The sequence below is a fragment of the Triturus cristatus genome, chromosome 1_2, assembly GCF_964204655.1.
Source record: "Triturus cristatus chromosome 1_2, aTriCri1.1, whole genome shotgun sequence".
NCBI classification, from domain to species: domain Eukaryota; kingdom Metazoa; phylum Chordata; class Amphibia; order Caudata; family Salamandridae; genus Triturus; species Triturus cristatus.
In genome coordinates, this window is record NC_140580.1 from 711333063 (window position 1) to 711394057 (window position 60995).

Below are 60995 nucleotides of genomic sequence, written 5' to 3' on the forward strand. Positions count from 1 at the left end.
CTGTGCATGATTGTTTATGTACAGGAAGGTGTCCCTTCCTGCACATAAACAATCAATTTAAAAAAGACGAGTTGCAACTTCTATGTGTGCTGCACAAAGCAGCACACATAGAAGTTACAAATCGTCATTTAAGATTGTTTATGTGCAGGAAGGGACACCTTCCTGCAAATAAAAAATCATTACCCAAAATGCAGGACCCCTTGCACTATTGTGCAAGGGGGCCTGCGTTGGTGCTAGGCAGCTGAAATTAACCCCAGCACAGGGGGAAACTCAAGGCAGCATGTATTGTTGTAAATACGGTGAAGCCCTGCATTCCAAAAGTGGCAGAGTGCGGCGTTAAGCCAAGAAGGCTAACACAGGGCTCCGTCACTTCTTTGTGATTTTGCCCCCGAGTTTAGGAATAGTAGTTACTTATGCAACTCTGAATTTGGGCTTACCCATACCATCATGCGATTCAGACCGCATTTTTCAAAATGTGCTATTTTTTGCACACCAGCTTACATCAGTAGATAATAACAAATAATTTACTATCTTATGTTTCCTCATTTCTCTTGATTAAAGCAGTGCCCCACCTGGGAGGGGTGGGGCTGTGGTTTGCAACAAGAAATGCCCCAAAACACAATGTGGAGACATACAAACTTAGCTGTAAAAAGTACCCACTTTTCCTGCATGGGTCGCTGTGATACTTGGGTGCGGCCGTTGCCAATCAAACCATGTCATTTCTGTAAACAAGACACCCTTTGGAGTCCAAGGTAGTACGACTTGTGTGGACCCTACTTTCTTTTCTTACCCAGAATGCCCAGCAAATTAAGACTGACTAACATGCATTTTCCTCACATTTCTGTAAGGGTAGAGTTCCAGAATCTGTGGGATCCACAAAATTCCTACCACCCACTGTACCTACACTTGTCCTGATAACAATAGAGCAAACCCAACAAATGATGGACGGAGTGCTGAAACTTTTCAACCACTCACCCCGAGTCAAGAGATTGGGTTTAATCCATTGTCCTTTTGCTCACTATGCCACCCCAGTTTGAGCCCAGCCATATGCAAATCAGTCTTGACCCTGTTACTCATGGGAACAGTCCACATCGAACTGCCAGGCCAGGTCCTACCTCTACCGGAAATAAACATCCTAGGACTGGTTTCAGGGCATCACCCCTCATCAGCCAGGCAAAACTGAATCCTGTGGCACGGCGAGCAAGGGACCCACATCTGGGCATACCCTTGGCTACTTAGGGCAAACATAGTAAACACAACAAGATGATGGACAGAGTGCTAAAACTTTTCAACCACTGGCTCCCAGTCAAGAAATCTGGGTTTAATCCATCATTCTTTTCCTCTCTATGCCACCCCAGTTTGGACCCAGCCATATGCAAATAAGTCTTGACCCAATTCCTCATGAGAACAGTCGAGCCCGAACTGCTAGGCCTGGTCCTCCCTAAACTGGAAACAAGCATCCTGGGACCGGTTACGGGGCATCATCCCTCATCAGCCAGGCTGGGGTGGTGAATGGAGCTAAAGAACGATGATGGATCCAACCCAGATCCGTGACTGGGGGTGTGTGTCTGAAATGTTTCAGTGCTCCGTCCATCATCTCCTTGTATTTGCACTGCTTAAAATAGAACCACATTTGTGTGGGTGGGTCTTTTGCCCTCAACAGGAATGGACAAATACTGTGACCAGATGAAGTCGATGTACTATTCACATGTCCTATTGGTTAGTCAACTATTTTTTCAGGTTACAGACTCAGCCACAAAAGTTGGATACAAACTTTATAAGGGGAAGTCTGGGAATGCTGGGTGTCAGGAATATTATAAGTTTTGACAGTTTCCTGAACTCATCACCACAGAAATGTGAGGAAAATACTTGATTTTAGACAAAGTTTGGACTTTACAGGGTGTTCTGGGTAAGAAATCGCAGACGATCCACACCATACACATCCCCTTGATTCACCTTGGTATATAGGCTTCCAAAAGGCCCAATGTCTGTAGGATTCATCGGTTGCTGGCTGACTCAGAGACTGATTAGTGCAGCCTTTCGGCGTGGCAGTGAGAGGAAATTGGGCTTAACTGCCTCTCTGCTGTCCCCATTGTCACACCTGCATTCAAAAGAATCCAATTTTCCTCTTGCTTGCCATGTGGATAGGTATGATGTAGGCTCTATGGGGGCAGAAACACCGTTGGTGCTTTAGGGGTGGGGTTGCAGCCTAATGTCAGAAGGGGCCAGACTGTACTCCATTCATAAAAATATATCCCAACATCCAGGGGGCTTTCTGTCCCACAGGGAAGATTGTAGTATATCCTGCAGTCTTCCCCCTTGGAGTAGGGGGACAAAACGACTGTGAGGACTTCAAGACAAGGGTTTCAGGCCCAGACCCTGGGTGGGTACATCACCCCATATTTGTTTCCTAACATAAAATAATCCCTGGTGCTAAGTGGGCTTTTTACCCCCACTGAGGGGCAGAAAAACTCTTGGGGCATTTAGGAGTGGGGGTAAGGCCTGATGCCTGGTGTCACCATTCACAATTTACTGTATCTTTTTACGTTTGCTTTTATGGTTGTTTCTGTAATCGAATAAAGTTTACATGAATTGTGAATCCCTGGTATCTAGTCTCCTTTATACCGTCCTGCTAGGGCTGATTGGCATAAATCCTTCCAAACTGCGCTTGGGAGGAGTGTGGTGCTTATATTTGGTTGGGGCACAGCCTGGTGCCTGGGCAGCTAATCCTGTCTCTTAACACATTTTCTGTGGTGTCTAGTGGGCTTTCTGCCCTCTGGGTTGGCCAGATTGGGGTAAACCCTGAATTAGCCCAACAGAGGTGGGGCATAAAGACTGCTGAAGCCATTATGGAGTAAGGGGGAACAGCTCGATGTCTGTGCAGGACACTGCCACCCCTTTCAATCCTTTTTTTCCTTTTAAATGACATACCCAGTGCTAATGGGCTTTCTGTTGATCCTGGGTGAGAGGCAAATTAGGGGTTAAACACCCCAATCACCCCCTTAAGATTCCAGAATATTTATATGTTACATTTTTTTAGAGAAGGCATTTGCCCAAGTGTATACCCAGGGGGCAGTTACGTGGATCCCTACTTGGGATCGCCCTCCTACAGCAATCGCCAAGCAGGGATCAACTAGAGAGAGGTGCTGCAGGAAAGGAGACATTATCCTGTTTCCAGCTGTATCTCTCCTGCTTGATGGGTGCCTGGGGGGCTGCGATATGCCCCCGAGCAGCAATCAAATTGAAAGCAGACAGCTCCTAATGGTAATTTTGTGACATCAGTACGCTGTGCCTCACACTCAAAAATAATACTCTTGGGAGATGAGGGAAGTGCTATTTTAGCATCCCAACTTTTTGTTAAAACATCCTGATCCTTCCTATTGAAGGGGTTAAAATCATGCCAATCATACTGAGAATGTATTTTTATGATGTCATCTCCAAATACTCCTCTTGCCAAAAGCTTACACCGGCTAGTATGTCTGAAAATGGAGGAATCAGGTGTACTTTCAGGGTAATATGCAACTAGGTTCACAATAATTTATTTGGCATTGCATACAACCTGAATGTTTAAACAGTGTTGATTTGCATGATTACAATAAAGAAATTATGTTGCTTCGGGTGGACAGATGAGAACATGTGAACCATGAACATAACCTATGATGCATGGAAATTGTGAAATTCTATAGAAAACGAGTTTTTCTTGATCAAATTCTTGAGCTAAGTTTAAAAATTAAATGGGGTTGTATATTCTTAACAACATAGGATCTATAAATGTATTCAAACAAATCTAGAAGAAGGCACATGTGGCACCCCCCCTGCTGCAGCTAAAATTGCCTGAAAGCTGCCATTCTGCAATACATGACGTGAACGAAGGACATATGCATGTGTAGTAATAGATTGGGCTCTGTGTGCCTGCCTAGCTAGCGCTGGATCCAAATCTGTTATAAGGTCATATATGATATGGTGATTTAAGCTATATTTTAAACATGAGTCCTCTTCTCTCCTTATCCTACTGCTGACAAAATCCTTGTCTTCATTGCAATGGCATAAAATGCAGCAGTTCTGGAAAAACAGAGTTCCCTTTATGGATATCTTTTAAAGTCTGCACCTAGTTACAACCTGCTTCTTGTTGGTGGTAAATTGTAAGTGCAAAATCACATTTTTGTAAATTAACACAATTAGCGAATATTTCATACATACCACTTGTGAATCAGTATTAGATGTTTTTTATTGATTTATCGCTAGTACATATCACTTTTTAATGATTCGTTATTTATTTGGTTCACTATGCAGATTTTGCAAACTCCTAATTTTTCATCCTTGATACCAATTTGTTCATATAATGTTCGCTAATCAATTTTTATTGGTAACCAAATCACGAAACTTTAGTACATTGGACCTACATTTTCAAATTAAAGGCTATTGTAAACCTTTAGGAGAAAGATTATTGTCTACCACAAAGTTTATTGCTCAATCATTGCCTTCTTCTTAGTTAGTTCCCAACTAAGGGGATGATTCCGATGTGGTCAGAAACAGCTCCGACAATTGGTCGGAGCTGTTCCGACCGCATCAGAATCGGCAGTTCAGATTTCTTTCCGACCGTCCCATTTTGATGAGGTTGGTCAGAAAGGAATCTGAACCAGATTTCTAAATGGCTTGCGATGGGCTTGGAGAGCCCAGCTGCCATTCGGAAATCCTCCATCAATCCCTCAGGCGGCTCTTTCCGGCCAAGGGATTATGATGGAGGATTCCCACACCTTTCTGTGCCCGCCTTTCTAACACAGAAAAACTGTGGGAATCCCACTTTGGGGGCCCCCAGAAGTGCCCCCATGGGTGCAAGGCCGCAGGATGGCAGCCACCTTGAGGTGCCTGCCAGGGGTGCAGGAGTGAACTGCACCTCAGCTCTTTACCATGAGAGCATGCATTCCATTTGGAATGCATCCTCCTATGGTAAAGAATAAGAGTGCAACCGAACAGAGTACGGTTCCATCCTACTTTCTGGGTTGGGACCGACCACAGGAGATCGTTCAGTCCCAGTTCCCAACCGAGTCCGTCCGACATTGGAATTGCCCCCTAAGTGGGAATCTTTTCCACAGTTACAGGAATTTAAAAAAACAGGATTCTGCCATTGTGAAAGGAAAAAAACGATCTATTGTCCACAGCAAACAGAGCACTGCTCCACTCCAGATAAAGTAAAAAAATAAAGGAACTTGCTTTAGTCAGCAATTGAAAAATTAAGGCTGAGTGATCTGCAACAGGAGATAATATTACCACCCGAAGAAAAATAAACATTTGAACAGTGGATAATACAAACTTTATAATACCAGCCAAATTTCAGAAATTTGTAATGTCTCACAAAGTTGAGGCTCGCAATTCCGGTTTCACTTATGTGAGCTTCTAGCTAGCATTCACAGACAACACATGAGCAGAATTTGTAAGGGGGTCATCAACAGTCTTTGAGCAGTCACCACCTGTTAGGGTGACCAACTGGCATGGGTGAAAATGTAGGATGGTAAGTGTAAACATTCAGGACAACGGGTCAAAATACAGGACAAAAATTCCGGACAGAAGGTCAAATTTCAGGACAAAACTTCGGAACAAAAGGTAAGTTTTGCAGATACATCAGAGGAGGTTGTGCGATATTATATAAGTAAGTAAATAGACAACCACTTAAGTACAAGTCAAGATACGTTTATATTAGGTTGAGACAATCGTGTACTTCACGTTTTTTCGATCTGTGTACAGCTTTGAGCAACTGTGAAGGTTTTTTGTGGTGTTTCATTTGATAATAATCTATATATATGGTTACTGCATGGGTTGTCCAGTCTGATATGTTGTTTGAACTTAAAATATGGAATCTGACTTTGTTTATGGGGGCTTTGCAGAGAGTTGCACTGGCTGACGGAAGTCACAAAGGGGCTTTTCCCTGAAGCTTTCTTAAAGAAGGCACTGTCGATATACTAGTAAATAGTTTATTTTTGACGCCTTGCGTATTGCTACAAACACAATGTACATCTCAAGCACAGCTCATGGCACCATGAGGCTCTCCCTAAAACCTTACACCTAAAGCAAAACAGGCATTTACAATTGCTAGTGTAACATTCAAGTAGCAGTTGGGTGTCACTCAAAATGCCATATGTGTGATGTAAAGATACCACACATAAGCACACAGCAAATACAGAATAGTCACACATATGCAATGGAGTAGTCAGAAAATTAAAATACCTCCCACTTTGAACTGAAGCTCTTACGGCACCAAGAAAGCAAAGTATGTCATCACAACCTTCCCCAGAGGAGCTCTCTTGTCCAAGGATCTAGCCATTCATCTTTCCATCAAACCCCTGATATCCACCATTTCACATTTACATTCTGTCATCCATTAATTATTTCATCCATCATTCAGTCTTTCACCATTTATTCTGTCCTTCCATCTGTGTGCCCATCCATATCCAAACATATTCAACCATTTGCAAACCTAGCCATAATCTATCCTTCTATCCATTGTTTCACTCATCCATCCCTCCATCCACCCTTTCACTCATCCATCTATCATCCATCTATCCACCCTTTCCACCCAATCCATCCATTCACTCATCCATCCAAACATTTACCCTTTCACCCAATCCATCCATTCACTCATCCAGCCAACCCTTTACCCTTTCACCAAATCCATCCTTCCACTCATCCATCCACTCTTCCACCCATCCATCCATTCACTCATCCATCCACCCTTGTATCCATCCTTCCACCATTCCACCCATATGTCCGACCATTCCACCCATAGATCTATTTATTTACCCTTTTTCTCATGCATACTTCCACTCAGTCATCCAGCCAGCTTTTCTCTCATTATCCATCCATTCACCCTTTCACTCTTCCATTCATCCTTGCATTAATACATCCAACCATTCACCCATTTCGTCACTTACTCACTCACCCACGTTTTCACATTAATTATGAGGTGAACCTTTGTATGCAGATTTTCAGGCAGAAGAGGCCCATGAAGAACTCCACCGTCGCTCTAGTTCCTAAAGCAAGGGGTGGGGCGGGGAGGGTTCACTAGGCCCCTGCGCATAGGCAATCTGAAAACTTGGAAGTCATCCGTGATGCACAGTGCCAGGACCTCAGGTGACTAGTACATGGTGTTGTTTCCAGGGCTTTAAGTGAGTTGAAAAAACTTGGGGGTCTCTCCAAAGGGCATGTCGGAAGTAATTAAGGGTGTGGCTTAAAATGCATAAGCAAAAACAAAATCTGTGCTTAGTATAGTGTGCTGCCCAACTGGTATTCTGCATCTTCTGTTATTGCATCCAGATATAATACATTACAACTACAACAAGCCAGGACTATTGGCTTTGTCAATGGTTGTTAGTTGCATAAAATTTTAAAAAATCAACTATGGCTTGGTTGCATATATTATTGAAAATGCTTCAGTTCTAAAAGGATGAGACTGTGAAAGATCCATAACCCCTTATTTTTAACTTCTTTCGCTGGCTCTTTTTCGTGAACTGGATTCTGTACATTCCTTCCATCTGGTGAGGTGCAACATTTTTCTTTATGTACGGTTAAAACAGAATGCCCTGCCCTAGACCGAGGCAGGAGGAGGCCCACCACATGCTTTAACAGCCCAGACTGGCCCATTTTGTGTGTCACAATTATCAGCCGCAGCAGAATGGCAACAGGCGGGGTGGGGGTGCACTTGTGCTCAGAAGATGAGTGGGAAGCGGCCCCATCAGGTAGTTGAGGCTTCTCGCAGGGAAACAGTGCTGCTCCCTGCAATGCCCAAAATTACGGGCAAAAGTCGTCCGTAAAAGGGATCATCGCAGACAACGAACGTGAGCTCCAAATCACGGATGGTCCGTGAAATTTACGGACGGTTGGTCACCCTACCACCAGTACTAATAGTTTGTGTGATGAACTAATGGGCAGCGAGGGAGGATAATGTGCTCTTAGGGCGATTGCTCTTAATTCCGCTGGAGTTTAGTATATTTAATAAGCCTCAGCAGTGATTAAGTTGTAAAAAGAATAAGTGCCAGTGCCCAGGGTATTTCTCAGAAGACCACTGTTTCCTGCACACTGTACCAGCACTGTCAAATGTTATATCACCATTACCTATTGACATCTCACTCTAAGAAATGTTACAATTTGAATTATTCCATGTCGGCAAACCCTTACAAATCACCTGAACCTAGTATTATTTTTATTTCAGTATTTATTGAATGTTATAAATGTCCTGCTGGTGTGATTTCCTCAAAAATATATAGACAGGCAAGTGGCGGCTGTCAGAAATAAGTGCTGGTGTGGAGGCTCAAATTAAGCACTTAGTCTCAACTAACGTCGCAATGTGATGCATGTGGCCCTAAATAACGCATTATAGTCCTCAAAGATCTTATCTGCCCGGAACAAGTCCTACCTATTGGGGGAAGCCACAGCCATATCTCTCAGAAGGCATAAATAGACGGATCCACAGAGCCATTTTATTTATGCGCTTGATAGGCCTACCAGTGGCTGACTTTAACCCATGGGCCCAACCAGGCAAGGAGGGGGCCTGAAGACTCTTCAAATATAAGAAAGAATCATGGCTACACCTTCTGTGCTGCTGTCCCATGCTCGACGGCCCCAGGAGAGCCCTCCTGAAACCAATTTACGTAAAGAAGGAAGTTCGATCTTACCTGGAGGCGTCGTCGCTGTGCTTCTCCCACACTGAAACAAGATCCTTATCGAGGTGTGGTGAATACGTCAAAGCACCCGAGGACCTACTTCGACCCCGTCCTGCAGATCCTCATCCAGCTATTTTCTCTCAAAAACTGATAACGTACTACTTCACTGCAGCACAACACACTAAGAGGGAAAGTGGTCCCTCTTGCCTACCCCACGCCACTTTCACCCCAATATGCTCCTTGAATAGGCCCAGCTCAATGCCTTGAGGAGAGTGGTCAGGTCCCTGGATTGTAAACACTTATATACAGACTACAACTATGGCTTATTTTATTACTGCACAATCTCATCTTTGCACATGGACAATAACAGTGCAATTCAATTCATTATATTTATTAAGAATTTGGATCTCAAATGAGGTCCACATAAAATATCCACACCATTATTACATAATAAACATATTAAAATACAGTCGCAGTTCATTTCCATCGTAGATAAACTAAAATAGCAAGACGGATTAAAAATGTCAATAAAATCACTTCAAAATTCACTGAGAAGCAAATTTATAACTATATAAGCAGAGCAATTTTAAATTTGCGTTAGTCCATCTTCAGAGGAGTCGAAACCCTTCATGGCCAGTTCTGGATTCTCTCTTACACAACAAGATAGGATGTCCACAAGCAGATGAGTACATTCATTGGCCCCAGAACCAGTGCTCTTTCTTATCTTTTTACATTTTTTTTTATTGTAAAATTGTGTATGTATTTATCTAACTAAATAATAAACTCTTTTTGATTGATTGAACTAAGTCTAACGTGATCAGGGGTTTAAATGTGTGTGAAATCATGGGATAGAGAGTTTAACCTCCCTTTACTTCTGTGAATCAAGAATAAGAATTTCCATGTGCAAAGGGCATTTAATGTGTACAAACTACTTTCTAAATGCTTACCCTGAGAGTAAGTAAAGCATGGAAACAATGGAACCTCTCACATTTTACACACCATGCAGAAACTTTGGAATTTGACTAATACAGACTCCTATTACCTCACACCTCCTTTAGACTGTGACATTATTGTGAGCATTTTGCTAGGAATGTGTGAAGCTACAAAGGGGGCACGCTCCACTGAGTTTGTGCAGACCTTCTTATGTGCCTCAATTGTGTAGTAAAAACACTCCAGGAAACAAGGGCCTAGAGGCCTGGGTTTTGAGCTAGATTTTTACATGACAAGGTGGGAGATTTCTTCATAGACCAACATCATGTTACATATGTAGTTTATTTACGTCTTTTTTTAACTCTACGTAATAAATGATGCCAGTGACCACAGCATTCTTGCCAGTCTTTTATGTTCTCTTTGAGGCATATTTGTTAATTATAATGCATCGAATGGCGACTCCCACGCACGTATTTCACATCCTCACTTTTTGTCATTCAGGTTAACACATAAGTTATAGTACATTTATAATTAACAGAATGTTTCAGTCGCCATGTCGCAGTGATTACTTCAAATGTTTAAAAAAAAAAGTCTATGCCTCCAAAAAAAAAATATGTGCCATGAAGCCAGACTTAGTCTATAAAAATATAGAAATTGGCTCACTGCAAAATATTTTAGATATTTTAGCGTACCTAGATAGGAAGGCATATGGAACGAGAGAGTGAAAGCCGAGAAATGCTGGGTCTGTCACTTTCCATCAGCGTTTCCCCGTCGGCTATTAGTGCACAGTGCTGACGCGTCTTCGGAGGCCCTGTGGGGCGGGCACGGGTGCCAAAGATCTGTGACCATGCCAGGTCAATGTGCTCGCACGGTTCTGGCATCCGCTGGTCGATAAACAGCCCCTCCCCCACCCGCTTGCCCGCTGCTTCCACTTCACTCCGAGTCACGCCAATCCCTGCACGCCACTCATGTCATGTAAACTTTCACAGGGGTGACAAGAATAGAATAAAAAAAACACACACGCCATCCAGGCACGGAAACATTGTCACGGAAACATGCAAACAGATCAATGCTTTCTGCTCTGTGATCTTTTCGCTAGGACAGCAGCCGGGCAACGCCGGCAGCCGGTGCTACACGCGAACGGAAAAAAAACAGATTGCTTCTAGCAGAGCACCTTCCCTGGAGCTGACTAGATAAACAGGGCTAAATATTACATGTCCACTCTTGTATCCTACTGTTTCCTAAAGACAACTTTTGTAATTCCCAAATAAATATTATTTTAAATCTAAACGTGCGTGTATTTGTGCTGCCTACTGTGAAGGCGCGCGAGACAAGTAGAAAATAGCTTCTGCGCAATTGGGTCAGTCAATCGAGATATTATTACCGCCATTTCCAGCTGATTTAATTCAGTCGAGGGAAATATAAATTGACTTGATTGAGATCAGTGGGGAATCGGGCAACAACCCCCGGAATGCCTATTTCAAAACCACAGACTGGTTCATACTCGAACAAATTCATATTACAAGCCGGCTGGGTTTACAACAGTGAGTTGAGGCTCACGCGCCCACTGACCCAGATATCAAGGCCCTCCTTTCCTGCAAAGGAGAATACCACTTCGAAAGGCGATCACCTAAAAAATTGTATTGTGTTGTGTTATGTATATTTTGAAAAGCGCTCGAATATCGTATGTGGCTTCCAGGTGCTTCAAATCAATTGACCTCAGAATCTCACGCTGCACAACTGAATAGATGAAAACATAGGAACAATTAGGGCAACATTTATTAATCTTCAGAGGTCACTCTGGAATAACAGCGGCTGGTCGGCGACCTGACAATGTTTTTGTGCTTTGATGGATGTATAGATTTGTCACAGTGCAACAGCATTTGGTGGGATTCGCCAAATCACATTATCAACCTTAAAGAAGCTTGTTTCAGTTTACGAAACCTAACAGAAAGAAGACAAAATGCAGGGAATGGGAGCCTGGGGGCAGCCGAGCACAGCGAGGTCTGCCCCCCGGGCAGATTGGGAGGGGGGAGTGGCAGGAGCGGCTATTTTGTAAATATTGGGCTACATTTGGGCATAGCCCAAATGTAGCCCAATTTCATAAAAGATAGCCCAAGGGGTATTAATGCGAGTTTGGCGCCTCCCCAGCCACCATTTTAGGTTTGGTGACCTGGTGGCTGGGAGCGCTAGTGGAGAAAAAAATTTGTAGGCATTAAAGATTCATATTGCGGTTGGCGATCGTGTCCGAGGTGTCATGGCAGGCGGGGATTACAGAGTGCTGGAGGCGATCCGACTTTTGAGCGAAGCGGGGAGGATGGATCTCCTCATCCCGGAGGCGCCGTTAGCGGTGCGCCCAGTGAGGCGCGCGTCCGCGGGGGTGGCGGCCGTCGTCGTGGCATGTTCGCCCCCCGGGAGGGTGTTTGGCGGGACGGTGAGTGGTAGGGGCTGCGCGTATGCGAGGAGCGCAGCCCCGAGGAAAGCGGAGTCAGCGGGTGTGGGCGCGGGCAGGGCGGGGTCAGAACGGGGCGGGGAAGAGCGCTCCAGCGGGGGAGAGCGTCGGGTGCCCCCCCCGCCGCGGCCTAAATCGTGTGAAGGCCGCTCCACAGGCAGGGGAGCGGCCGTAGGGCAGACGGCTGCGGGAGCGCGGGGACGCTCGTGGGTAGGCCGCGCTTCGGACAGGGGAGCGGCCCTGGACGCAACGGAGATGTCGGAACGGCCGGGGAGGGGCTGGGATGCGGGGGGTGAGCCTGGGAAGGGAAATTTGCCGGCGGTAGTATCACGGGGCAGTGCGGGGAGGAAGAGCGCTGCCCCGCTGTATGGTGCACAAGGGGAGTGTGCAGCGGGCAGAGGCAAGATGGCACAGGCCTCAGGGGAGGCTATAACTGAGAGGGGCACACGGCAGGGCTCACAGGGGGGGCAGGCTGCGGACAGGGGCCACGCGTGTGGCAGTGGCGCGGGCCCAAGAGGGGACTTGAGTCAGAGCAGACAGGGGGCGCGCCCAGGAAAGGGGGGGTGGGTGGGGGGGCACCCAGCGCGGTGGGCTTTGCTCTGGAGAATGCGGGCACGGGGTTGTCGGCCCACATCGGTGAAGGGGTCGGGGGCGGAGCGGACGGCGAAGAGAAGGGGAGTGCGACGGGTGGGGGCTCCCCTGTGCTGTTCGAATCGGGCGGAAGTGAGCGGGACTGGGACGGCCTGGACATCTTTGAGTCCTGGGCGGAGGGGTTGGGGGGGGCAACCGGGGCAGGGGGTGGAGATGAAGGGCCTGGGGGCATGGTGACGGGGGAGCTCGGGGTGGGGCGGTACGGGGAGTAGTGTGGCGGCGGAGGGGCGGAGGTCCGGGGGTTGGGCGGGGGAGGAGGGGTGGGCTGGGCCGAGCGGGCAGGGGGTGGGGGGGGCGAGGGGGTGGGAGGGGAGCGACGAGGAGGATGGGGATGGAGAGGAGGGAGAGGTCGTGGATTTGAGCGCGGCGGGGCGGGCGTGGGTGGCGGGGACGTGGGGGTCGGGTAAACGGGGATGGGATGGTAGTCGTAAAGAAGGTAGGCCCAGCATACCAGACCATTCCTTTTCTTTTCAGGCGGTGGACCGACAGTTTGACCATCGAGGGGTGCCGGACTTGGTAGGGCTGGGAGCGGCTCGACGGCACCAAGGAGAAGGGAGGGTGGAGCCTCGGGCGGCATATTCTGTACCGGCGAGGGATCCCGGCGCGCCTGGCACAAGTAGGCCCGGCACAGGCTCGCCAGCCCCAACACCCACGGGGTTGCAGCGCCCCGGGGGGCAACGTCAAAGGAGCAACACAGCAGAGGATGTTTGTTTACCGCGCAGGCAGTTGGCGCCGCCAGCGGGGAGTGCTGTGGGTGTAAGGCAGGAGGAATTGGATTATGAGGAGGATAGCATGGAGGAAGGGGAGTTGCGTGATGTGGGGGAAGACAGGGAGGGGGGCCGAGTAATGCTGTGGCTAGTTTTTACAGGTGTCACGACGCCCGGCGAGGCCCACGGGCCGGACATCGAGGTGGGAGACTAGCTCGGCCCCCAGGACAGGACGCAGTGAGGAGCGTCGGACGGAGACTCGGGCGCCCAGTGATGGTATCCAGAGGGGTGGGAGGGTCTGTTGGTGAGGGGGGGGTCGGGGGGAGGTTGTGCAAGGGAGCGTATGTGGTGGATGTGGCCGTGGGCACGGAAAGCACAGGTAAGGGGGAGGAAAGCAAGGGCGACGAGAGTTTGAAGGACAAGAAAGGGACAGTTGACACAAAGGCAGGGGACGGGGAGACTAAGTTGGAAAGTAAGGAGCTGAAGATCAAACGGTTACCGTATATGGGGGTAACGAAGCCCTTGGGGGTGCATTTGATGTTGACAACGAAAGAGAGGATCTGGAAAGGGGAATATGTGGAGATGCTCAAGCTCCTGCACAGGGAGGTGAGGGCAAAGGAGGGATCTAAGGAGGAGGAATTTGAGTTGGCTAAGCGGCCTGAGGTGCCGTTGACGATAGAAAATTGGACGGCGGCTTTTCTCATTTATGCTAGTGTGTACTGTGAGAAATTCCCGGAGAGGTCAGTGGCCATGTTTAAATACATGGATGTCATACGAAAGGCGCAACTTACAGGGGGTGGATATGCCTGGGCCCAGTACGACGAGGAGTTCCGGGCGTGCATGGCTTGGGATACGGAGGCGAAGTGGGGAGAGCTGGACACTGATTTGTGGCAGCATACGACGGGTCTCGCGGGGTCGGGAAAGACCATTTTTACGGCCAGCGGGCTACCGCTCGTGTATCAGCCCTTTCGAGGGGGCCCCACCCGAGGGGGGGTGGGGGGAGCAGGCAGGGGTACGGCAGGCGAGAAAGGTGCGTGCTGGGACTATAATAAGGGATCGTGCACGCGGGAGTATTGCCGTTTTCGGCATGAATGCTCCTGTTGCAGGAAGCACCATGCTTTGGTCAAGTGTTGGGGGGCCCAGGGTCCGTCACAAGGAGGTCAGCAGTGACAGTCAGGAGTCTTTAAGGCAGGTGGACAGCAGCAGTCACAGCAGTCGGGAGGGGGGAGGGGGTCTAAGGGGCCTGGGCCAAAGGGCTCATACTCCGGTTAAAATAGAGATTTTGTTGGGGGCTCTGCAGGGGTATCCGGACAGGGAGGCGGCAGAGCGACTACGGTGGGGGTTTCTGGACGGGTTCAGGCTGGTGTATGAGGGTCCTCGGGTACGGAGATGGGCAGAAAATTTGAGATCGGCACGGGAGCACCCACAGGTGGTGCAAGCGAAACTGGATAAGGAGGTACAGGAAGGCCGCATGGCGGGACCCTTTCAGGATTGGCCGTTGCCTAATTTGATTGTGTCACCCATTGGAGTGGTGCCCAAAAAAGAGCAGGGGCAGTTTCGCCTTATACAGCATTTGTCATGGCCGGAAGGTGGGTCGGTCAATGACTTTATTGAGGAAAGTGCGGCCACTGTATCCTACTCCTCTGTTGACATGGCTATGTCACTGGTGGTAACCGCGGGCGCAACAGCACAGATGGCAAAGTGCGACATAAAGTCTGCTTTCCGGCTGCTGCCAGTTCATCCAGATGACTGGGATCTGTTGGGCATACAATTCGGCGGTCACTGGTACGTGGACAAAGCATTGCCGATGGGCTGCTCCATGTCTTGCGCACTTTTTGAATGTTTCAGCACGTTCCTACAATGGTTGTTTACGGAACGGACGGGTCACCAAGGAGTGAGGCACTACCTGGAGGACTTCTTCTTTGTTGGCACCTCAGACTCCACGGAATGCCAGAGGGCTCTGGACAGTTTCAATGTGATCATGAGGGAAATGGGCGTGCCACTGGCCCCGGAGAAAACACAAGGGCCAAGTACGGCACTGGCCTTTTTAGGCATTGAATTGGATTCAGGCCTGATGGAGGCACGCCTCTCGGCGGATAAAAAGCAAAACATGTTGGAGTTGCTGACAAGTGTGTTGACACGACAGAAGGTGACGGTCAGGGACATACAAGTGTTGCTGGGACATCTCAATTTTGCCTGTAGGGTGGTCAGAGTAGGGATGACGTTCTGTAGGCGACTGGGGAGAGAATTGAAGGGGCAGAGGCCTCCACACCATCATGTTCGGCTGTCAGCCGGGGTGCGGGAAGACTTGAGGATGTGGCAGTTTTTCCTGCAACAGTTTAACGGGGTGCCTTTAATGAGAGACGTGGACATGGTGTGGGATGTGCAGATCTTCTCGGATGCAGCGGGGAGCAAGGGGATTGGGCTGTACTGGCAGGGGAGGTGGTGCGCAGAGCCATGGCCCGCAGAATGGTTGGAGGGAGGCAGGAGTATTGCTTTCTTGGAATTCTTTCCCTTGGTGGTGGCTGTCACGCTGTGGGGGGCTTTGTTGGCCCACAAGAAGGTCACGTTCAGGATTGACAACATGGCGGTGGTGCAGGTGGTCAACAGGCAGTCGGCTCGGGACGAGCAGGTGCTCAAGTTGTTGAGGGTTTTTGTGCTGGGGGGTTTGAGACATGATATGGCGTTTCGCGCGGTGCATGTGCCAGGTGTGGACAATGACATTGCGGATGCCTTGTCTCGTTCACAGTGGGGGAGATTCCGTGGGCTCGCCAAGGACGCGGACGTGCACCCGACCAGAATGGCGAACCAACTATGGGAAGTAGGCAACACAGGATGCTACAATTGGTTCTAGGCTCTTTAGCACAATCTACGAGGGTGGCATACCGGGCGGCGTGGGAAGAGTTTGTCCGTTCTGGGGCGAGGTGGCGGGCTTCCGGGGTTGCAAGACGGGAGGATGTCGTTCAGTTCATACTGGACCTGGTGGAAAAAGGGCTGACGAAGGTGACTATAGTGGGCAAGTTGGCGGGGGTCGCTTTCGTCGGGAACTGGGGGCTCGGATTTTGGAAGGTTGGGCGCGGGAATGTGGGAGCATCGCACGGGTGCGGAAACCGCTGTCTTGGGAGCTGTTAGAAGGGGTGATGGGGGTCCTGCCCAGGGTGTGTTTGGATGAAGAGGAGGCCATCCTTTTTTCTACACTCATGTCCTGGATGTTTTTCGGGGCCTTTCGGGTGTCAGAATTGTTGGGGTCTAAAGGGGAGCGGGGTCTGGCCTGGGGTGAGGTCTCTTTCGGGGAGCAGGTGGTTGGTATTTGGCTCAGGAAGGCGAAAACGGACCAAAAGTGTCGGGGAAAATGGGTTGCTTTGAAGAGGGGGCGCTTGCCGCCGGTTTGTCCTTTTCGGTGGGGTTTGCGGTGGAAATCATGCTCTGGAGGGTTGGGGGACTTGGTCTTTTCCCATCGGCAGGGGCGGGGAGTTAAGGCTTCGCAATTGCTGGCGACTGGGCGTTGAGGAAAAAGGTTTTAGTAACAAAAAACAATGTCTCAACAGGGAAAATGAATGGGAGGACCAATCAATACATAATTCAATCAAGAGAAGGGAAGACAAGAGAGACCAAGGAGTAGAAAAGGAAACAGATTTTATAATTAGATACACAATTGGTATATACAATTCAAAATAACCATAACAAACATATGTGCACTGACAGTGAAGTGAAGAAGTGAACGGCGCAGTGACATAAGTGTGAGAATGACAACAAGGTACGGCAAAATAATTCAAATAAATTCAAGGTCGAGGAGAGTTATATACAATGGATAATTTACACATGATCATAAAGGTCTCACAGGACCCTGTAATTAGCCGCAGATAATGCTGTCCGGTCGACGACGTTTCAACCTCCTTGCGTTGAGGTCATCATCAGGACTATGGTTATTGAAATATTTAAAATACCTATGTGTAAGAGAAAAAAGGGGGGGAAGATAATAAATAGAGGAGCCCAGGGCAGCCAATAGCGGACAGCACAACAAGTGAAAGCATAATGAATAGGTCAAGAGCAAACAAGGGGATAATAGGATAATCGTACCTGTGTCAGTGGTTAGTTTAATCACCACCTCATAATTAATTGCAGGATAATGTGGAACCATGAATAAAGTCCGTCACATTTAGAATGATATCTTCAGGTGTCTGAAAAAATAATAATGAGGGAGACTATAGGGGTGGTCCACTATGTCAATGCATGTAACCTGGTAACGTACGATGGAAGGCGCTTACCTATAAAGGATACCAAAAAACTAAGGAGGCCCACAGGAACACCAAATGCATGCGAGTTGCGCTTCGGAATCGGCAATCTATCATGGAGAGGACATACGGAAATGAAACCGTGCTTTAACCAGCAATGTGTAATGGCGAAAAGGGAGGCAGAGACGCTTACCGGGATACTAATGGAGAATCAATTAGTTAAGTATGGGAAAGGCACAGGACATCCAGCGGTGAGTAATCCGCAGCGTTTGAAAAAAGTCAATCAGCACTCTGAGAAAAAAATAAAATAAAGAGCGAGCTATATGAGAAGCGTGTAATGACTGCGCTAAATCATAACGGAAAGTGAGTAATCACGTCAATGGAAAGAAACCATTAAAGGACTTACTGAGGTAGGCTTGTAAATCGCCAGGTAGCGGGATCAGTCACAGCAAGGCCAAAAGCGTCTAAACGAGTCAGACGTCTAGTGTGTGAGAGACGCGGACACCGGAAATAAACTAACCGGGTCATGTGACCGCATCAAGGCCACAAAGGAAGTCAATCAGCACTCTGAGAAAAAAATAGAGAGCGAGCAATATGAGAAGCGTGTAATGACTACGCTAAATCATAACGGAAAGTGAGTAATCACGCCAATGGAAAGAAAACATTAAAGGACTTACTGAGGTGGGCTTGTAAATCGCCAGGTAGCGGGATCAGTCACAGCAGGGCCACAGCGTCTAAACGAGTCAGACGTCTAGTGTGTGAGAGACGCGGACATCGGAAATAAACTAACCGGGTCATGTGACCGCATCAAGGCCACAAAGGAAGGACTACAAAGGTACGAACATGGATAGGGAGAGAGGAAAGAGGACGGGACAAGGTGAAAGTAAAGAGGAACACCCGATCAGTGTAGTGACCAGTAATATTAATTAGATTTGAAAGAAACATCTTAAAAATTACAAGTATTAACCACTACAATTCGTAAGTTCAGTACGGGCCTATGATTAAAGACACAAACTTTACAAAACTGCAACATTAATGATAAGACAAAATTGGCAAAGATAGTAATTAATTGGAAAGCATGTAACAAACATGTAAAAAACAACAAATTGTGAAAAACACGAATAAACAGAGAGATTATTACAAAGTCACTCAATAAACATCATCTATTACGAGACAATTGAAGGGCAAAAAGGACAGGGGAAATCCAGGCAAGGGGGGGGGGGCTGGAGGGGGGGAGGGTGCAAACACCAGGGGAGGGTACCGAAAAAAAGGGGGGGGGGGACAGGGGACAGGGGGGAGGGGAAGGGGAAGGCAAACAGGGGGGCGGGAAGGGGGGGGGGGAAGGGGGGGTAAGGGGCCAGGAAGCGGAAGGGGGTGGAGAAAGGCCGCTGGGATGACACAACATTTTAAACAAAAAGGACAAATTGCAGTAAAAAGACTCAAGCAATTAGAATTTTTTTTTTTCCACACACTGCCAATGAATACTACAATCTGCACATCAATAGGACATCGCTGGTAAAAATGATCAACAACACAGGAAGTATGAATGCTAGCCACTCACGATGACGGTGTTCCATTCATCTAAGGAATTCAATCCATGTGATACAGAGTTACAGCGTGTAATCCAACGACATTCGCATTTATTTAGTAAAGACTGCAAATTGCCACCACGGATCGGCAATTGTGGACAATCTATGACTTGCCAAGTCATATCAGATTCCGAGTGGTTATGCTCCTTGTAATGCATCACAAGTGGAGCAGTAACGACGTTACATCTAATGCGACTTTTGTGTTGGGAGATGCGTTGTTTAACCATCTGTGTAGTCTGTCCAATGTAAAATAAATTACACGGACAGCGTATCACATAAATAACATTGGTAGTACGACAATTGGAAAAATGTTTCAATTGATAGGTGTGTGAAGGAGTAACAAAAACTTTAGTATTGATAGTCAAATCACACACATTACAATTTAGGCACTTGAAGTGGCCTATTACCGATGGTAAATTCCATAAAGTAGTATTTACAGATTTTTCTTTGGCAGGCCAGGTAATGGCATGGACAAGCTTGTCACTCAGATTATTGCCCCTCTTGTATGATAAAAGGGGGGGATCCGTGAAGTGTGGAAAGGAGCGTAGCAATTTCCAATTGTTCTTAATTATCTTGGAAACCTTGTTACTGCTGGGGCTAAAAGTAGAGACAAAAGGGATACGTGTATTGACACGTTTGATGGAAGGTGCCAAAATAATTTCCCTATGGTTATACCAAGCTCTTTTTAGGGATCTTCTGATCAAATGTTTGGGGTAACCCCTGTCGATCAATTTTGCCGAGAGGATAGCTGCCTCTCGAAAGTAATCTTTTCTCCACTTACAGTTCCGCCGTATACGGAGGAACTGTCCGTAAGGCAAGCCATCTCTAAGCCCTCGAGGAAGGTAACTAGAATAGGCCAAAAGAGTATTACGCTCTGTAGGTTTTCGATATAGGGATGTCCCAATTAGACCATCCTCCGTATGTAATGTGAGATCCAAAAAAGGGAGATCATTGTTACGCACATCTGAAGTAAATTTTAAATGGTTTTGGATGGTATTCAACCAAGTAATAAACGACAGAAGATTCTCATGTGTGCCATGCCATAGCAACAAAATGTCGTCTATGTACCTGCGCCATAGAGTAATGTTGGTGAGAAAAGGATTATTGCTATTCAGAAAAATGGTGGACTCTAAATGGTGAACATAGAGTATCGCAAAATTCGGTGCAAAGCAAGCACCCATCGATACACCTTTAACCTGAAGGTAATATGTATCTTTATACAGAAAATAGTTGTTGGTCAAGGCTATGTGCAACAGTTGAACCAAGAATTCTGTAGGGATGCGTGTAGGACGAGGACGAGTGTTCAATATCGCCTCCATGACCATAAGTCCGTCAGCCTGGGGAATATTAGTATATAAAGACTCGATGTCTAAACCGACCATAAAATCAGATTCAGGGTTAAAGGGAAGGTCATCTATGATGTTAATTAGATGTGTACTATCCTTGACGAAGGTGTCAGTCAAGGGGACAAAAACCTTCAAAATAGAGTCAATATATTTTCCCAGGGGTTCCAACACAGATCCGCACCCGGAAACTATCGGGCGCCCCGGAGGGGTCGATGAATTCTTATGGACTTTCGGTAAGGTGTAAATTACCGGTGTTCTAGGGAATGGACTATTTAAAAAATCATGTTCTTTTTTGTTAATAATGCCACTCGAAAGTGCCTGAGATGTAATAGAGGCAATCTTAGCTTGGATGGAACGCAAAGGGTCTGAAGTCAATTTGCAATAATGAAGGGGGTTGTCAAGTTGGAGGAGGATTTCTGAATCATAATCCTCACGATCCATCACGACAATCCCGCCCCCCTTGTCGGCTGGTTTTATTATTAAATTTTGATTACTGCTGAGACTGTCAATAGCCAGTTTTTCTGTGAGTGGCAAATTGTAAGGAACAAATTCCTTGAGTTACTCATTAACCTCCAATAACACAATTTTTTCGAAGGTCAAAATTTCAGGTGGCATCATAGAGGTAGGTGGTAAAAAGGTAGATGCTGGTCTAAAATGGGCCTCATACGGTGAATTAGTCTCAGGTTTATCAGAGAAAAAATGCTTCAGACGAATCCGTCTGAAAAATAAGAGTAGATCTTCCTGTAACTTAAAAAAGTCACTACGTGCTGTAGGGACGAATGACAAGCCCTTACTTAATAAGAATTGTGGAGGTAAAAAAGAGACCTCTGCAGAGGGTTCATTTCCACTCCTAGATGTCAAAGGAGTACCAATACGCGGGCGAGAGACAGACCCGACAAAAGTTTTATCAATGGGGGCCTCCACAATAACACGACTACCATATGATATTCAACAAAGGCCTTCCAATGTTGTTACCATCGATCCTCCAGAAACTACCATTGGTGGATCTTGTCTCACTCCTTTGACATCTAGGAGTGGAAATGAACCCTCTGCAGAGGTCTCTTTTTTACCTCCACAATTGCCTTCAGTTAATACTGTGATTACACCTAATACCGATGCACAGATTGTCCCAATTGGCGTCCTTGAGACCATTTCACCTGATCGTGCTTTACTTCATGGGGACCAATCTATCCTTGACAGGACTATTCCTATTTTCAATCTCTCTCGACATGCCCTGTCATCTGATGAGATATCCTTATTAAGTAAGGGCTTGTCATTCGTCCCTACAGCACGTAGTGACTTTTTTAAGTTACAGGAAGATCTACTCTTATTTTTCAGATGGATTCGTCTGAAGCATTTTTTCTCTGATAAACCTGAGACTAATTCACCGTATGAGGCCCATTTTAGACCAGCATCTACCTTTTTACCACCTACCTCTATGATGCCACCTGAAATTTTGACCTTCGAAAAAATTGTGTTATTGGAGGTTAATGAGTTACAACGACTCAAGGAATTTGTTCCTTACAATTTGCCACTCACAGAAAAACTGGCTATTGACAGTCTCAGCAGTAATCAAAATTTAATAATAAAACCAGCCGACAAGGGGGGCGGGATTGTCGTGATGGATCGTGAGGATTATGATTCAGAAATCCTCCGCCAACTTGACAACCCCCTTCATTATTGCAAATTGACTTCAGACCCTTTGCGTTCCATCCAAGCTAAGATTGCCTCTATTACATCTCAGGCACTTTCGAGTGGCATTATTAACAAAAAAGAACATGATTTTTTAAATAGTCCATTCCCTAGAACACCGGTAATTTACACCTTACCGAAAGTCCATAAGAATTCATCGACCCCTCCGGGGCGCCCGATAGTTTCCGGGTGCGGATCTGTGTTGGAACCCCTGGGAAAATATATTGACTCTATTTTGAAGGTTTTTGTCCCCTTGACTGACACCTTCGTCAAGGATAGTACACATCTAATTAACATCATAGATGACCTTCCCTTTAACCCTGAATCTGATTTTATGGTCGGTTTAGACATCGAGTCTTTATATACTAATATTCCCCAGGCTGACGGACTTATGGTCATGGAGGCGATATTGAACACTCGTCCTCGTCCTACACGCATCCCTACAGAATTCTTGGTTCAACTGTTGCACATAGCCTTGACCAACAACTATTTTCTGTATAAAGATACATATTACCTTCAGGTTAAAGGTGTATCGATGGGTGCTTGCTTTGCACCGAATTTTGCGATACTCTATGTTCACCATTTAGAGTCCACCATTTTTCTGAATAGCAATAATCCTTTTCTCACCAACATTACTTTATGGCGCAGGTACATAGACGACATTTTGTTGCTATGGCATGGCACACATGAGAATCTTCTGTCGTTTATTACTTGGTTGAATGCCATCCAAAACCATTTAAAATTTACTTCAGATGTGCGTAACAATGATCTCCCTTTTTTGGATCTCACATTACATGCGGAGGATGGTCTAATTGGGACATCCCTATATCGAAAACCTACAGAGCGTAATACTCTTTTGGCCTATTCTAGTTACCATCCTCGAGGGCTTAGAGATGGGTTGCCTTACGGACAGTTCCTCCATATACGGCGGAACTGTAAGTGGAGAAAAGATTACTTTCGAGAGGCAGCTATCCTCTCGGCAAAATTGATTGACAGGGGTTACCCCAAACATTTGATCAGAAGATCCCTAAAAAGAGCTTGGTATAACCATAGGGAAATTATTTTGGCACCTTCCATCAAACGTGTCAATACACGTATCCCTTTTGTCTCTACTTTTAGCCCCAGCAGTAACAAGGTTTCCAAGATAATTAAGAACAATTGGAAATTGCTACGCTCCTTTCCACACTTCACGGATCCCCCCCTTTTATCATACAAGAGGGGCAATAATCTGAGTGACAAGCTTGTCCATGCCATTACCTGGCCTGCCAAAGAAAAATCTGTAAATACTACTTTATGGAATTTACCATCGGTAATAGGCCACTTCAAGTGCCTAAATTGTAATGTGTGTGATTTGACTATCAATACTAAAGTTTTTGTTACTCCTTCACACACCTATCAATTGAAACATTTTTCCAATTGTCGTACTACCAATGTTATTTATGTGATACGCTGTCCGTGTAATTTATTTTACATTGGACAGACTACACAGATGGTTAAACAACGCATCTCCCAACACAAAAGTCGCATTAGATGTAACGTCGTTACTGCTCCACTTGTGATGCATTACAAGGAGCATAACCACTCGGAATCTGATATGACTTGGCAAGTCATAGATTGTCCACAATTGCCGATCCGTGGTGGCAATTTGCAGTCTTTACTAAATAAATGCGAATGTCGTTGGATTACACGCTGTAACTCTGTATCACATGGATTGAATTCCTTAGATGAATGGAACACCGTCATCGTGAGTGGCTAGCATTCATACTTCCTGTGTTGTTGATCATTTTTACCAGCGATGTCCTATTGATGTGCAGATTGTAGTATTCATTGGCAGTGTGTGGAAAAAATTTCTAATTGCTTGAGTCTTTTTACTGCAATTTGTCCTTTTTGTTTAAAATGTTGTGTCATCCCAGCGGCCTTTCTCCACCCCCTTCCGCTTCCTGGCCCCTTCCCCCCCTTCCCCCCCCCCCCTTCCCGCCCCCCTGTTTGCCTTCCCCTTCCCCTCCCCCCTGTCCCCTGTCCCCCCCCCCCCTTTTTTTCGGTACCCTCCCCTGGTGTTTGCACCCTCCCCCCCTCCAGCCCCCCCCTTGCCTGGATTTCCCCTGTCCTTTTTGCCCTTCAATTGTCTCGTAATAGATGATGTTTATTGAGTGACTTTGTAATAATCTCTCTGTTTATTCGTGTTTTTCACAATTTGTTGTTTTTTACATGTTTGTTACATGCTTTCCAATTAATTACTATCTTTGCCAATTTTGTCTTATCATTAATGTTGCAGTTTTGTAAAGTTTGTGTCTTTAATCATAGGCCCGTACTGAACTTACGAATTGTAGTGGTTAATACTTGTAATTTTTAAGATGTTTCTTTCAAATCTAATTAATATTACTGGTCACTACACTGATCGGGTGTTCCTCTTTACTTTCACCTTGTCCCGTCCTCTTTCCTCTCTCCCTATCCATGTTCGTACCTTTGTAGTCCTTCCTTTGTGGCCTTGATGCGGTCACATGACCCGGTTAGTTTATTTCCGATGTCCGCGTCTCTCACACACTAGACGTCTGACTCGTTTAGACGCTGTGGCCCTGCTGTGACTGATCCCGCTACCTGGCGATTTACAAGCCCACCTCAGTAAGTCCTTTAATGTTTTCTTTCCATTGGCGTGATTACTCACTTTCCGTTATGATTTAGCGTAGTCATTACACGCTTCTCATATTGCTCGCTCTCTATTTTTTTCTCAGAGTGCTGATTGACTTCCTTTGTGGCCTTGATGCGGTCACATGACCCGGTTAGTTTATTTCCGGTGTCCGCGTCTCTCACACACTAGACGTCTGACTCGTTTAGACGCTTTTGGCCTTGCTGTGACTGATCCCGCTACCTGGCGATTTACAAGCCTACCTCAGTAAGTCCTTTAATGGTTTCTTTCCATTGACGTGATTACTCACTTTCCGTTATGATTTAGCGCAGTCATTACACGCTTCTCATATAGCTCGCTCTTTATTTTTTTTTTTTCTCAGAGTGCTGATTGACTTTTTTCAAACGCTGCGGATTACTCACCGCTGGATGTCCTGTGCCTTTCCCATACTTAACTAATTGATTCTCCATTAGTATCCCGGTAAGCGTCTCTGCCTCCCTTTTCGCCATTACACATTGCTGGTTAAAGCACGGTTTCATTTCCGTATGTCCTCTCCATGATAGATTGCCGATTCCGAAGCGCAACTCGCATGCATTTGGTGTTCCTGTGGGCCTCCTTAGTTTTTTGGTATCCTTTATAGGTAAGCGCCTTCCATCGTACGTTACCAGGTTACATGCATTGACATAGTGGACCACCCCTATAGTCTCCCTCATTATTATTTTTTCAGACACCTGAAGATATCATTCTAAATGTGACGGACTTTATTCATGGTTCCACATTATCCTGCAATTAATTATGAGGTGGTGATTAAACTAACCACTGACACAGGTACGATTATCCTATTATCCCCTTGTTTGCTCTTGACCTATTCATTATGCTTTCACTTGTTGTGCTGTCCGCTATTGGCTGCCCTGGGCTCCTCTATTTATTATCTTCCCCCCCTTTTTTCTCTTACACATAGGTATTTTAAATATTTCAATAACCATAGTCCTGATGATGACCTCAACGCAAGGAGGTTGAAACGTCGTCGACCGGACAGCATTATCTGCGGCTAATTACAGGGTCCTGTGAGACCTTTATGATCATGTGTAAATTATCCATTGTATATAACTCTCCTCGACCTTGAATTTATTTGAATTATTTTGCCGTACCTTGTTGTCATTCTCACACTTATGTCACTGCGCCGTTCACTTCTTCACTTCACTGTCAGTGCACATATGTTTGTTATGGTTATTTTGAATTGTATATACCAATTGTGTATCTAATTATAAAATCTGTTTCCTTTTCTACTCCTTGGTCTCTCTTGTCTTCCCTTCTCTTGATTGAATTATGTATTGATTGGTCCTCCCATTCATTTTCCCTGTTGAGACATTGTTTTTTGTTACTACATTTACCCGGTCTCATCTGGGTTAACGGGCTTGCTCCTGTTTTTCTTGTATAATGAGGAAAAAGGTTTTGGCACGCATTCTTTCCGAATTGGGGCGGCGTCAGAGGCACATGCGAGGGGTTGGGACCGCGGGGACATCATGAAGTTGGGGAGGTGGTCATCGAATTGCTATCAGCGGTATGTGCGCAGCGAGACCGGGGGTGGCGTACTGTAAAATAAAAAAAAGGACTACAATAACATAGGTTTTTAGTTGGTGTTATCCTGGTCTTCATTCTTGTTTTTCTTTTCAGGTTCGGTTATGGGACCCCTCACCAGGGAGATGTCCGTTTGGATTGTGGGGCATTCTTTTGTGAGACGGGCGCAGGTCCAGGCACAGGAGAGCTACTTTGGGGAAAGTTTGGGGTTCAATAACGCTTTGTTCTCTGTGGGATGGAGGGGTAGGGGCGGCATGCGCTGGAAGGAATTGGTACCGGTGTTGAACGGGATTTTAAGGGCGGTTCGGTGCCCGGATGTGTTGGTCTTACATTTGGGGGAGAATGACATGGTTAGGGAGACGGGTTTGGCGCTGATGTGGGCTATGAAAAAGGACTTGGTGTTGATCAAGGAGAGATGGGCGGGTTGTTCCATTGTTTGGATTGAATTTGTCCCACGGAGGAGTTGGAGGGGGGCTGTAAACCCTGGTGCAGTGGATAAGGCGAGGAGAAAGCTCAATATGGAGATGGTGAGGTTTTGCCATCATTTGGGGATAGGGTGGTTGGCGCATAGGGACATCCGTTATGATGCGCAGGAGATGTTCAGGGATGATGGGGTGCACTTGTCGCGGATGGGAATGGACTTGTATCTTTTGGAGTTGCGGGAGGTCTTGGCACGGTTGCTGGGGGTTTACAGGCGTTATGTTTCCACGCGGTCCCGCGGGGCTTGGGGGGTGCAGAAAAAAGGGAGGAAGAGGCGTATCCGCCTACACTTTCCCCTTTCTTCTGGGTGGCGGGGTGGTTGACAGTTGGCCGGGATAGGCTAGAGTTTGTTGTTATAGGTTTGGTAGTTTGGGTCCAGGAACAGGGAAAGGGTAACCAGGTTGGATAAGTTTAGATTAGAGGTTGGATAGTTACAGTTGCACAGAAGGCAGGTAGGGGTTACGGTCAGGGGAGTTTGGGAGTTGGAAAGGCTACATGGTGTAGGATTGGGTTATATGTTGGTTATGGAATGTTATGTTGTATTTTGGGGGATGGGGGAACTGATGTGGGGATCGTAGGGGTGGGGGAAGGAACAAGTGGTCAGGAAATTATTGTATAGCGAGGTGTTAGTTTTGTAAGGCAGTGGCCAAGGAGTTAAAATTGTGATATGCACCTGTTTCAATAAAGCGGCCTTTTTCACACACAATAAAGTGGTCTGGTGTCGGCTTGCCCCCCCTCCCCCTTAATCTCCCAATAGGAGCCTGGGGGGCAGCCGAGCACAGCGAGGTCTGCCCCCCGGGCAGATTGGGAGGGGGGAGGGGGCAGTGGCCGGAGCGGCCATTTTGTAAATATTGGGCTACATTTGGGGATAGCCCAAATGTAGCCCAATTTCATAAAAGATAGCCCAAGGGGTATTTATGCGAGTTTCGCGCCTCCCCAGCCACCATTTTAGGTTTGGTGACCTGGTGGCTGGGAGCGCTAGTGGAGAATTTTTTTTCCCTCCCACCCACCCTAAGGTTTAGGGGTTGAAGGGGCGTTAGTTTTAGGGGCGTTGGATTGCGAATGGGGATTTCTGGTGGGCAGCATTTGTTGGAACAGGTACATAGGGGAGTTTGATGTATTGTCGCTTGGAACAGGTGCAAGCGGGGTGGTTGACAGTTGGCCGGGATTGGCTAGAGTTTGTTGTTATAGGTTTGGTAGTTTGGGTCCAGGAACAGGGAAAGGGTAACCAGGATGGATAAGTTTAGATTAGAGGTTGGATAGTTACAGTTGCACAGAAGGCAGGTAGGGGTTACGGTCAGGGGAGTTTGGGAGTTGGAAAGGCTACATGGTGTAGGATTGGGTTATATGTTGGTTATGGAATGTTATGTTGTATTTTGGGGGATGGGGGAACTGATGTGGGGATCGTAGGGGTGGGGGAAGGAACAAGGGGTCAGGAAATTATTGTATAGCGAGGAGTTCGTTTTGTAAGGCAGTGGCCAAGAAGTTAAAAGTGTGATATGCACCTGTTTCAATAAAGCAGCCTTTTTCACACACAATAAAGTGGTCTGGTGTCGGCTTGCCCCCCCCCCCCCTCCCCCTTAATCTCCCAATGGAGCTACAACGGAGAACAGGCTCCACCCAGTGTTGGACTAGGACAGAGAATTAGTCTGGACATTAAACTAGGGGCCATATGTACAAAGTTTTTTTGAGGTCGCAAAAGGGCCATTTGCGACTGCAAAAAAGGTTTTAAAAATGTACAAAAGCCAAATTGCTATTCTGTAACCTGTTACCGAATTGCAATTTGGGTTTGCGAATCGGTATTTGGAAGGTGTGTGTTTAGGATGTCCCTTCCTAATACCTATTTGCAGTGATATGTATGAATGTCTTGTGACCAAGTTACGGTCGCAAAGCATAATTATTTTTAGCAACACCTCAAGATTGGTAGTAACCATTCACAAATCGGAATGAATTCCCATGGAACCCTTTCCCCTTTGTGAATGTTGATAGAAATGTTTTTTGAGAGCAGGCAGCAGTCTCACAGAAAGAACATTGCCTACTCTTTAAAAAATGAAAAGCATCCCATTTTCCTTGAAGGGAAACAGGCTGCATGTAAAAACAAAAATACTGCTTTTATTAGAAAGCAATAATAGACATTGTAGTCTGCTGACCGCAGCAGACCACCATCCCTGTGACTGCAACAATTCCTAATTGGTCTCAAATTGCGACCTACCTCATTAATATTCATGAGGTAGGTCTATTGCAACCCAATTAGGAATTGCAATTACTAACTTGTACATTTTTGGACATTAGATTGCGATTCACAAAGAATTACAATTAGGAACTCACAATCCCTAAATTCTGTACATATGGCCCTAAAAGATGCCCCATTAGCGAATCAGATTCCTGAAAAAGTAACCAACTTTCACGAATCACAACGGTTTGTAACTTGTAAAGACACACTATGTGAGTGTTTTGCAAGATACCAGCTATTGCATACACTTATGCTTGGTGCAGGCACTGTTTTTTGCAATATCTGGGAAATCAACAGTAAAAAACAGACCACAAAACCATAACCAGGCCCACAAATAGCTGAAAATCCAGCCTATTAACTTACCCGTAAGGCCAGCCCTTCCAGCATTGCCAGATTGCCATCTACAGCATGCAACGAGAGAGAGCAAACCTCCAGTTGTGTGGCCAAGTCAAGACATAGCTATTTAAGCAAATTAAATGATCTGATCAAGGAATGGAAGGGCAGTTACATACACAATCAATAGGAAATTAAAGGAAGGCATCAAACTAATTACACAGCAAGTGACAAAATATAAAGCCAAGGTACATACATTCAGCCATGATTCAGTAGTGATAAAACAACGCATTATTCAGGATCCAAATTCTCCAGTTTGCATGCCCCTAACAATGGTAGCATTGCAGATAGCAAATTTCTTAAATTCTCAGCAGGGGCAGGCATATGATGCCAACAATTTAACTTTCGTGACCAAGAGGTCAGTGGTAAATAACCCCATCAGCATTCATTTATACAAGCTTCACCGTTTAACTAGCAAGTGATGGAATAAATTACATAAGGTTTATACTGGAAAGTCACAACCCTAGGAAACCCCATAATGCATCATCCCTGCCAGGGTACCTGTGGCCTGTCCAACATCCAGGAAAGGCTCCCACCAATAATCAATGTCATGCAATCCAGGGTGGGACTGACATGTCAGAGCCACGAGCAGGCACCCCCCCCCCGTCATCCCCATGTCCAGAAAATAATTACCCCATCAAGAGGAAAAAGCAGCAAAGTAGTAACATTTCACTGGTAGCCCCATTATTTTTTCAGTAAATTTCCATTGCTTAAGGTGAGGGTGAGTGGGAATTTTGCAATGTGCCCCAGAGCTACAGAGCAGGTTAGTCTGTCAGTCGCGTATCTGAGGAACAAATAGGCAGCTCCCTTAGGTGTTTTAAAGACCCCCTGTAAGCTTGTCGATGACATCACCATCCACTCTAGATGATGGGGGTATTTCACCTATACTACATCTTTATTGAATCTGTTGTCTACATTGGATACGAAGGGCAATGAGAATTGGTGGCTCTGCACCATCGACGTGACCCTCTCTATACCTCAATTCCTAATCAGGATTTCTTAGAAGCCACAGAATGGGCTTTGTTGAAACAAGGTGACATTAGAGCCAACAAAGTTCTGTTGCTCGAATTCTTACACTTCGCACTATTTCACAGCTATTTTGAGTGGAAAGGATTTTTTTATGCACAATGCAATGGAACTTTGATGGGCTTTGCCAGAGCGCCATCATACGCCAATATTTTTATGGCTAAATTGGAACATGAACACATCCTTCAAAATCAAAATTGGTCAGAACATTTAGTTTTTTTCAAGAGATATATAGATGGCATTTTTGTCATTTGGAAAGGGGACTCGATCAGTTTGGAGAAAAATATTGCGGAACTCAATCAAGTTCACAATCACATCAAATTCACTCACCAGATGGATAAAAAACGCATAGCTTTCCTTGACGTACTCATACAAATTGACACTGGTGGCAGTAAAACTAACGTATTTACTAAAGAAACTGATAGAAACAATTCTCTACACTTTAGGAGTTTCCACCAATATTCTTTAAAGCGTCATCTTCCTTACTCGCAATTCATCCGATTGAAAAGGATAACATCTGATCTAGAGGAAGCTAAAGTTACCATCAATCAATTCCGCTAACAAATTTCAACATCGAGGATATCTGAAAGAAATTATAATGGATGCAATCCAAAAAGTTTTTAGAATAAACAGAGAGTCACTGCTTCAGCAAACACAACCTAAACCGATTAACCCAATCATTTGTGTGTTGAAATACTCCACTCAATCCCATCTGGTGAAGTCGATCATTATGAAACATTGGTCTATCACTCAAACTGAACCAGACTTTCGACATTTATTCCAGCAACGTCCAACATTTGCATTTCAACGTTCTAACAACTTAAAGGAATTGCTACCCATAAAGCAAGAATCCGCTGAAAAAGATTATAAAGGTATGCAAAAATGCATGAACCGTGTGCATTGCAATAATGTGACTGGAAATTTGTTTATTCATCTGACTAAAGGAACCAATATAAAACTACAGCATTCCAGCACATGTGATACACCTAATGTGATCTCTGCTTTGAAATGTCCATGCGGGGAACTCTATGTGGGCAAAACAGAACGCAAAGTTAAGGTGGGCATCCCCGAACATAAAAGCAACATCAGGAATCAGAACTTGAAATCAGCAGTAGCGACCTATTGGGAAAGAAGCAAGACACAATATTTCACAACTGCGTTTTACCATTTCAGAGGCACTTAAACCTAAGCAGGGTGTTGACCCCCAGAAGATGCTAGCAAGATAGACATTTTTTGGGATAAAGAAATTATGCACCATGCAACCGCATGGGATGAACGACAGGCTTGAATTTAATTGCTTCTTATAGCCATTTGAGTTTGTTTGTTTCTGACAGAGACTGGAGTCTTTTATTTTGTTTGCTGATTTTTGCTTACTGAAAATTCTTATCTCCATGTGTATTTTCACTGTGCTTTGCAATTTCCGTTTTGTTTGCCATTGTATATAGTTTGATATAGCACGCTGCAGTTTTTCACCACTTAGTAAGGTTGTTTATGGTTCTGTGCACTGTCACATTTTTGATCGCACTTTCAATCAACTTTCTTTACACTAATGCGTTAGTAAGCACTTTCCTTATAGCACTTCCCCTTTAAGACGTTCACATGAGACGTCCATTTAATTTTGAGCAGCACGTTGAGTCAGTAGCGTTCTCGTCGATTCAGTCAGGACGTTTCACCATACCGTTTTGGTAAGCATTTTACTTTTGCTCGTTATTGTAGGATTATTGGTTTATTATAAGATGTAGACAGCAACCTCTCTTTTGTGCCGCTTTGTACTGGTATGAGTTGTAAGTTGTATGTCAAGGTGGTTTTGAGAGTATTTTTTTGTGTTCACGCAGCCGGAGTTAGTTACTGCTCTTCAAGTAGCGATGTGACTGCTAACTTGGCGAGTATCATGCATGTTCCAATAATCACGGACTCATCGTAGTAGCATTGTCGTTTCTACTTGTATTCACGGGATCATTGCACAACACACAACGCTTTTTGAGCACCACGCGTTATAAACTATGCAGTTACTCTCAGCATGCCATCAACCTGGATATCTTTGGTTATCATTCTTACTTTTCTCTTCGCACTTATTTGCACCCTTTTCTAACAAGTTTCACGTCCTCATAAGGATGCATTGCATAATGTTTTTGAGCACCATGTGTTATAAACAAAGCAGGTTTTTCCAGCATGCCATTAATTTGGATATCTTTGGTTATTTTTCTTTGCACTTATTCGCACATTTTTCCAACGAGTTTAACGTCTGCACAAGGATACATGATCCACATATTTGCAGGTGGTTGTTGTAATTCAATATCAGATAGTGTTAATTTCTTGGACTGTTTTGAATAGTCTCCCGTTTCATTTACAGAACATGTTAATGAGACCCCTGATGAAGGGCCACGTTTGACCCGAAATGCATTGGTATGAATAATATATGGATTAAAAAAAAATATTATTTGGCTACCAAGGCAACCATTAGCAGAATGATACCAATTGATTGAATACAATTGAAAAAGAAGCTTCAACAACGTGTTTTGATTCAAAGAATTTGTTGAATTGATTTAGGAAACATTTTGGTTTCCAGATAAGTCCTCCCGCCAGCTTGGAGGGATTTTTCCCTCCCAGCATACTTGTTGCAGTGGTATTTCACCTAGTGCCACGCGAGACCTGGTGACAGGTAACTTCTTCTCCCCTAACCCACCCAATACCTAGCCATGGACGGTATCCATTCCTGCCCTTGGAGCAATTGAAGGCGACCCTTCACTAGCTGTGGGGCTCACTATCACACAATCAGCAAAACTGCACTTTGGCCTAAAACAAAGCTGGGAGCTTACCCATTAATTTTAGTTCCGAGACTGCTTGTGGTGGTTCCATTTTTAGGGCTTTGCCTTGAATCTCTCGAAGGTTAGATATTATTGCTAAGAAATGTTTGATACATGCAAAGGGTAAGTGTTACTTGATTTCCCTCTTTTTTGGTTGTACATATTCATTTCCACGTTTGAGGACTCAACAAAACCATTTGGTGTCAACTTTGTTGGACCTTGAAATTAAAAGGATCATGTGTGGTTACTAAACGAACCTACAGCACAAGTGATATAGAGGCATCACACACTGACCCATAGTTCTGGGGGGAAATGAAGGGCAAATACAATAGTTTTTTATTGTATACCATGAACAGGTGCAGTGGCAGGGTAGATGATCCTTAGACGCCTTGCACTGTGATGCCTTAAAACGAATTGTGAGGCTTAGATGATCTTCTCTTGAGGCAGTGATTTACATCCATCTCTGTCTTGGATGCAGAATGTGTTGAAAAGCTTCAAATCACAGAGCGCGGCTGTTTGAAACAATTGCTTCAGGTCTACATGCTTCCGGTCTAAGGAGTATGAGATGAACCTTGTCTAATATGGGTTGGATGATTCTTCAGATCTGAAAACAGAAATCAAAGGACTTAGAATGGATTTTATTGAAAACACATCAACAGCTGCCTTTTAGTAAGGATTTGGGGCGTTTCTATATTTTAAAGGGGAGCAGCTCTGTTAGCCTGTTATTTATATAGGTGAAACACCAGTGTTACTTAATGGTACGTATGGAGATGACAGTGTGGCAAGTTTCCCTACAGTTAGACAAGTCTATCTTTCATATAGTTTATTGGTCATTGTTGACATGCAGTAACCTTCCTGTTTTTAGAAGTCATAAGACAGCATAGTGCTCGGCGAAGATAGCAAAAAACATCAACTTAAGAATGTTGGTGTAGACTAGGGGTCTCATTACGAGTTGGGTGGTCTCGAGACCATCGAACCTGTGGTTGCAGTCTGACCTCTGCGACCTTGGCGGTCCGACTGCCATATTATAAGTGCTGTGGTTGGACTGCATCCAGCCCGCTGCAACACCACCAGCACCGCCAGGATCCTGGTTTCCACGGTGCTGGCGGTGTTCAGAGTGGGGAGGAATGGAGGCGGTGCCGAGCCCAGCACCGCCATCCCTATTACGACTTGTCCTTTGGCAGACCTTTTCATGGCGGCAAAATCACCATGAAAAAGCAGGCGGAGCGGCAAGACGGGGGCCCTAAACAGGGCCCCCGGGCATCATTACCCATTCAGTGATGTGACTGGTGGCACATGTTGTGCCCCCCTATGTCTGCACTGTCGTGCGTGCACTGTGTAGCACGCATTCTCACTGCTTGAGTGCTATAATTGTTTTTGGTTTTTTTAGAGGCATGTGGATGGTCTTGTGTGCATGCCGTATGTAGTTTTTCTTTCTGCTTGTGCATGTTGGTGGCTAGGTTTGAGGTGCCTCCAGGAATCCAATTCCATGTAGACAGCCATTTCCCTTTGTACTTCTGCATGTGCTTGCCCACCATTTTGTATGTGTGTGTGTATTTTGCAGAGGTAATTGTTAAATGTTGTCTTGTGTGTGGGACACAAAGTTTATTTTAATATTTTATTGTTGCTGTTTTACTGGTGATATACTAGACCCATGATGGGCCCAGTAACAGGTGCATCTTCATACAATCCTGTTCCTGTAACCCTGCACGTTTTTATTGGTGGAAGGCGAGTGAGTTGCTCCAGCTATGGTATGACACACATATTTTCTTGGTTTTCCATGCCTCTTTTTTGTTGGCCTTGTGGTGCTAGACATTTTGCCAAAGCAGTGTGAGTGTGTGTCAAAGTCGGCCATTTTGTCCTTGTTCACCATACCTCCCTTTCTTGCATTAATGGCCATTTTTGCCACACAAGTGTGTGTGACTGAGTATGTGTACATATGTCATAGGCAGGCATTTTGTCTTTATTCTCCATGCCTCCTTCCTTGATGGCCAATGCCATGCGGTGAGCGGCCACCTTTTTGTTGAGCCAGTGGAATTTCTGATTATTCCTCATTTATTCCACTTTTAAAAGCAATTTACTAGGAGCATTGCTATTAGAAGAAGCACATGTTGTTCCTATTCATTTTAGTTTTATCCTAATATATTTTTTCTGATATACTTATTTGTGCTTGTGGCTATTGCAGTAATCTGTCATACAGAGTTGTTTTTAATTAATTAATTCAATATTTGCCTGCCTCCCAAGTGCCCTGCAGGGTTGCCTGGTATTAATTTTAGTTCATTTATTCTGTTTTTGCCAGCCTCCCATAAGGGATCTATTGGTCCTGGAGGGACAGCAGGGATTTTTATTTTCATTTATTTGGTTTTTGGCTTGCCTCTAATAGGGGCACCCTGAGTCCCAGAAGGACACCAGATGGTTTTATATTAATTTGTTCCATTTTTGCCTATGCTACACTCCAAAAAGGGTCCCCTTGCTTAATGGAAGGATATCAGGTATTGTTTACATTTAAAATAATTGATTTTTATATATTGTAATGATGATGATGATGGTGATAACAGATATCATACTGACAAGAATTACAAGTTCTCACTCTTTTCCTTCTTTGTTGCCTGCATGTGCATTTTTTAGATAATCTACTCAAATTATGTTTGTAAAATATTCTTTATTGAAGAGTTTAAGAGAAGTCATCTAACCTCTAGCAGGCCAATCCGTTCCTCATCAACATTCCAGAATCTCCAACCTCCAAATGGAACATAACTGCAATTGAAATACAATACATCCCCCCTCTCATTCAATTTGAATAGCTGCATTACTTTTCCACAAAAACATATACATCAGTAAGAACAAAACTGCAATAACCTTTTTTTTCTGATCGATAAAAGTGTTTTGTTTATTAACTTGTATTCTATTTTTTAATCAGCTATGCATGTGACAGTTGATGTTACGCTCAAATCTAATGTCTGGCTTGGGATTTGTTTTGAGAAGCGAGTTAGAGGCGGATCAGGTATTTCTGTAAGAGTTAATAGGATTAATCACGTCTCTACAACCAAATGTGCATCAAAAGCAACCAATCATATGTTGAATTATCATTAATTGTTTCAATACGCTTACTGATAGTTTAAACTATCAAAGTTTCACTCCCTTGCTCCTTTTTGAAGTATTGAATTTCATACAAACTTCTATCTTGGTTCTGGCTTGACTCTGCTGCAGAATGCTTTGGTTTCTTCCCTCCCTGTGTGATGCAGTACCGCATAGGCTCACTACGTGGCCTATTTGTTTGGAATATTAGCATAGACAATGAGGTCCTATCATCACACGAAACTGGATGGGACTTAGTTTTACTGTTCATTACACTTGAGCACGCCATCCTCATCGGAACTGCTGTGTGGTAAAGTACAGAGAAGTCTTGCAATTTTACTGTGCTTCGAAAGATGAAATCACACTCAAGATGAAACCAGATAACATCTATTCTATAAGCAGCAACCTCCCCACTAGTGCAGTTCACTGGAATGGCAGCATCTTCCCAGGTTTTTGAAGGAACATCTGCAAATGCAATAACTTTGTAAGTGACAAACTCTTATTCAAGGCAGGCCAGATATTTTTTTGTAAATTTCAGATAGGCGTTAAAGTGCTCCATCATAAAGAGCACACTTCCAAAACCATATTTATGATTTTAAAAAAAGTTGAAGACTTTAGCATATTTGAGCACCTCATCATGAACTGGGAGCACTTCCAATGCACACTTCACTGCCGCCTGGTGAAAAGAGCGAACAGCTTCAAAGAAATTAGATTATGCTTTTCTGGCTCAATAATCCCCATTTCAAGCATGTTCTTCAGCTTTCCACGTACACCAATGCCTACGTAGAGACTCGAATCGGGGATCTGACAGTCACAGGAGCTCAGATCTGGAAAGCTGGCTTCTGGGTTTTTCATGAATGATTGAACAACCTGATACACATAAGCTCTACATCATAGCAAAGCCAGAAGACCTACAATCACACCATACAACAGATGAATGACTGGATCTTCTCTCTGCAGCAAGAGATAGAAATTCACAAATGCTGGTAATGACTATTGAAGGAATAGGCGATAGATCTCAGTCATAGGGTTCTTAAAGCAATGAAATAGCCTCTGCATTCTGCTCCCGCAAGCTCCAGAAATATCCGGTGTTGACACAAAATAAGAACGAAGGGAGTCAAAGTGAAAAATAAGTTGATCCAAACCTGTAAGCATTCCAAGCCAACGGACATAAATTTACTTCAGCACCTGACAGTAATCTGAGTCCACAAACTTACAAAAAGGACCACACAAGTTTGTCATTTTCGATGCATGCTCAAACCAGAAGTATAAATCAACAAGTAGATCTTCTGCATCAAACTTCTTTAGGAAGCTACAGAAATCAGATTAGGCTTGTAAGGCACAGTTGTCCACTACTTGACATGGACATGCCATGAAATATGTTTGCATTATAATTGTGTGCAATTGTATTTATAGGGCTTAGGTTCCCCATATTAAAAGAGGTATTATCAAGCCCAAACTCAACAAAACTTTCCAAAGGAACGGAATGTTTATACACAGCATTACAAACAGCAGCAAATACACCTTCAGCTGTGTCAAACTTCCTTATGCAGATGTCCAGAAATTTGCAGCATATTGTGTCCTACCTAGAGTAAAAAATGTGTACCGTCAACGGACATGCTTTTTGTCCAGGGGCTTGATAACTGCTACCATCAATACATAGGCTGACAACAGATGACCTCATGTCATCAGTTAAATTAGATAACAATTCTGGTACAATTGCTTCGTTCAATATGCTGGCTACTCGTGCTCAATCACAAGTGAAGGACTTGCCAAACTTAGAGTCAGGAAAACTTTGCCATGTGAGACGGACCAAGTGATCATGTGCACCAAAAGGGATTCTGTGCTCAGCAAAACAATTGGTGAAATTCCATTCAGCATGTGTCACAATCCACTCTTCCATTGACTCTTGCTCTGCTAAAGCCCTTGCAATTGCCTTGTTACTTAACTCCTTTTCTTCCAAAGCCCTGTGTGCTCTACCTGAAACATGGAGTTTCACATCATATATAGCTTGACGAGAGCAGGATAAATTCTTTTCACAAATCAAACACTGAAAGAAGCTGGAATCATTTATGATAGGAACAATGACCCCTGTAAATGGACCAGTCTTGATCTGTGCCTTGTCAAGTTAGTCTATTAATATCTTGCTCTGCATTTTTTTTGAAAAGACGGCAACTGTCTCGTCGGCTACGTACTCTCCACAGAACTACAATTGCTTTAATCTTTATCGAAGATTACGCGAGCACAATTGGTGGTTTCTCATGGGTATTGTGGCTGATTTTGATCAGACAGGGAGACCTCCTTTATAATTAAATAATTTTCAGTTCTCTGTGAATGGTGTAGCTCTTCTTCACCCTCTTGCTAAGTTTCCCACATCTGACAGTCACTTTCAGTACTGGGCTCCATTCTCAGCAGCTCCATAGACCAGTATAGGCGGTGGATGGTAGTGCAGCCAGGCCACTGCAGTGAACAGAAACAGCAGGGTGCAGAGCCCAAGGTAGTGAAAGCACCCCTAGAGCAGCACTCCTGTGTTGAAAGACACAAGGTGCAGCCCTCTACTTCTCCCATGTTGAGAGCTCTTGGTGCAGCCCCGTCACCTGCGCAGACCCTCAGTGCAATGCCCCCTTAAAAGAGAATGTCCCCCCTCTATTTGTAGAACCTCAGTTTGCAGTTTGCTTTGCAAGTTCCTCACGGTAGCGATGCCCACACTGAGTGGGAAGGGACCAGCCATACAGTACTTCGCACCCGCTGTGACACCAAAAGCTCTTTCGCCTGCTAGAGACGCTGAAAAATAAGCCTGTTAATTTTCAGTTTGTCGGAGGACGCCACACGTCTTTCATGATGAGTTTTCGCACGGAGAGCAAACAGGAAGTGCCTCCACCCAACAAAACTGCAATAACAACAAAAGAAAATACTGTATCTTAAAAACTAAAACACTATATTACAAAAAAAAACATGCAATTAACCTACATATTTAAAAAAAAAACTACAACTGGAAAAGAAGGAGTTATATCATTGTTCCAAACTGAACAAATGACCAAAGCATAAGAATTAGTAACAAACGTAATCATCAAACCTACTTGGCCTCTTCATCTTACGCACCTCCACGCTTCCCACAGCAGCTCGGGCATATCCCGTTATTTTTCTATTGCTGGTTGTCTTACAGGAATTCACATTATTTTGTAGTCATGCATGCCATTATAAATCATTACACTTTGTCACCTTTGTCACATTCCACTTCCTCCCATCCTCTAAACAGACAGTGTTTCTCTTCACAACACTTATATTCTTGGGACTTGACCACTTGGAAAAAATGTTATTCTACCACCTCTCACCCAAACAGCCACCAAAAACCCTTGAGGTATTTTCTGAAATTTTTCATTGTACCTTTCCACATACCTGTTTTGGTACTCCTCGACTTTCTCCTTTAACTTGCCTTGTTCATGCTTAGAAGATCCACTCTTTCCATCCAAGCAGGAGTCACTTTCATATACGCAACAGTTCCTTCAAGCGAAAGGAAGGGTGTTTATCCAGTGACAGAATGTGTCATATTTCTATAATTTCACAACATGTTCTTAACTTTACCATTGCAATCGATCCCAGTTCCAACAGCCAACTGGATACATTCCTGCAACACACAATTAAATTACCCCGTAATAAATTCTCCCAGGTATGATATACCGCAGTCTTGTGATGCTTTACACCTTGCTTTTCCAAAAATTGATGAACTTCCTCTGCTACAAACTGTGGGCCATTGTCAGAAACTATCCATTCAAGAAAGCCCCCTCTGCTGAAAACCTCTGCACAAAACAGTACCACATTAGATGCCTTAATCTCTTTCGTGAAAGCCACCTCCAACCACTTGGAATAATAGTATGCCAGCACCACAGAATATTTTCCTTCCATCCCTCCACCACTGAAAGGACCGCATATATCTATTCAACCTTTGCCATGCTGTGGAAGGACGTTCTGTGGCAGCAATGGGAGTTTCAACTACAGTATGAGACTTGTAACTGCATGTGCATGCAAGACAATCGTGCACATACTGTTAAAATTCTCTGTCCATTCCTGGTCACCAAAAGTCCACGTCAGCTCTCCTTTTCGTGGCTGACGTTACTCCATGTCCTTCATGCAACAACTCCACTAATCTCGAGCGCACACCAACAGGTACCACCAGACTACCACATCTTCTAACTATACCATCCACCATTGATAATTCAGACCACACAGTCTTAAAGTCACTCATTTCCAGCCTATCCACCTTATTAGTCCACCAGTCTGTGACAAACAAGATATGAGTAACTGTAGAGTCTTGTTGGGCGTCAACACCTGCCTCCACTCGTCTTCGATAACAGCACCCCTACATGACTCTTCTACATTGGCTATTACCCACTCACCATCTTCCATTCTATCCTTGTGCTGAACAGGCAAATGGGACAATCGGCATTCAGATTTTTTGTGCCTGGAACATACTTGATTTCAAAATTGAATTCTTGCAGTCGGTACAATCATTTGGTAATTATTGGAGTTGCCTTTCATGCCCCTTTCATGGAGAATAACTATATGAGGGGCTTGTAGTCAGTGTGTAATTCAAATATGATCCCCCACACAAAGGTCTTAAAATGCTGCACACCTCACCAACAAGTCAATGCCTCCATCTCAATAGTAGTGTATGTCCCCTCAGCTCCTTTTAGAGTTTGTTATGCAAAAGCAGCTACCCTTTCTTGACCGCCCTTTCTTTGCATCAGTACAGCCCCAAGACCACAAGGACTAGCATCCACAACCACTATGCTCTGGTCTTTTTGGTTTAAAAACTACAACCTTGACAATAGCTTCTTACACAGTGTCAAATGGCAACTGACATTCTTTGGTCCATTCATACTTCACCCCTTTTTTCATTAAAAGGCGCAGTACATAAACCTTGTTCGAGAAATGTTCCACAAACTTGAAAGAGTATTCGGCCAAACCCAAAAGGGAACAAAGTTGTTCCTTGTCCGCAGGTAAGGGCGCTTTCTCAATGGCCTCGACCACTTTGTGTTTGATTCCATTCCAAAATAACACATGTCACAAGTACTCCAAACTTACATTTCTCCATACTCACTGTCAATCCTGCATGTTCCGACCTTTCCAATACCGCATTCAGAATAACATTGTGTCGGGTGGGCGTGGCCAACCGCCGTGAGAAATGGCCACTCACTAAGGTGGCTCTGTCCAAGCGCGCCCGTTCCCAGCAAATATCCAATCTACCTTTATCCGGTAGCTGGCTGAAATCATTGCCTGAAGCACCGGAACACGCAGTGAACTATAAGAGCCGGGTTACCGCTGATTCCGGCTAGTGGTTCCGGCGTCTGACTCGTCGATCCACTCTGCGGCCCAGCCGTGGTGCTGTGCAGCACGGAGCGCAAGAGAGTCTGGTCCGCTGCCTGAGGCTCTGGTCCGAGTTACTGCTCCTACTGGGGGCGGTCGGGTCAGGGTCTGCCTGTGAAGCCGGAGATCATCTGGAGCGGGAGCGATGCCCCTGCGTGAGTAAGAGCGACGTGTGGGGCTGGCCAAGAGGAGAGGTGCGCTCTACGAGACAGGAGGCCGGGTCAGCCTCGGACTAACGATCGCTGGAGCGCCCCCCTGGGGTGCCGGGTGCTGCAGTCATCGGAGGAGGCGAGGTGCCAGCACTGCAGTCTTTGGCCCCGCTGTCCCTCGAGGGAAGCCCTGAGATCGCCTGTTGGGCCCCAGGTAATGGAAATTGCTGAAGTGCCACTGGGGCAGGCCGGCTTGGTCTTGGGGGCTGCCTGACAAGGACTAAAGGAGCAGAGCACATTGCGACGGCCCCCTGCCGTCCATTGTCGCCCAGGGTACGCTCGTTGTCACCCTGAGTGGGAGAGGCCCCACTTGTCGACCCTTGGCAGACTCAGGAATTACCGCTGCCAGACGTGGTGAATGGGAGGGGATCTTCCCCACCCTGGAGCGAAGAGGTGGCCTTGCGACCTGATGGGGGTCTGAATGAATGATATTGGTCACTGATAGGAGAGGGTGGGCTACCATCACTTTCACCGCACGATTGCTGCTATTCAGTGGTGGAACTGCGGAGGGCTTGAGATTTTTCCCCTCAAGGAGTGGTGCACGGGCCAGTGATTGGAATCTGGGCCTTGGTGGCTCACGGGCCCCAGCAAAACACCCTGTCTCGCGGAAGCAGCGCCACCATCACCTGGTGCCGAACCCTGGTGGCGTAGATCGGGCTTGCTCTCTCTCCTCCCGAACACACATCACCCAATGTGTCCTCATCATGGCTGGGGATTGTGGTTCCAAAGCGGCGGTCCAAGCCAAGTTGACTAAGTTTGCATGGGACAAGGGCCCGGGTGCGAGACCGAAGGGAGGTGTGGCAGCTTCGGAGAAGCATCAGTCTGGAGAAGAGGCAAGGGAGCCACGCCGCACGAAATTCTTACAGCCATTACGACCGTTCGCACATTGCTGGAGTCGCGCATCGATTCTGTGTCCACTGAAGTATCCCTCATTCGGGCGGATATGCGCTCCTAAAAGAGGTAGAAATAAAAGCCAGCTCCTTGGTTGATGACACCTCGGATCTACAGCGCAAGATGCATGACCTTCAGGGCCAACACCACCAAACTTGAAGCGCAACTGGATGACTATGAAGGGCGCTCTAGGCACAAACACAACTGCATCTTGGGGGTTCCGGAATCCCCGGAGGGGCCCGCAGCCGACTTTTTTGTAGAGGACTTGGTCACCACCTACCTCAAACCAAGCGGTCTATCCAATTTCTTCTCCGTGGAAAGAGCGCACCGGGTGCCGGGGGTGCCAGGCGGCAGACCGAAACCGGGGGCACCCCGCGGCCCTTACTGGCTAGGATTTCCAATTTCAGAGATCGAGACACCATCCTGCAGGCTGCCTGGCCTGCGCCCCCATTGGAATTCCAAAACAGTAGAATCACCTTCTTCCCGGACTTCACCCTCCGGGAGCAGAGTCAGCGGCGCAGCTTTCTCGATGTTAAGAAGTCGCTTCGTGAGCGGGATCTGAAATACGCTATGCTCTTTCCGGCCAAGCTGAGGGTGGATTCGGACAGAAAAGCTTGGTTCTTCATCACCCCTGAGGACGCCTGGGAATGGTTGGATAGCTGGCGTGTTACAGGCCACAAGGGCAACCGAGCCCGCAGGGCGAGACTCGAGAGGGGCACTGAAGAATCCAGCGGAGGTTCTCCAGCCGGCGAGCAGGAGGCAGCGACAGGAGGGTCTGAATAACTGGTCCGTAAGTTGCTTTTATCACAGAGGGGGGATTTACCTCTTTGCTGACTGAATGGGGTGGGACTCCTGCCCTCTTAGAACTTGAACTCTTTATGGAACTGTAACTCTGGGACTTCTTCGCAATGGACACACTGTGAATTGGACATTGATTTGTGGTCGTATGCCCTTATTTTGAGTCCGCAATGTGTTTACCAGTTACTGTGTTCTTTGGGACGGGTGCCCGGTTGGACACACGCACCCACAAGTTTAAGGTGTGGGTGATAGGCACTCTGCAAGTTCGGGTGAGTGGGAGGTTTTGACACCGCCATGCAGGGAGGGGGGTTCTGTTTATTGCATTTGTGGGGTTGGGTTCCTGTGCCAAGTGTCGATCCACTGAGACCCATAGCCAGATCGCTATTCTGTTTGCTCTCTTTGGTGCAGGTGAGGGGGGTGGGAGGTGGGTTTGTTCAGTATTGTTTTGTATTTTGTATGTGTGACATGTATGACACATTTGACTGGCTTCATGTAGTGACAGTTACAGGTTCCATGTTTTGGTATATCTATTTGTAAAGGGGAAATGGTCTACGGGAGTGACTCCTCCTGGGGGCCCTTCTGGGTGGTTCCCTCCACGACTGAGCGTACTCCTAAGAAAAAGTGATGGGCACGACGACTAGACAGGAGCTTAAGTTGCTATCGTGGCATGTCAGTGGACTGGAAGATAAGATTAAACAGGGCGTTAGTCTCCAATTTTTAAAGCATCACTCCCCTGACATTGTCCTCCTTCAGAAGACCCACCTGCTTGGAAATGCATTTAAGGCCCTGTCAAGATGGGGTTTCCAGCTGGTGGCGCACTTGGCCTTCGGTTCTGGTTCCTGGGCAGTGAGCATACTGGTCCGCACTGACGTCCTGGGTAGATTTGTGGCTGTCTACGGGACCTGGGAGGGGTGCACACTTAATCTCCTTTCTGTCTACATACCGCCGGAACTGCACACAAAGGCATTCATAGATCTTGGCGATCTCCTTTTAGACTTACCGGATGGCAGATTGTTGATGAGGGCAATTTCAATTCTATTGTCTCTGATTCCCTCGACCGATGGCCCCAGAGGGCCGTACCACCCTCCCGCCCTCCCGGAGGCAGATCCACAGCTTTCTGGGAGCGATGGGCCTGGTGGATGTCTGGAGGGGACTGCACCTGGCCAAACTACAATACACCTACTTCTCTGGCCCTCATCGCAGAATGTCCTCTATAGACTATGTGTTGACACTAGCGCATCAACACCGTCAGGGACATACAGCACCTGGCTAGGGGGATCTCCGATCCTTCACCCATACAGTGTTGCCTAGAGGTGGGCGAGCCCACAGTCTGCCGTATTGCCCCGATTAACTACTGGTACCTCACGAATCCCCACATCAGGGATGAGGTCTTGAGTGAGTCTGACCTTTACTTTCAGGAAAATGAAGGGTCGGTTGACTCGATGAATACGCTTTAGGAGGCCTACAAGGTCGTTATACAGGGGTGGTCTTGGCCCAGATCACCGGACAGCGTAGAGAGAGGGGAGCAGACATGACGCGCTTAGAGGGAGAAATCTTGGACCTAGAGAACGCAGGCAGGATACAGTACTAGGCAGAGGTGCATCAGAAACTGCGTGTCAAGGTCAAGGAGTTCTCCGACCTGGCTATGGAGGCTGCCAAGATGCACTATAGGGCCACGCTCAGCTGAATCTACAACGTAGGTGATAAGGCTGGCAAATAACTGGCTTGGCTAGATTGCAGGGATAGGGCTCATCGCATCGTGGTTGAGATAGAAACAGACTCACATTCCCGCCTCACTGCACCTCAAGACATAGCGGACGCATTTGGCACATACTATCAGATGCTTTACACATCCCATATGCTGCACACGGAGGAAGAGGCTTCCTCGCACGTGATATTTCGATGCCGTCACCAACTGAGGAGAAGCGTTCTGACCTCGATCTCGACATCACAGTCGCAGAGGTTGAAAAAGCCATCCAGGATTTGCGTGGGGGGAGGAAGCATTGGGCCCTAACGGTCTGCACATCGAGTTGTTCAAGCTCACGGCAGGCAAGACAGCACCCTATCTCACCGAAATGTACCGCGAAAGTAAAAAATAGAGTATCCTTCCTGAGGATCAGAGACTCGCTAACATTGTCGTCATTCATAAAGTGGGTAAACCAGCCACCAAGTGCTCATCCTATAGGCCCATCTCGTTGCTTAACTGCGACGCGAAAATCCTAGCGAAGGTTCTTGCCACTTGCCTGCTCGGGGTCCTTACCCGCTTGGTCCATCCAGACCAATCGGGGTTTATGCCTGCTAGAAATACCTCCCTAAACTTGCACAGGCTCCACGGAGAGCTTGGCCGGGTTGACACAATCAGAGAAGACGCTGTTGTGGTATCCCTAGATGCTGCTTCAGCATTCAACACCATCGAATGGCCCTACATGTGCGCAGTGCTTCAAAAACTGGGTTTTGGCCTCGAATTTATCAATTGGGTGCGGCTTCTATACCATCAACCGCTTGCCCAAGCCAACAATAGGAAGTCTCCCATTTTCGTTCTCGGCAGGGGCACCAGACAGGGTTGCCCCTTGTCTCTGCTTCACTTCGCCTTGGCCCTTGAGCCTTTGGCAACATGGGTCTGTCAGGACCCTGTCATAAGGGGCCTTAAATGGATGTCAGGATGGGAGGACCGCATCTCATTATATGCATATAATATCTTGCTCTATTTGGCCTCCCCGGCTGCATCCCTCAATGTGGTCCTAGACATATTTCAGGTGTTTGGTAGGTTTGCGGGATATTCTATAAACTTGTCTAAATCATGGCTCTATGTCCTGTACGGCAAACGGCCTTCGCTCCTTCGGGGCTGCCAATTGACGGAGGCAGCCGATGGCTTTAAATATTTGGGAATCTGGGTCTCTAAAGATCTATCTAGATTTTACAATTGTAATCTTCTGCCGCCTCTAGTGCGCCTTAAATCAGATGTCCAAAACTGGAAATCACTTCCGTTGACCCTTTTGGGGATCACGGCCCTATTCAAAATGATATCCCTTTCCAGATTCTTATATGCGCTACAGAACACTACACTCTCTGTCGACACCTCGTATTTGAAGGAACTCGACTGTGTCATTCAAGAATTGGTATTGCAACACATAAACTCACGCTAGGGTGTTATGATGGGGGCATCGGACTTCCGGATATTAGGAAGCACTATTGGGCATCGCAACTCGCAGCAATCAACCAATGTATGTACAGGCCGCAGGGTGACCCTGCCTTTCAGATCGACAGGTGGCTCCTCCCGGGTGGCGGCTTCAAGGGCAGTCTATATGTATGATCCTTGAAGCCTGCTCTGACTGGTCCGACCGGGCATGCAGTGCATGTGTGGAGGGTGGCTACCAGGAGCTTGGGTTGGGAAGGAAAACTCACACGTCACTGTGGCACAGCGAGCAATTAGGTAAACTGATCCGCTCGAAGGGCTTCAACAGATGGGACCTCATAGGTATCTCCAAGGTAAGTTATTTATGGAAGTCGGTGAAGTGGTCCCTTTTTCCCTGTTGCAGCAAGAATACGATCTAGCCCAGTCTGCATATTTTAGATATCTTCAAATTAGGCATGCTTTGCTCGCTGTGCTTCCCAAGGGTAGTGAACTCCCTGAATCCTCCCCACTCGAAGACAGAATTTTGGACGGCGACCTACTGGAGAAAGCCATATCACTCATTTATAAAAAGCTCATCAACAACATGACGGATCCCCTGACCCACTTGAGAGCCAAATTGGACGACGATATTGTAGGTTTGAATGATGAGGAGTGGCAGGCAGCAGTGGCCTCCCCTCGGGAGGTGGCCATCTCCTCCAGGCTCCGTCTGGTGTAATTAAAGCTTCTCCATAGATCCTACCTGTCAGGGCCCCTGATGGTTAGCATGAGTTACACTTCAGATGGTGGCTGTGTGTGACAATGTGGGCAGGAGGGAACGTTTATCCATACTCTCTGGGAATGTGCAGTGATTTAAAGCTACTGGGAGGGGATTGTGCGACTGATGGAGGAAGGGTTGGGGCAACAGATTCATTGCAATATTAAATTGGCTCTGTAGAATGTATGGGATCCTACTGACTAGAACTCCAGGGAACGAACGTGGGCTACCTTGGGGCTGATGGTTGCCAAACGGAATATTGCCCGATTGTGGAGGGCTCAGAACCCACCGAATACAGCAGACTGGGGCAGTGATATGGGCTGGTGTATGGTCACGGAGAAGTCCATTTACGAAGCCAGGAAGTGCCCAAACAAATGGACGCAAATATGGGGGCAATGGAATGTCCACATGGGATGAATTTGTGAACCTCTGAGATCCAGAGAGGCTATCACCAGTGGGACCTAACTTCGTACAATCGAAACTGTTACTTTCATTTTATGATAAGAATGTTTTAATGAGCCATTTACAATGTAACATTTATTACTTACATGCTTGTAATTATATTGCCTATGTGTCATGCCATTTTACAATAAAAAAGAGTTATAAAAAAAAAGAATAACATTGTCACTCTCTTTATCAGGACCCCACACTAAAATGTCATTCTGGAAGAACAGCACATTAGTGAGTCCCTTTAAAATGCTTTGCTCACCCTTTGAAACATTGCTGATGCCAAACTGAAAGGCTTGCGTACAAACTGAAATGCACCTTTGTTATTTATAAAGGACTTCAGATGTTTTGACTTCAAATGCAAACACACCTGATAATGGGACTTGATGTATCAATATTGGATTTTGCGATTTCATAATAGCGAATTTTACCGATTCGCTATTATGGAATCGCAAAATTCAATGTATGTAGGTTTCGCAATAATAATTGTAACCCCTACATATTCCTTATATGCGACTCATAAATTGTGAGTCGCAAATAAGGAATGGCTTCCCATTCATTCAGGCCCATAGGAAAAGTGCATTTTTCTTGGAATTCACAAATTACCACCAATTTGAAGTTGGTGGTAATTTGCGATTCCTTAAAGCCAGGTCACAATTTTTTTTGCTTCCTACATTGCACTTAAGGAATCGCAAACTGCGATTTCTTGAATGCATTTGCAAAATATGTAATCTCGAAAATTGCGATTCCCTATTTTGCGAATGTCTTTTGGGATGAAACATCCCAAAAGGCTTTTTCCTGTTCACAAATGGGCCGATTCTGCGAATCGGCCCGTTTGCAAAAGGGAAAACGCTTGATACGTCTGGCCCAATATGCACTTAACAAGTCCAAGAACAAGAAGTACGTAGCATCTCTGATGGTCATGAGCATTTCATTAAAACATGGAACAGGATGATGGTCAACTCAAATAGATTAGTTCAAATCTCTTAAATCCATAAACATCCTCAAGTTCCCATTGTACTTGGTTGCCAACACGATAGGGCTGAGACACTCATAGGACTCAATAGATTCATTAACCACTGAAGCGCAAAGACGGTCCAGCTCTTCCCTCAACTTACCCCTAAAAGCCAAAGGTACCTTCCTTACTTAGGGGCCTATTAGGATGGTGGGTGGACCTGAGTCCGCCCGCCATACTAGCGGGAACAGGACCACCTGCCTGCCATGTGGCGGTCCCGCACCCCTGATTATGATGCGACCGCCACAGCGGCGGTTGCATCTGGCATTTTAACATTGCGATGGGTGCTGCTGGCTGCAGCACCTGCCGAAATGGTAAAATGCCATGTTGTGCATTTCCATGCACAACGTGGCAGGCACCACATGGTGCCTGCCACCTTGTGCATGGAAATGTAGGGGGTACCATAGGTACCCCCCAAATGCACCCCTCACCCCCCCAGGGTCCCAGAACGGGCCCCCAAAGCAAATCCCCGCGAGCCCTTCCATGACTGCATCGCCGCCATGGAAAGGCCTTCAAATGCTCAACATCCTAATATGGATGGCGGTGCCTGCTAAGCACCGAGGCACCATATTTGGGCCCCTGCTCCGCCCGGTCGGCAATCGTAACGATTGCCGACAGTCGGAAAAGCGGCGGATGGACTTTCCGTCCGCCGCGATACCCACCGCCATCGTAATATGACAGTGGGTAATTCAGGTTATTAAGGCGTGGCCATCGTTACGCCATCGTAATCAGCCCCTTCGTGTACCTTGGGACTATGTCCTTTTCTTAAAAAATGATACGATGTTCAAACTTTCTCAGGCACCCCAACTGATTTGCAAACATTTTGGGATATTTACTTCTCCAGAGTCCACTATTTACATTGTATGTGAGCAGCACTTGATCAGGATGAGTAGGATTCAAAATCATGCCCAAAGCGTTCTTTGCTTTCCATCCCAACAAAGCCTCCCCCTCTTCAACCACATATACTCCCGCACATGCATATCTTCCCTTACACTCCAGTGTAACAACAAAATACCCCAATATAGGTAACTTCCCCTACAGTAACCTTCAGGTTCCACATCTTTAGGATGCAACTCAGAATATGCCTGTTAAGTTGTATAGTGAGCATGAATCAGCTCACATGGAGATCTCGCTGCCATTGAATCTTACTTCACACTTCAGGGGCCAATACCCTTCCTTGATATCCAAATGACACATTCAGAATTCTGATTGTTTTCATTCACAAGCAATATTTTCCCTCTATTATCATCAGACCAAACCCTATTCTCGTCACAATGGTGTGTCATTTTTTGCACCACATTAACATGTTGTTCATTCCCACTGCACACTTTAAACTTGCACACTCTTGATAAAGGGCCAACCTTCTTGCTTAAAACACATTGCTTTTGAAGCAGGACAAAAGTCAAACTCAGCTAAGTGCTTTGTCCTTCCACAACAGTAGCATGTTTCCTTTGAATATTGTCCCATGGCAGATATCTTAGGGTTGACGTCTTTCTGTGTTTTTTGCACCATGTGAATATTATCAGTCACCCTTTTCCTTCCTGTGGACCACATTACGCTCTTTCACATACCTGGACGTATTCTCCATACATTGTGCAATAGTGATTGTTTTTTCAAGCGTAAGATCTCTCAACTCTAATATTCTTCCTGAGTTCTAATGTTTTTACTGGTGTTGATTAACTGGTCTCTTGTGAGCTCTTCATGCAGATCTTTAAATGTGCTCATTACTGTAAAAGTTCTAAGAATAGACACATACTGTTCAATACTCTCTCTCAGCAATTGAGCACAGGAAACAAAATTTATCCCTTGCGAGTAAATTGCTCATTTTCTTCCCCAAATTCTCCTCTAAAGCCCTCCTACCGCATGTATATAGTCATCATCAGCCACTTCATCTTCATCGGAAGCATCATTACCATTACCCTCACCATCCACAGGAATTGGCATAGTTTTCAATACTTTCCTTCCCTCCACACCCAAATTATGCCACAATATGTCAAACTTACATTTGGCAACAAACACATCCCTGCCTGCCACCTCCAAATAGGTCTCAAATTACTACCGCTAATCCTCCCATGTCATTAAGGATGTCCTGGACTTTGCAAAAATTTAGAAGAAGGAGCAACTAACTGAAGATCCATCTTGATCTCTTAAAACAACAAACTGAAACAGTAAAAGTCATCACTGTTGTCTGTCTAGAACAGGGTTCTCCAAAGTCAGTCATGGAGGGCTGGATCCATGCCAGATTTTTAAGATATCTACAGTTATCTGTATGGGGATATGCTAAAAATCTGGTATGGATCTGCCCTCCAGGAATGAAAAAAACAACATAACGGAATAGTCACCAATGCTCACTGTTCATTCATGTGCCAGGACGCCAAAGCTCCACTTTGCTATTATCCCTGCCCCACTTCCACTATGTAGCTTCTTTCTGCCACCAGGTATTCTTCTATTGCCACGTTTCTGAAATGACAAGACCAGGTGTAGAACACTTCTGTATAGCACACCTTTTCTCTGGTGTCAGCTGGAGTGCCTCCTCTGCTAATCCATCAGGATGCTCATCTTATATAATTTAAATCAGCCATGCAAAGTGCATATAGATTAGGGATGTTATGGCTATATAGATAGCCCTGTCGGCCCGTGGATGAATTTACAGATGACATTTGTACATATTGTGAAAACAGACCTTGCACATCTTGTTCAGGGAATTGTGATAATGTTGTATGAAGCTAGATGTGTAAACAAGTTTAGTTTCAGGGAAACATATCCAACATTGTTGCGCACTCAAATGTGCAAATGGTTACTGCTGAAAAACAGGACCATGTGTGAAATAAGCTGCTTTGCTACATCGGCCTAACTCGGGAATATAACACCCACTCATCATACTAAGGGTCAATACATAAAAACTATCTATAAAGCCAGCAGAACATTTAAAAATGTTAAAAAACGACTTTTTAAAACATCTAAAAGCTATGTAGAATCATTCTAAAAAGTCTGCAAGCCATGATAATATGTAAGCTAAAAAAAAAACCTTGAAGCTGATATAAAATCATCTAAAAGCAAGCTTCATAAATGCCTTAAGAGTTAATATATTGTTTGAAATCCCAAGCACTCAGAAAGCCATGGTGTCTAGAAGTGAGAGGTGAAAAAACACAAAAGCTGTTTTCGTTCATTTTGTTTTACAACAGGCCAAATCGTTCCCACATGGAAAAGCCAATTTTGTTTTATGTGTTCCAAGTGGTAGACACAACCTTGCTGTTGCCCACAACTACAGACGACGATGCCAGAAGCGCACCTCCAAACAGGGTAATGGAGCAAAGGTGATTCCATCCTAACTCCGAAAATTGTCTGAAAGGTGCTAACCAAACCAGAGCCGATACATTTACAAAAGTGCACTATTCCCTTCATATCAAACACATTAAAGATACGTGGACCAGCTCCCCAAAATACAGTGGGAGGTTAGTGTGGAGTAGTGTCTGTATTTCAGGCGAGGACCTTGCAACCTGGCGATCCAATGTCTCTTTGTTGTAAGGCCACATTCTTTTGGAAAAGCATGACTTTCAGTTTGCTCAGAGAATCAAAATCGAAGGCCATAACCTTGCCTCCCTAACTGTGCGGGCAGGTGGAAACAGTACTTGTGTACAACAACTCACTATGGAATTAACTATCACTAGATAAGCGATGCCCGGTTCCATTATGCAGCAACCTTGATCATTCAGCATCAAATAGCTCCCATTTGAGAGCAGCCTGAACACCGGATGAATCACAGCAGCTGGAGAACCTTTTAGATAACAAGACAAGTTTGCCACTTAACCATTGCATGCCCTGTGGAGACAAATGTCCTTGCAGACTAAGAAACAGTTTAAAGCATCCTCACCTTCGGAACCGCTAAGGAAAACCTCTATGTCCCCATTCCTACATCAAAAACCTGAACAGTAATTCCCAATATTCATGCACATAACCTTCCCATAGTGCTTCGTATCTGCCTACCTGTTGGTATCGGAGAGAGTATTGGAATTGGAATGTCGTGACCGGTAGGGTTATACAATCATGGATTATCTAGTCAGTAGATGGTGTATCAGCCCCGGTGAAAGGTAATTGGTCTAATTTTTCAATGTGCAACATGGTATATTTTGCATCTCTGCGTGCCATTTTTATCTGTCTTTCTGTTAGATCATATGCTGAAAACAGACGTGTACTACTGCTGTAACGCCATGGCACATGCCAGAACGTAACTTTTGTAACATCCAGTTCAGTATTATGATTGACCATAATTGTGACTGTCCATGTTGTAAAATAGACATTTCTTGCTGCATTATGTCAATTGCTGAAGACAATATGTTGCCCAGTGAATACATCCTGGAGGATAATGTAGTCATACCATTGTCAACCACAGCCGATTCCTTTTCTAAGTTAACCCTGTCAACCTCGCACAATCTCTCAGCAGCTTCCACTTGAGAAATTTTCCACAGCTCGTGGTATATGCCGTACCTAAAGCGCTTTTGACGTGGGTTCTGGAGACCTAATAAAAAATCCCTGAGATCCATGTCATCAGGAAGAAGGGACAAGTGTTGCTTCACCTAGGAAATGTTGAGGTGTTTGGCTAATCTGGGCATAACTTCCCAACACTGTATGACGTCACCACTGTTAATGTTCAATTTGTACATATTGCTGATCAGGCCTTTTGATCCTAAATCCTTTGGTGTTACCAAAGAATCTAGATTGACACCTATTTGTGTCGGTCGGCAAAACCACCCATCCCTTCCAATTGTGATCCGATGAATTAAAAGAACCATTATGTATCTAGTGTTTCCTCATGAAAATGCAGAAATGCACGGTGTGTTGGAATCCTTAATTTTTGCTATACCAAGGCATGAAGTTTGTTGCACTGTTTGTCCCCCGTACAGATTTTGTGTCTATGGTGTCTTTCCAAAAGTCAAAAAACCCTTGTAGACAGTTGGAAAATAAAGGAAGCAGAGTATATTAGCTTGGTGTTTTGTTTTACAAAAGTTCAGAAGGGCCATACACATCATACAATACCATGTCCCATACAATTTCTTCAAGAACTGGAACTGCTGTAATGTTCACCAGGGACAGGTACCTCAGTTCACGGAGCGATGATGTGTGTGGTTTAAGAACCAAGTTCCCAAATTGCACTACATGGCGTTCTGGGAGAAAGTGTCCATTCAGAAGTAGGAAAAAGACAATTACCAAACCGATTTAAAGTACCAGGAAAAGTAATCCAATTGTAATCCAGAAATGTATCCAGGGAACAACAAAGTCAGTCTTTTTTAGCCAATGATGGAGAGCATACATTTGTAGCTTGAACGGGAGAGGCGGTGTTGGCAATTCAGGTTCACTTGGATCTGATGAATAATCATCATAATGCATGAAGTAGCTAGTTGCCATCCGGTCTGTTCTTGCCAGCTCAGTAGGTTTTGTAGAACTGGTAGATTACTTGTTATGTGGCATGTTTACGTAGATGTCAATTTTTCAAATTGAAATTTCGGACTCGTTGATTGTACAGTTGTAGTTGTTTCAACAGGGAGAAGTATCATTTTATTGCCGTTTACAGCTTCTCTTTGGAGAGTGGAGTCTTCAGTCGTTATTAAAGCTTCCATCTGAATTTCCTGTACAGTAGCGAGAGGAGTACAGCGGCTACCCAGGAGCCCACATGTCTTACTGTTAAGAATCGGCCACATAGTGTGGTTTGATCAGATCAAATGAGACAAACCTTTTGTCTCGGCCACCGGCAAGGGGTGGAAGAAGTACAGTTCTGGTACTCTCAACAGCTAGGACATGTACAGGCACTCTGTATGATGGCCCAAATTCTTTTTTGTCCACTATCTTTTCTCTGACCAGGTCCCCAATCTTTGGGACCCAGGCAGGCCTTGCTGGAACTACCTTTACTTCTCCAATGGTGGTGCGTTTTACTTGGACTTTGCTTTGTAAAGCCCAGAATTAATTGAGTTCCTGTAAAGCAGCCAAAAGTTCATTGATATTAAATGGAGTTTTAGCTGCCACTGTGCTGCCACTAATGAGGTCTGCTACCCACATTCTCACACCAAACAGGAGTTCATAAGGTGTACTACCCACTAGGGATTTTCTTGGCATGTTGTTAAGTGTTCTCTGGACCCCATATAGATGATTGACCCAACTGCCACCCAAACCTAAATCCCTGGTTTTTAAGGATTGCTTTAAGTTATGTTTTTTCCTCTGGACTACTGAATTTCCCTCAGGATGATAGGGAGAGGAGTACCGCAATGTCACACCCAAACTTCCAATGGCTTGTTTGTAAGCCCGAGAGCTTAACGCCAGACCCTGGTAAGAATGCAGTGTTTCAATTGCGTATGTCCCGATAAAGACTCGCAAATTCTTTATAACAGTTCTGGCGTCAGCTGAGTGCTTTGGCCGAACCCAGAGGAATTTGGAGAATGGATCCACTGCCACTAAGATGTACTTGCAAGCCCCATCTGATTGTAAGGGGCTGCAGTGATCCAGACAAACACAAGCCAAAGGCTTGTCTGAGAACAGTAGAGCTGTCTTTGCTGGACGTGCTACGGTGGGGTCTGAGAACCTAGCACTGAGAATGCTGTCAAATACCTGCTCCCAGGTGCTATATTTGGCAGGAAAAATCCATTTGAGATGTCTAGTGTTGTCTTGTATTTTTTCTGCACAATGGAATTCATCAGTGCGGCACTAAGTGCATTTCGTACTGCAAATGTACAGTGGATGCATTTAAATGTCTGTAATCTAAGATTAGAGTAAATGAATTATCGGGTTTAATACATAGGTGAGGTGCCATTCTCAATCACACCCTGGTACTCAAGTTGATCTAGGATCTCCCTGACTTGTTTCTTTGCTTCATGATTTATTGGGAATTGTCTCTGTGCTTTCGGAATAGATTTTAATGGGATCTCGTAATGAGGTGACACATCATCCCACCCAACATGATTGCCAGAAAGTGAAGGAGCTGGTGCTAACGCCTACTCCTGCGTGTATTAATATTTAAATGAATCTGGTATGAGGTCAGAGAATGCAAGCAAAATGCCTTCTTCCCCCATTGGGCATTCCACTACGAAATCAGGTGGCCAATCTTTTTTGGCCAAACGAATGTTGCAACCATAGGTCATGTTCTCCTCAAAGAGACTCTTTACTTGCCTGTCCATGCCCCCCTCCATTTGGAGTGTTATTTTGTATACACGATGTGGGGCACTTACCCTTGTATCCGGTGTTTCCACCGTGATACACTCAGCGCTACTGCCGCCAGATAATCCATCAGATCTTGGAGAGCTATCGTGACTTCTGCTTCTCTGTCTAGCATTGTCACTGCCCATTCTCCATTCAGAAGCAGTTTCCTCAGTAGCCTGGGCATTTCTAATTTTAATCCCATCTACCTTCTTTTTAAATTGATGTTTAGGAGTCTTTTGTTTGTCTTCCAGTTTAAAAATGTAGTCCAAAGTGCGATGTGTCTCCCTTTTCGGCTTGACTTGCTCTTCTGATCTGTGTTCTGACCATCCGTCTGTCTCCGAATGTTTTTGAGATGACTCCTGAAAGGAATGAGAGGAATGCGTTTCAGTATCCTGATACCTGTCAGGCTTCCTAAAATTGTCACGGTTTCTCAAATTGTACTTTCTCTCAGTGTGTTCCTGTTAAGGAGACCCACCCCATGACTGTGTTTTGTTTTGTTTATTTTTTAGTTTTTTCTCCCATTTCTTCTTTAAAGAATCGGGTGCTTACTTAGAGTAATCCTTTTCAGAATTGCTCTCAACTATCGGTTGCCCAGGTCTGGCTCCTAGATTATCTCTACCTAGTGAAGCATGTGTTTTTCAATAATCTTAGGCAATTCTCAGAAGCAGGAGTGAATTCCCTCAGATGTTGGCATATAGCCACCGCTACTGCCTCCCCTTTAATGTTACTTAACATAATGGCAGCAACCTGGGCAAAATTACCCATCAATTTCCTCTCCAGATCTAGGGCAGGCTCTGTCCCATTTTCATTTTGTATTTATTTCAGTACATATGGTATAACTTCTATTGAAGGGGTACCATGTGTTCTGGTTAAAACGGCAGCAAAGATTATACAAGTGACACAATCTTCTATTGGGGGAGCCATGGCCATTGGCAAGCAAATTGTTAGTATTCTGTGTTTTTCCTGCTGGCCTATTTAGGGGACACTGCTGCAAGTTGTGCCGTTTTCTGTGCCATCCAGAACAGGACTTGCTCCCTGCTGGTGAGAATCTTTCTCATAATGGCGTTCAGCGTTTGGGGGTTAATCGCTGTAGTAGCCACCAGAGGTTGTGCTGCCTGCGCAGCCCTCACAGCCCCCACAGCCCTCGCAGGTTGGACTGTCAATGTTCTTATTATGTATTGAGTATCATTTCTGTAAACTTTTACTATCACTGTAGAGTGTACACATTACTGCTGCTGACAAAGCAGCAATGTCTGGATGTGGTGTGTATAAAGTTAAGACCGGCCAGGTCACTCCTTCCCTGCTGAGCATACCAAGTCTTACGTTTTCTGTTTTCTGTGGTAGGGCACATTTAAACCAATAAATATGCACTTGGTAAGTTAATGTGACTTCTGTGTTCACAGTTATGAAAAATTCCTCGGGTGGTTCATCTTCAAAGTCATTGTGAAACAACTTTATACATGCATCTGCAGGCGGTAATTCAACCCAAGAGTAGAATACCTCTGTTCTGAATGATTTGTGTGCCTCAACCACGAAGGTAACATCTCCACCCTTCGCTGGGAAGCCATGTTGTAAAAACATTCATAGTGACTGCATGTCTGAAATTTTCTGTTACAGTTAGAGCCACTACCTGCTCTTCAATGTCCTCAGCTTGTAAGGTCATTGCTGAGAAGTAGTATTTAGTTTACATTTTTATAGAGATATGGTATGCACAATGTGGAAAGTTCTAATCCTGCAAGCTTGAATAACCTGCAGCAAATACATAGATTATACCTACTTAGCTGAGGCGGATTGCTTTCCCTTCCCACTTCGGACGTCTCCAGTTTAAATGTGAGTAGGGGTCTCTGTGAAAGCACAACTGAACTACTTGTATTGACTGTTAAGTAAGAACCCTACCAACGTTGGCAGCACCATGTCGTGTAGTCCCTACTAATCTGTAGCATCTGCACATTGTTTGGACAACATAAACTAGGGGCTTGGTGCCAAGACTGATTCCGAACACTCCTGCAGGGTATGGTGGCCTATATACCAGCTAGCTCACTGTGCCACTATAAACCCCCTTAACCTACCAGGGAGCGAATGATTTCTGGCAACCACTGAACATGACAACTCTGACTCCCAAGGGATCGTGGAAACAGTACAGAACATTTTGCTCAGTCACTCGTACTCACTTATTGTCAGGGAAGTATACAGAGAATACACAGTGGGACATTTTCAATTCATTTATTGAGCCAATGTTATTATTGTTTAGAATACATGTGCTGCAATGATTCGTAGACAGAAGCAGATAAAAGTGATTACAAGCACCAAGAACGTGAATAGAAGATATAGTTCTAACATGGTGCTAAAACAATGTATATATGCTGTCAAATACAACAAGGCAGTAATTGAAAGTACTCCCACTATGCGATCCCTACTCTAAGTGTACCTAGAGTGTGTGTAGGTGTAGAGCCAAGAATCCCCCCCAGGGACGACCCAACCCCAGTACCTGGTGGGAAAGAATGAAGGACCCTATCTTGATATCGAACTGGAAACCCCTCACGAGATGTCAGATTGCTGCGTGGTGATTTCTTAGCATGCACGGACCTCTGGTGTCAGCTGGAGTGCCACCTTTGCTAATCTATTGGGATGATCATCTTTTATAATAGAAAACAGCCTTGCGATGTGAGTATATATAAGGGATATTATGGATATGTAGATAGCCCTGTCGCCCCGTGGATGAAGATAAGATGACATTTGTACATAGTGCGAAAAGAGACCTTGTACACGATGTTCAAGGCATTGTGATAATATTATGTGAAGCTAGATATGTAAACAAGGTTAGTTTCAGGGAAACAAATCCAACATTGTCACGCATGCAAATATGTGCAAAAGGTTACTGCTGAAAAATAGGGCAATGTAAGAAATAAGCTGCTTCGCTACATGGGCCTAACTCAGGAGTATAACACTGCTAAATGCTTCTGCTCGTGCTACAGTGTTGACCCATTCAAGAAGTGCAGAAGATGACCCCAACACAGAGGTTCCTTTCAAGAAGGTGGCCAGCGAGAAGAAGCAATCTATTGCCAATGTCACCACTAGAACCAATCTCTCATCCTGCACTAAAGCATACCTGTTTAATCCTCCTTGGAGCAGGAAGAGTGTGGGAGGAGCATCAACACTGGATGAACAGCACCACTACAAACGCCATAAAAACTAAGGCAGATGTCTCTCAAAGCTGCAGTGGCTACAGTCATGACTGAGAGCAGTGAATTGAAAATAGAATTGCCCCAGCTACAAAACAAATCTTCATCACAGGAAACCCAATAACAATCACAGTCTGCAAAATCTAATTTTCCGGAGATAGGAGCAGGGCATGAAGTTGGTCTTGCTGCTGATCAAGATGTTGTTGTGATTGCCCTTCCATTAAACACATCAACTTCATCTGCAAGGAAAGGAAGGAGCACTCCACCATCATCTCCAAGCCCCTTTTCTGATGATCTTAACATTGATTGGCTTCTGATCAAGACTGGCCATAGGAGACAAGGGAAAAGGAGGGTTCCTAAAAGCACTGGACGTAAGGAAGCTGATTTATCAGTGGCTGTTCGTGTGGATAGTGGCCCAGGGCAAGTGTAGATCACCTCGATTTAATCTGCTCTGAATCATGCAGTCCCACGAACTCCACCTGCTTTCATATTTTAAAATGTGACAGTGAGAGGCTACAAAAAAATGCTAATTTGTCTACATCCCCCCCTTATCCAGGCCACAAAGGGACATCATAGTATTGAAATACATAGTATTCACTATTTATTCCACATCATATGCCCCATGGAGAATCAGTGTACCTGATTATTCTACTGAAACTAATTTTAACCTGCTTCTGTGACTTGAAAGTTCATCACCCTTAACTTAGAAAATGCACCCCTGCACCCCCCCCCCCCTTTTTTTTACACTGTGCCTATTTATGCTGGTCTTTCTCTTGAGTTTTCCACTCACTCTAATCTTTCTTGTTGCAGAATGAGATTCCTTTTTGTTGTTTCGCTTTCCCAATTCTGAATTAGTAGAATCTTGTTTGGTCCTGTTAGAGACACCAGCAGTTAGTCCCTCTAGAACAACAACTGCATTTTAATGATCAACAGCAGGGCGGGGGTGGCAGCAATACATTTCACCTCATGTAAGAACTGGAAGGAGGGAGTGGATGGGTTTTGTATTGTTTAGGGGTTTCCAGTATGCATAATATAAACACATATCCTGTATTCATCCTTAGTGGTGAGTGGTAAATAGGTGCAGAGGGTAGGGTGGTACCTAGTTATTACCATTATTGACTGGTGGGATGGTGGGTGCTCTCAGGTGGCATCAGTTCATGAAGGGAGAGGCAAAAGTAATGCAGCATCAATTTTTCCATCACTGATTGCAGGAAGGTTGACTGCAGGTATGCATTGGGGCTAGCCTTGAGGTACAGGTGGTCAAATAAAGTAAAGATTAGAGAGCACACTAGAGACAGGTCAATGAATGTTGACAATTGGATGGTTTCTTTGTGATGGTCCAGGTTCGGGGCTCAACATCTGCTTTGACGGCAGGTAGATAGAGCATCCATAATACTACTACTACTACTACTACTGCTAATAGTAATAATAATAATAATAATAATAACAACATTAATGATTGTTATATTATTATAATCAAAAACTCATCAATCTTAAAAAATAAAGTATTTATTTTCCAACAAAC

General features: G+C 45.1%; 1 pseudogene; it reads right to left on the reverse strand.

Annotated features, from left to right (window-relative positions):
• Positions 1-36523: 36523 nt before the first annotated feature.
• Positions 36524-38889, reverse strand: LOC146867877 (uncharacterized; annotated as a pseudogene).
• Between the last annotated feature and the right edge of the window lie 22106 nt (positions 38890-60995).